The sequence below is a fragment of the Pleurodeles waltl genome, chromosome 8 (assembly GCF_031143425.1).
Source record: "Pleurodeles waltl isolate 20211129_DDA chromosome 8, aPleWal1.hap1.20221129, whole genome shotgun sequence".
In the NCBI taxonomy this organism is placed as follows: Eukaryota; Metazoa; Chordata; class Amphibia; order Caudata; family Salamandridae; genus Pleurodeles; species Pleurodeles waltl.
In genome coordinates, this window is record NC_090447.1 from 1,135,952,926 (window position 1) to 1,136,025,014 (window position 72,089).

A 72,089-nucleotide genomic window follows, 5' to 3' on the forward strand; every position below is an offset into this window, starting at 1 on the left:
GGATGCAGCAGTGGGAAACCCACCCACTGGAAAGACTTGAGAGATTGTGGCTTTGCACTCCCCAGGATAAAGTAGTGGGCAACCCACCCACTGTAAAGACTTGTGAGACTGTGGCTTTGCACTCCCCAGGATGCAGCAGTGCGCAACCCACCCACTGGAAAGACTTGTGAGACTGTGGCTTTGCACTCCCCAGGATAAAGCAGTGGGCAACCCACCCACTGGAAAGACTTGTGAGACTGTGGCTTTGCACTCCCCAGGCTGCAGCAGTGGGCAACCCACCCACTGGAAAGACTTGTGAGACTTTGGCTTTGCACTCCCCAGGAAAAAGCAGTGGGCAGCCCACCCACTGGAAAGACTTGTGAGACTGTGGCTTTGCACTCCCCAGGATGCAGCAGTGGGCAACCCACCCACTGGAAAGACTTGAGAGACTGTGGCTTTCCACTCCCCAGGATAAAGCAGTGGGCAACCCACCCACTGTAAAGACTTGTGAGACTGTGGCTTTGCACCCCCCAGGATACAGCAGTGGGCGTGGAGCCCCCTCGTGGATCTGGCGTCGTGCACTCATCCGGCTGAGGTGCCCCCCCTTCCCTTCCCCCTGAGGTGCCTGTTGTATTTCTATCTGATGCCCCAGCAGTGTTCTCTCCGTTTTGATCGGGTATTGAGTGTGGGCCTCGCCCATGCATTTTGGGCCCAGTGGTCCACGGACTATGATGGTGGAATACCTTGGACTTGTATTCTTGGTGTATATATTTGTTTATAGTGTAAATATATATATATATATATATATATATATATTTGGTTCCTGTGTTTGAATAGATTACAAACGTTCAACTCATTTCCTTTTGTCCTTGCATTCTTCCAGGGGGGGGTTGGGGGTTGTAAATGTAATGTATCTACATGTACTTGTGTGTGTGTTGTAGTGGGTGAGGGTGGGGGTGGGAGTGTTGCATGTGTGTGTCACTCTTTTTTCCCTCCCTTCTCCCCTGTGTCGTAGGTGGAGTACTCTCCATGGTCTTCGCCGCCGTCTTTGTTGTTCCTGGTAGAGGAGCAGGAAGATAAAGGCTGGGAGTATCTGGAGCTCGGGTTCCATGGCGTCCTGGTTCCTCGTGGGGTGTGTAGAGGTGAGCGTTTTCCCTTCCAAGTCCTGTTTCCGCCGTGTTTTTGTTCGCAGTGAATCCGCCCCGGAAAAGGTGGCGGATTGGCCTGTTGTAATACAGTGGGCAGTACATTGTCTTCCACCTATCTGTTGGCGGTTACCGCTGCGGTGTTTGTTTGTACCGCCATGGCGGTCTGAGTGTTAAAGTGGCTGTCTATGTTGGCGGTTTCCGCCACGGTCGTGATTCAATTTTTTTTACCGCCGGCCTGTTGGCGGTTTTGCCGCCGCTTTAACACCGACCGCCAGGGTTGTAATAAACCCCAAAGTCTTTAAGAATTAAAGTGAAGCATGTCTCTTGTCAAGACACTCAACAAAGTAATGGCCTTTCGGCTAGAAAGAAAATGGGCAAATGCGCTGTCTTTCATCAGTGCAGTCCCGTTAAGTTAGATTCCCTAAAACTACTTCCCAAGTCCCTATTGGTCAAGGATCGCATGGTCACACTTTGTTCAATAAAACTAATATATCAAATCTGTAATTTCTACTAGTACACGGGTTATATGTCGCTGATTGGCTTCTCTTGTAATGTCCTCATCATCTGGCTCGTCAGGTAACAATACTGTTGCAGCTTATACTCCAGTCAGTGCAGGTATTGTTCGCCTCCTGAGTCAGTCTTACACATTTTACACTTATATTGTTACATTTAGCAAGAACAGCATCTTCTAGCAAGCAGTTCTCATGAGAAAGACTACAAGCACATTAAGTCAGCACAGTGGAATATCACAATTTAATTCCCTAAACAGACATTTTATTAATCAGTTCAGAAATACAGCTTGACATGAGGCTGTGCAACTAGGCCAAGGCTTCTGCTAAGTTAAGGCCTACAATTAATAAAGCTAATACATAATGCATAACCCTTAATATGACATATTACTACATTAATCAAACAAAGGCTCATTATTTCATTTAAATAAGCCATTAGTAAGTACACTTCGTGAACATTGACGATCACTCACGTAGGCACATTTTCAAATGTGTGCATTATTTTTCTCTGCATTACTACATTTTCTACGCAAATCCATTACTCAGAATACACGAACATTCAATCATATTTTTATTAGAACACCTGCTTTAGCACACTCGCCTCTATTCTTTCAAGTATCCCAAACATCAACAGGAAAGCCCAAACTGTCCAGTTCCCACCATTCAAAGAAAATCAGACACCTGTTAACCTCCAAAAAATGGAATCTGCAGCACACACCTTTATCACCTTGCTCTTTATCTCCAGGGAAGGCATTTTGACAGGAGTTCCAAATAGAATACCACTGAAAGCCATGCTACACCCTGCAGCAAGTCTAGCTACTTTCACCTCTGAGTGTCACCATTTATCTATAATATTAAAACAACTACTCGGATTCCCCATTGAGGCGAGAATCATATTGAAAATCAACCTCAAACCTGTGAAAAAATCATACCTCGCCAACCTTATCATCTCGGAGGTCAACTTTACCTGCTACCAAAAACTACTAAATGTAAAACCTCCCAAGCTCGAATCGTAGAGAGTTTCTACACCTATGCTTTGGAACACTCTACCAATCAAAGTGTGAAATTCACCTGACCTACTTTCCTTCTGGAAGGCCCTTAAAACTCCTTTCTTTCACCTCCACTCTGTCTTTCCTAATCCATGCTTTATGCGTCCTACAGATCATATTCTATTGCCACTATTCCTGCCTTTGCAGAATTCCTTCTTTGGGAAACACGTTACTCGTGTTCATGCTGTTGATATCATTCTTTGCAGCCTCAGCTTGTTTCCTGTTGTGTTTAAAGCTCACCAACGCCCTTTGGCACGGTAGTGCAATAGTAAACTGTTGAATAAACAAACATACAAGCAAACAAATAAATAATTACACACCCAAACTCCCCCCCCTTCTTTGTTTCATTTAATAAAAACACAACCAGTTTCAAGTCATATCTACTTTGCCAAAGAAAAAGACATCATGATCTGCCAATGTTCATTATGGAAATTTGACTAATGAAATGTTATTAACAGTGCTCTGACATAGGCATGGATCACCCCATCTACGATGACTAGGGATATTCTAGAGTAATCCTGCATCATACATGAGCTATCCAACAACTGCCCTACCAAGTTATCCCATCCATCTCATGTCAAATGTACACACATATTCTTCAATATTTTTCTTTGAGAAATAGATAAACTTTGGAAGTTTATCATTAACACATGACTGATGCAGCAGCCGCTTTATAAATCATCCCACGATTCACTCAACATTGCTAAAACACCACTGAAGAACTCCACAACCTGGTCAGTAGCACTAAACGCACTGAATGCAGGCTCCACGCTTGCTTGTATCCCGGGTCGCCTTACATTTGCATTTGCCCCACATGTCTACATTCTGAAATTTGTCTGACTCTAAAGAAAGTGACAATTGACCTAAAAGTTGGCCAGAATATACCTTCATTTGGATGAGAAGGGTAATCTAAACTGCCAGTCAAAATGTTGACTGTGTTTATTATGTGTCAGCTGCATATACGTGCTTGTCAGGTACGTAACACAAACATAACTGCACACGGATGCTGACACAAACGTTAACAAATGCCTATGTTTGAGTTCAACCAAATGCAGTCCTATGAAAAAGCCGCAGTACTTAGCAAGCAGCTGAAGTTAAATTCTACTTCACATTTTCAGTCTACCTTTTAGTATGTTGAAAATGGGGATTTTAATATATTGCTTGCTATTCAAAAAGTTGTAAATGCCTAAGCATACTCACATGTTTAATAGGGGGAAGGGAGACATATTTTGTATGATTCAACCGAATACTACTACATGTTAAGTCACTTGTGCTACAGCAGCTTGCTTAATAGAAAATTCTTTTCTCTCTAGATGTGCTGCAGTTCCTGTTTTTTTAACGTGTGAAACTAAAAACTATGATGAAATTGTAACCTGTAAAAAAGCGGCATCTACTATCTTAGCTCAACCGTCTCCAAGGTAGCCAAAATGTTATCCACTATATCCGATATTGTTAACTAGAACGGAGTCACTGCTTATTCGCTACAATCCAATCTGTTATTTTCTGTACTGTACATTCAATCCACTTGTATCTCCCACTCACTTAAATGTCTACTTAGTCAAGGAGTACGCAGTAGGACCAATTTCTAATTATACAAACATTATTTTTCTAGTTATATTTGCAATTTGTTCAGCAAATAAACGGAACATTATGAATACAATATCTTTCTTGACAGATAAAAATTGCAGCAGGGCAACAAGCATGAAAGCAGTCCTTTAGCAAAGCAGTCCAGATGAGTCCTTTGGGCAACCATGCAGTCTCTCTGACACAGTTCGGGTGTAGGTCCAGAAGTGTCTGATTTGGTGGGGTCAGAGACCCAGCTTATATACCTAAAAATGCCTTTGAAGTGAGGGAAACTTCAAAGAGTGGTTTTAAAGTGACAAGTTCCACTTTCAGCCCACACCTGTCTGCTAGGATCCCAGTGGTGTGTTATCAGTCCTTTGTGTAAGGGTAGGCCTTTGAAGTGTAAGAGAGAGCCCCCCCACCACCCTTCCTGCCCAGGGAGACCCCTTCAGTATGCAGATGAATGCAGGTGTGACTGAGTGTCTTGCATTTATGGTTGTCTGGATGGAATGCACAAGGGGAGCTGTCAACCAGCACAGACTAGATGTGGAGTGGAGACAGACTGCAAGGCACAGATGGCAGTAAGTGCAGAGAAATGCCCACTTTCTAAAAGTGGCATATCTAAAATAGTAATATTAAATCTAACTTCAGCAGTAAGCAGGATTTTCTATTACAATTCTGGCAATACTGAACATGACAGGGCTACTCGTTCCAGATCAGAATCTACCACTTAAAAGTATATGAGGGCAGTTCTAATGTTAGTCTATGAGAGGAGCAGGCCTCAGAGTAGTGGAAAACGCATTGATGAGTTTTTCACTACCAGTACATGTAAAACACACATGTACATATCCTACCTTTTACTTACATAGCTCCCTGCCCTGTGGGTTACCTGGGGACTACCTTAAGGGTGACTCATATGTAGAAAAAGGGAAGTTTAAGGCTTGGCAAGTTTTTCCCTTGACTTCACTGGATCAAAAACATGAAAGGCATTTTTTAGTACGAGTACAGTATCGTTTGATAAGCACTGATATATGTATACTGATATGGATATCGGTATACCCAGTGATGCACCGTTGTCCTCTGGTATGAGGTGTTCTTAGTAGATCCTTCGAAGCACTGGTCAGAGGATGTTTGTCTTTTTATTCACTGGGGTGTCAGAAGTAAAAAAGTATTGCAATTGCCTACAAACTTTGGTGACTAGGAGGTGGTGCACTTGGCTGATGCTTTGGAATAATGGAAAATAGGGCACTGTTGGTGTCTGAGGTTAATGTGTTTTGTAACTTTTTCAGGGCTTACGCAGTTATCAGTTAACTAAAGCTGTGCTCATCAAAGTGTTTCTGCCTTCATGACTTGCACAGCATGTTTGGGTGTTCACTGGTTTCATGTAATGCACAAAACATGGTTTGGTGTTATTTACAGATGTGCACTGTTAAAAAACGAGTGGTTTCTTTCACAGTGTTATCAGATTCAACTTATAACATAGATGAATTTGCTATTGTTCTGTTTGTAATTAATTCCCCATACAAAGAGCTACCACAGCCAGAAATACATCAGGGACACATGGAAATGTGAAGTTTCAAATGGAGTGATCTGTAATGATTTCAGCACCGCAGATGTTTGTGATTTACCTTTGTTATTGATCGGTATGAAAGTAACGTTTTTTATCTCAGGAAAGTAGATTGATGTACTGCAGTAAAATCAATTCAGTTCAAACATATTTGAAATACAAAGAACTATGAATAATTTCCTTTTACAGCAGTGTTCATTTTGTGTGAAAGCTTGGATCAGGCAAAAAGGACTTCTTCCAATTATAGGAAGCAGCCACTATCTCTCCAGAGTGAGACCACAGGACAATCAGTTACACCCCCTAACATTTTAAACAGATTCAGCACTTAGGCTGTGATTGCTCAGCACCTGGTGCATGAGCATTCAAAAAGATTTCAAAGAGGTCGGTACCTGCGTGCCAGTGTAGAGTGTAGTTAATGTAGGCTGTGCTTAAATTCCTCCAAATAACAATCACTTGCAAGGTTTCAGTTGCTTTTCAATATCCACAACCTCAAACAATCAACACCAAAATTCAAACAATTTGCAATTGGTTCCAAACCTTAATTTTGCTTATTTTTCACAACTAGATATTAATGTTTCATCTTGAGATCAAAACTGCATTGATGTAAGTCTACAATCCTGCATAGACGTTTCTCTTCATACGTCCTCAGCAGGGCCTCTAAGTCTGTATTGTCTAATTGTGGCACACAGGTTTGTTTTCACTAGCACAATGTTCAAAAATGATCATTCAACATTTGCATTGCTGATAGGAACCATACATCTGGGCAAGGGAGAGAGGGAAAAAGCGTAAGTGCTTATTTCAAATATGGAGTGAAAAAAGAGAGGTATGAGAAAGAGAAGGCACAGTGTAAGGGAGGTTAAGTGTGTGAGAAACATTACGACCAGGAGAGCAGTAACAGAACTGGGGTCTGAGGACTGCCTCTCCTGGTACATCAAACTGAAGCAAGCTTTATACATTTCTCTGTATGTAATAAAACCATAAATATGCGTACAGTTGTCACAGAGTCAGAGATACAATTCCAGATAGGGAATGCAGGTGGGCCTCGACCTGATGTGGACACAATGGGGGATAGCAAGTATATGTCTAGATGTCCGGCCTTAGGGGTGCATGGTCACTGCGTGTGCTGTGGCCTGATTGGTTAAGTGTACCTAACTACATGTGGCATCTAACTTTATGGTGTTTTGGGAATGCATGTGTTCCTCTGGCCATATGTGCTTTACTGGGGCTAATCTTCAGGGACTTTTGTAGTGCTGCTGCCTATCTGTGGGATCGGATCTAAGTTCTCCTGTTTGAATGTTTGACTGTTGGCTAAGTGTTACCCCACCTGTGACATGTCAGCCATTTCCCCTCAGGACTGGCTCTCAGAGCCGGCCTGACCACTTACCTATGTGCTGGGATGACAGAGAGTTCACAACAGGGGAATCTAACAGTAGTGATGGGACTCTGTTCCTATATAAAAAGGTATAGTTTGTGTATAAAAATGTTTTGTTGTCATGCGCATCATTAGTGATCAATCCAATATCAACAAGGTGAAAGTATAAGATATATTAATGGATGATGTGATAAAGGAATTTATGAGACAGAAAGATAGATGAATGTCAGGAATAGTAGTGTGCTTGATGAAGTCAAGGTAAGTGAGATGGATAGAAAGAGCAGAAATGGGCATGTGAATAAAAGGTGTGAGAAGTGTAAGAGGATGGTATGAGATAGGGAAAGATAGGTGGCAGTAAAAAATGAAAGAGTGAGGACCATGCATTTAAGAAGAGTGAGTAAGGTGAGTGGTAAAAAAGAGTTCAAAAGAATAGCTATGGGAATAGAGACTAGTGTGAGACACATGAGAGAACAGGGGCAATTTTTGGTGAAGAGAATGCTGAAGGGATGCCTAAATTGCCACAGTAAGGGGTGTCGTATTACCAATCTAAGCAGCAACTGTGGCACCATTTCTAGAATGGTTGGCACAGAAAATTGTTGTTTGAACTAGGATAGCAACAATTATTGTGTTGGCCCAAGGTGGTGTAGAGGAAGATAAAGACATTAGAGATGAGGAAGTAGCAGGGGGTAGATGTGAGATAAGAGTAGGTGATGAGACAGTGAGAAAAATTAGAAGAGTGTGGTAAAAGGTATGTATATTAGATTAAGCTGGGACAGAATAAGATGAGAGGTAGAGGTGGTACGGCTGAAGAGTGTGATGTAGTTTAGGATAAGAGAAAGGGGTGAAAAAAAAAGAAGTTGAAACAAGCAGAAGAGGGGAAACGCCTGTGAATGATGGGGAATATAAGCCAGAGAGGTTAACAAGAGCAATAAAGGGTGAAAAAGAGAAATAAAGAAAGGAAAGAGAGACAATGGATAGATGTGGAAACTGGCTAGAAAGTAAATTAGAGAAAAGGGGGAATATCTAACAAAGAGAGAGGGAAATAAAGACAGAAGGAGCAATTGAGGGGGGAGGCAAAGAAGCAGTACAGAGCCTTTTTAGGTCAAGCCTACCAGACAAGGCAAGTTGTCTGGTTCGAAAAGGCATATTGTCAGCTTTACAGATCTTACAGTGATCTTAAAGACTGCACATTGTTATGGTAGGCATTATTGTCACTCTCGTTTATTTACTTCTTATGGCTTGACATCTCCATCTTTTGCCTGTTCTTCCTCTGGAGCATAGCCTCTTTATTGGTGTCCGTCCACTGCTCACTTTTAGGGACTACTTTTTTCTTTTTGATTATGCACTCCACAAAGGGACATGAATTTACCAGCTGACACCCTCATGTGCTTCTCTGTCCTACCCCTTGCTCGTCTGTGTGCTTTTCTTCCTCCACCCTGCGCCACGCTGCTCCGCTTTCTTCTTTTTGCAGAAGCATTCCACAAGTGCATGTGTTTTCCAGTTGTCTTTCCAGTGTTGTTCTCTCCTCCTCCTGTGTTGGTCTCTCTCATCAGTCTGTTTCTCTTCCAACCTAATCATCACTTCTCTCTCTCTGTATTCCATGGGTTTTTTCTCTTTCCAATACCACTGTGCTGCTCTTTATTGCTCATGGTGTTGTCTCCTAGTTTTGCTTAACCCCTCCACCTTTGGTGTGCTGCTTTTTCCCTTCCTCCGTGCACCCACTCTTCCATTAACCCTCACCCCAACTCTCATGGTGCTTATTTTTAATGAACTCTTTCATGCTATAAGCCTAAACTTGTATGTACCTAGCCAAGTGGTCTTCTCTATCTTATATTGGTAAATAAAGAAAAATAAAGCAAATAGTGCCAGTGTTAGACTGCTGCCACAAGTATGCAGTATGAAGCATCCACTTCAGTGAAATGGCTGGACTACCATCATGCATTTTTTTTATTTTTTATTTTTATGGTGCTGCGCACTGCTCCAATACTTTACAACACAGCACAAAATAAATTGCCTAAGCTAATAGGTCCCAAAGGTGAGTGATATTGGCCTTGCCAATGCAAGTTTTGTTTTTGCCATTTTGTCTCTAAATGGCTGCACTGGGCATACACCTCTCATTCCATACACTTGCACATCCTCAGTCAAGAAGGTCTGCGTATTGGCACAGGCAAGGACCCAGTCTTTGCAAACTAAGTCCCACTGACAAATGGGTAACAGTTTGCTCTACAGCAAGTAACAGCATGGAGATTGGAAGATATGACAGCAGAACTTACAATTGTGCAGCAGGTCTCCCAATGCAGCAGCAAAACGTTTAGAAATTTTGTTGTAGAATAGCACCTGAAAATGGTGTCGGAACTTGCATATTTACTCACTCATTCACATATACATTCCTATCAGTATGGTATACAGCATCTCCAGAGATCTGTTGATAACCTACGTGTTACTCATGCTTTAATTTTAATGAGCAATGAAATCATGTACTAGTCTGCCCAACTGAATATGTTCTATGGGAAATGGCAGAGTGCACTTGATCCTTCTGAGAGAGTGAGTGCCTAGCTTTACCATTGCTATGCCTTGCCTGTTCTATGAGGAAGCAAACGTAGCACTGATGCTGCCTAATTTGTAAATGTTCTGTTGTAACAAAGCCTTGCACTGTCTGCTACCATAGCTGTACTAATCCTCTAAATGAGGGAAGCTTGCACTGTTTCTACCTGCTTCTGCCCAAGGTACAACTGTTCTATGAAGGAGAGGTGATTCTACTGCCCCAGTTTAAGTAAAGCAAAGGATATATTAAATGCACTTGCATTTTCTGATAGATGAACTAGGGACTGTTTCACAACATTTGATGTGAAACAATTGTAAGCCCGAGGAGGGTATCAGACCCGATTAGTGCAATATGCAAATGCGGAAACATTTTGACGTGAAAGAGAAGTAGAGTAAATTGATTTCCCTCCTGTTTTGAAGGAGACACTAGTACAACCAATTTTTATTTTAATATAGGTCTGACAGTTTAACAAAGGGAATCACAAATGTTTTTAAAAGGGACATAACCTAACCAACTAGGAAACTCATAGCTAGGAGACTTGTACACCCAGTGAACAGTAGCACTCTCGAATGCTTCCCAGTGCTAAATATGGAGCCAATTGATGAATCGTACTGCAGTGGGTAGGTGAGTAATAAAATCTAAGGTAATTCCATAAGAGGTTTGATTGTTTGTTCTAGGAGTGTTGTAGTTCTCTCATGTTTACATCTGTTTATAGGAAGTGAGGCACAGTCCTTTCTCTCCTCTCACTTCTTTAGTGTGTTAGCTACCTGTATTGTACCTGTTCTTTATGTGAAAGAACTATGTGATGTTGTTCCTGCTACTGCCACCTCTCCTTTACTTATTCTGTGTGTTAAAGATGGATGTGCTGCTAGGGCCCGTGTTTACCTCTGTTATGTTGTGAAGCTTGGTATAACATTTTCGGCTTCACAAAAGAGAATACAGTTTGCATTTCCAAAGCTTGTTTTAATGCTGATGTGAATGAAAGAGTCAACCTTCACGAAATTTGCAAGCACAGTTTGCTTGTGACTTTATTTGTGAAACAGGCTATTTTTGGATAAAAAACTGAATATGTCTCAGGTAATTTCCATAGATTGTTTTTATTTTTATATGTCTTGCTCATGCTCTACTCATGAATGTTTAATGCCTGTAGATTTTGACTATAAGATGAAGACCTTCAGAATTTCTTGGTAGACAGCCAACACTCGTGAATGCAATGATTTCATATGAAGCAGTAAATTTAGGTAAATGTGCTTTAATTGCTGGCAATATTGTCAAAATGTTTTTTCTACAAATGCCAACACGTATTTAATGTGATGTAAATCACTAATATAGCAGCCTATATCAGTAAAGGAACTTGACACCTTACTTACTTATACAGTATTTTGTAACGGACTGCTCCCAAGCTGCGACTGAAATGATCCAAAATTATTTGCGTGATGTGAACAAAGAAAGGAACATGACATTAAAAGATTGCAGTCTCCAGAGTCAATCACAGCCATACATCACAAAACACATTATTATATTCTTCAGAACTCTGCTTGTATCCAAGAGGCAAAGCATTATTTTCAAAAGAACGCTCGCCTGTTAACAGCATTAAATCTAAAAGGGCTGTCTGTTTTTGGACCGAAAAGTTGTCCCTGGGAGCTTGCAGTTCTGTTCCACTCTCAGCATTTTTACTCGCCGAGTCTGTTTACATGCATTTTTTTCTTAACAATAAAAATAACTTATTTATTTCCATTTTTTAAAAATCATACGGTTGCAAAAAAAAGTCAAATGACCTGCTATGGATATAAAGTAAAAGCACAAAACATCTGACGGACTCTTTTTTAAGAACATTATCATGCCAAAACCCTTTAGCTATTAATCTATACAGTTTGCGGGCCGGTCAGCGCAAGTAGACCAGTTTGGGGCCCGCGACAAATGCCTCTCGATGGGGAGACCAGCAGGTCACTGAAGGCCCAAGCTTGTGAAAGGGAAAATGCGTGGATTGGCCAGAATGCTTCAAATCGGCTAATCAGGAGCGATGGCAATGGGCATCAGGGAGCTTAAAGTGCTGTAGGATGCCACCCCGAGAGCAGGTGACCGCCCCCAACATTGGTGACTTCTGGCAGTGCCGATGTGGGGCAACCTTCCCCAGCCATGGAAGCAGAACCGTGGATACAGCACCAAGGCTGACTCCGAGACCAGTGAGCAGAGCAGATGTGCCACCAAGAAGCTGAGGCTGCGAAACAAAAGTACCACCGGGCGCTGAGTCTGTAGCAGCATTGAGGACCCCAGCCAGACAACAGACCACAAGTAGACCGGACCAGCCATCAACCATGAGCAAGCGGCGACCAAGTGAAACAGAGAGAAGGAAGCCAGGGGAAGCGGTGTACAGAGCGCAGGCGCCATCAGCTGCAAAGCACCGCTGACTTGGGTGCAGCAGGGTCGGTGCGGCATTGGAGATAAAACCCCTAGCAGTGCGCTACAGAGGTGAGCGGAGGGCAGCAGGCAGGAGCTGAGCCCGGCGGTGTTTAAAGGGACAGCACGGGCTCTTAAAAGGACTGCACCAGTAATTGTGAAACGGATGGGACTGAACCCACTCAAGGAGGTCGCATTTGGGTTCATCTCACCAGAACAACCACAATCCCAGCTCAATTTGGTACTTTTCAATTAAGATAAAACTGCAGTGGAGGGGTCTTTAATTTAACAAAGGCATGTGCTTGCCTTCACCAAGCAGAGGCAGTAGGATGGATGACATAAGCAAGCCATCAGGCAAAGGCCAAGTTAGAAAGCCCCCGCATGTTACAGGCATGCGTATGATTAAATGGTGTGGGCAATTAGGGGACAAATGGAAAACGTCATGGAGGGAAATCACCAAGAGCCTGAGTTAGATGATGACCTGGAGGAATTGTTACAGACAGCAAGGGAGCTGCTGGCCAGGCAACATAGAGGCATGGGTAGTAAGAGGGATGCAAGACCATCCAAGCAGGAACTGACAAAACAAAAGAGGACCAGACGAGAAGGAGGCACGGAGAAGCAATCAACGCAAGTCAAGGAAAATAGTACCCTCCCAAGGGTTCTTGGAGCAGGGTGGCTGCATCCAGAACGGCACCCCCTTTCAAGTGTACAGCATCTGGAATTCCCAAAAGGGGTAGAAGCACATCGATGACCCAACTCTGTAAGGCGAGGCCACACCACGACAAGCCAAATCAGGGGGATGGCCAAACGAACGGAGCCTTGATGATGAACTAAAGGCAGAGCAAAGAAGTGTACCTGGAGCCAGTATGGCATCAGCCATGGGACCAGCTGAGGAACAGTGGATTGCGCAGGAGGGTGAGCAACCTGAGCAGCGCAAAGCTCGCATGCTGTGCAGTGCAGGGCTAACTAATGGGAGCATAGCAAATTTTCACACGCAGGTGGGGGTAGTGAACACCACACAGCGATATCCTCATGGGTTGCAAGGTACCTTCAATCACACCCACCATAGCCAATCAAGCACATGGGCAGGGGTGGGTGGGTTTATGGCCCCAGCAACTGCTTTTTTTATACCTCCCGCAGGCAGCCAGTGGTGGGTTTGGCCAGGAACGTTCCTGACAGTTTCCCCTGACTAAATTACATTTTGCTGGCCAGACATGGTTCCCTCGCAGGTCCAGGCCACAGGAGGGGCCACCACCAGGCAGGCACACGGGGGCAGAGTCAGGGGTGGTGAATGAGTCTGGCACACTTCTGGGGACACTCAGGGCAAGGCTTAGGAAGACAGCGAAAAAAGGGGGCAGACAGAGGTCCAGGGTTACCTCCTGCAAAGGGGACCTCCCGTAAAGGCCTGGGTAGGATAAGCAACCCAGGGGATGGGAACAGGAAAACCAGCTAGTGACTACATCAGACCACTATGTGGATCCACCCATAATGGCCAGGGAAACAGGTCTTGGAAGCCTAATTCCACTTGCAGTGAAAGAGAGGAAATGGAGATAGGAGTTTATAGATACACTTTTCTTCGAGGTGGCAGGCCGGGTAGGACTTGACCACTCATGACAAAAAAGACGAGGATAGAAGGGAGAAGTGCCGGCCAAGAGTGGAAAGATCTATAGAAAACTGGCCAAGGGCATTCCGCACCCCAGTCTGCGCGTTTGTAGACAAATCCTCTGAGAGTGTGGCAGGGCTATTTGTACATGAGCAGAGAGTAAATGCAGCTCAGTTAAAATACCAAGATGATGCATGGCTGCACTATGATGAAGGGTTCTGTGGAAAAATGCGGATGTGGCATGTCATTGAATGGGACCAGCCAAACGTGGAAGATTTCACTAATCACATGGCGGCAGATAGGGAAAGTGTGAGCACACAGGAGCATAATTTTCACCCCTCTGGGTGAAAAAAGCAAGCATGAAGGGTTCACACACAGTGGGAGGGCAAGGAACCAGACAAGGAGCAAGCAAGGCAAACCCTGCTCAACAGTTTACTGGAAATACGACAAAGACGAATGCAAATGGAGGCAAGCCTGCAAATTTAGACAAAGCTGCAGCAATTGCATTCTGGTGAAAACAGAACTCCAATACCGGAGAGGGTCCAAAGTCACTATTCTCCTGTATAAAATGCCTTATTCATGAGATGGGGGACTTGACCAGAGGGCAGGGACCCACGTCCTCTATAGAAAGTATACAGTACAAGCAGAAGACAAAGTCCCACTCAAGAGGTTCTTGAAGTTGTCAGATTAAAAATGTATTTCATTGTTGTACACGCGTTTTAATTCCAAGTACTCGAAGAGTCACTTATTTACAAAACAAAAGGCAAAATCCAAAATGATGACAAAAGAAGAGAGGATCAGCCGACACGTGTTTCGCCCTCTCTGGCTATATATAAGCCGGGGCTTTCTAAAGGCTGAAAAAGAAGAGAAAAATCAAATTCTCTGATAGAGTTGATCGTGTAAGAAAGAAAAGATAAGGAAGGCTAGAACCTGTGTAAATGCTTGAAAAGAGAGTCGCTTGCTGTAGTGAGCTTCCTAGCTTCCTCAACAGTTCACAGGTCAAGCAATTGTAGGAGGCTGGACTGGCTTGTAGTGAGTACCAAGGGGTACTTACACCTTGCACCAGGCCCAGGTATCCCTTATTAGTGTATAGGGTGTCTAGTAGCTTAGGCTGATAGATAATGGTAGCTTAGCAGAGCAGCTTAGGCTGAACTAGGAGACGAGTGAAGCTCCTACAGTACCACTAGTGTCATATGCACAATATCATAAGAAAACACAATAAACAGATATACTAAAAATAAAGGTACTTTATTTTTATGACAATATGCCAAAAGTATCTCAGTGAGTACCCTCAGTATGAGGATAGCAAATATACACAAGATATATGTACAAAATACAAAAAATATGCAGTATAGTATTAGAAAACAGTGCAAACAATGTATAGTTACAATAGGATGTAATGGGGGCACATAGGGATAGGGGCAACACAAACCATATACTCCAAAAGTGGAATGCGAACCACAAATGTACCCCAAACCTATGTGACCTTGTAGAGGGTCGCTGGGACTGTAAGAAAACAGTGAGGGTTAGAAAAATAGCCCACCCCAAGACCCTGAAAAGTGAGTGCAAAGTGCACTAAAGTTCCCCAAAGAGCACAGAAGTCGTGATAGGGGAATTCTGCAGAAAAGACACAAATCAGCAATGCAACAACGATGGATTTCCAAACGAGGGTACCTGTGGAACAAGGGGACCAAGTCCAAAAGTCACAAGCAAGTCGGAGATGGGCAGATGCCCAGGAAATGCCAGCTGTGGGTGCAAAGAAGCTGCTACTGGACAGTAGAAGCTGAAGATTCTGCAGGAATGACAAGGGCTAGAAACTTCCCCTTTGGAGGATGGATGCCCCACGCCGTGGAAAGTTGTACAGAAGTGTTTTCCTGAAGAAAGACTGCAAACAAGCCTTGCTAGCTGCAAGTTGTGCGATTAGGGTTTTTGGATGCTGCTGTGGCCCAGGAGGGACCAGGATGTCGCCAATTGCGTCAGGAGACAGAGGAGGCACCCAGCAGGACGAGGAGCCCTCTCAGAAGCAGACAGCACCCGCAGAAGTGCCAGAACAGGCACTACAAAGAGGAGTGAAATGGTGCTCACCCGAAGTTACACAAAGGAGTCCCACGTCGCCAGAGGACAACTCAGGAGGTCGTGCAATGCAGGTTGGAGTGCCGTGGACCCAGGCTTGGCTGTGCACAAAGGATTTCCGCCGGAAGTGCACAGAGGCCGGAGTAGCTGCAAAAGACGCGGTTCCCAGCAATGCAGTCTGGCGTGGGGAGGCAAGGACTTACCTCCACCAAACTTGGACTGAAGAGTCACTGGACTGTGGGAGTTACTTGGACAGAGTTGCTGGATTCAAGGGACCTCGCTTGTCATGCTGAGAGGAAACCCAGGGTACCGGTGATGCAGTTCTTTGGTGCCTGCGGTAGCAGGGGGAAGATTCCGTCGACCCACGGGAGATTTCTTCAGAGCTTCTAGTGCATAGAGGAAGCAGACTACCCCCACAGCATGCACCACCAGGAAAACAGTCGAGAAGGCGGCAGGATCAGCGTTACAGAGTTGCAGTAGTCGTCTTCGCTACTTTGTTGCAGTTTTGCAGGCTTCCAGCGCTGTCAGCAGTCGATTCCTTGGCAGAAGGTGAAGAGAGAGATGCAGAGGAACTCTGATGAGCTCTTGCATTCGTTATCTAAGGAAATCCCCAAAGCAGAGACCCTAAATAGCCAGAAAAGAGGGTTTGGCTACTTAGGAGAGAAGATAGGCTAGCAACACCTGAAGGAGCCTATCAGAAGGAGTGTCTGACGTCACCTGCTGGCCCTGGCCACTCAGAGCAGTCCAGTGTGCCAGCAGCACCTCTGTTTCCAAGATGGCAGAGGTCTGGAGCACACTGGAGGAGCTCTGGGCACCTCCCAGGGGAGGTGCAGGTCAGGGGAGTGGTCACTCCCCTTTCCTTTGTCCAGTTTCGCGCCAGAGCAGGGCTGAGGGGTCCCTGAACTGGTGTAGACTGGCTTATGCAGAAATGGGCACCATGTGTGCCCATGAAAGCATTTCCAGAGGCTGGGGGAGGCTACTCCTCCCCTGCCTTAACACCATTTTCCAAAGGGAGAGGGTTTAACACCCTCTCTCTGAGGAAGTCCTTTGTTCTGCCTTCCTGGGCCAAGCCTGGCTGGACCCCAGGAGGGCAGAAACCTGTCTGAGGAGTTGGCAGCAGCAGCAGCTGCAGTGAAACCCCTGAAAAGGCAGTTTGGCAGTTCCCGGGTCTGTGCTAGAGACCCGTGGGATCATGGGATTGTGCCAACAATGCCAGGATGGCATAGAGGGGGCAATTCCACGATCTTAGACATGTTACATGGCCATATTCGGAGTTACCATTGTGAAGCTACACATAGGTATTGACCTATGTGTAGTGCACGCGTGTAATGGTGTCCCCGCGCTCACAAAGTCCGGGGAATTTGCCCTGAACAATGTGGGGCCACCTTGGCTAGTGCCAGGGTGCCCACACACTAAGTAACTTAGCACCCAACCTTTACCAGGTAAAGGTTAGACATATAGGTGACTTATAAGTTACTTAAGTGCAGTGTAAAATGGCTGTGAAATAACGTGGACGTTATTTCACTCAGGCTGCAGTGGCAGGCCTGTGTAAGAAATGTCAGAGCTCCCTATGGGTGGCAAAAGAAATGCTGCAGCCCATAGGGATCTCCTGGAACCCCAATACCCTGGGTACCTCAGTACCATATACTAGGGAATTATAAGGGTGTTCCAGTATGCCAATGTAAATTGGTGAAATTGGTCACTAGCCTGTTAGTGACAATTTGTAAAGAGAGAGCATAACCACTGATGTTCTGGTTAGCAGAGCCTCAGTGAGACAGTTAGGCATCACACAGGGAACACATACCTATAGGTCACAAACTTATGAGCACTGGGGTCCTGACTAGCAGGGTCCCAGTGACACATAACAAACATACTGAAAACATAGGGTTTTCACTATGAGCACTGGGCCCTGGCTAGCAGGATCCCAGTGAGACAGTAAAAACACCCTGACATACACTCACAAACAGGCCAAAAGTGGGGGTAACAAGGCTAGAAAGAGGCTACTTTCTCACAGCAATGAGTCAAAATAATGCAGTGCAACAGTTCCCATTGCATGGTGAGAATGGAACAAACGATGAATGGTCGGATGACTGTTCAGATAGTGAGGAGTGCAGGCTTGCAGCGTCCCTAGAAGTAGATCAGAGGGGACCTTATGTGCAAGGGAAAGTGATGGGTCACAAAGTTTCATTCTTGGTTGATACAGGAGCTACACGCTCTACAGTCAGAAGTGCAGAGGGTCCCAAGTTGCCTCTTTCAGGGCGTACAATAAAGGTAGTAGGAGTAGCAAATCAGCTCCTGACTAATCCGATTACAGATCCGGTCCAGGTTGAGATTGGTACCTTTCAGGGATTGCACAGGTTTGTAGTCTGTGATTCAAGTCCCGTGTCCCTACTGAGAAGAGACTTATTGTGCAAGACGAGGTGTTTGATCACCTGTTCCAATGAAGGAATTGAGGTGCAGACAAACAGTGATGATGAAGGGGATGATGGGCAGATCTCGGAGCCAGAGACGGAGACCACAGATGAGGAGTACCCTTTGATAAGCTTCTTCCCGATGTTCACAGTGACCGATTTGCCAGCAGAATTGCAGGGAACAGTCACAGAGAAGGTGTGGGACTTGACAGGAACGGAAGTGGGACTGATAAAGGGAGTAGAACCAGTCAAAGTAGATGCCGTTTTTCCTCAGGTACCGCAGTACCACATGGCATAAGATGTCCTTATACAGGTGACACAGATAATTGCAGACTTTGTGAAACAAGGAGTCCTGAGGGAAGTGATGAGCAGTCCATGTAATTCACCAATAATGGGACTGAGAAAGCCTTGTGGGAAAGTTTGAATTGTCCAAGATCTGAGGAAGATTAATGATATAGTGGTAAAATGTTGCCCAATAGTGCCAAATCCAGCTGTGATTATGTTCCAGGTCCCATGTGATGCAGAGTGGTTCACAGTTGTGGACTTGTCTCAAGCGGTCTTTTCTCTGCCTCTTCATGAAGACAGCCAATTTCTCTTCAGTTTCAAATTCTTGGAGAAGGTTTACAGTTGGTGTCGAATTCCTTAAGGGTTTTCGGAATCGCCTTCCATCTTCAATCAGATATTGAAGAAGGATTTGGAATCACTGGAATTGCCTTTTAATTCGACTCTAGTGCAGTACATTGATGATTTGTTGATTGCGTCCAAAACGAGAGATGACTGCAGGTATGATACTATTGCCCTACTGAACCACTTGGGAAAGAATGGGCATAAGAATGGGCATAAAGTGTCCCCAAAAGAAGCTGCAGTACTGTCAGGGAGAGGTGAAATATTTAGGTCATCTGATTGAGAAGGGGTCGAGGAAAATATCTAAAGAAAGAGTGACAGCAATATTGCAGATGAACCCCCCCGACATCCAAGAGAGACGTTAGGATGTTTTTGGGAATGGCGGGCTACTGTCGCCAGTGGATCCCGAACTTCTCAGTTATATCTAAGCCATTGGTGAGACTGACGGTTAAGGAGGTTAAGGATGGCCCAGATACCTTAACTATGTCAGAGAAAGAGATGAGGGCGTTCATTGAGCTGAGAGAGTGTATGTGCAGGGCTCCAGCTTTAGGTATGCCTGATTAAATGAAACCTTTTGTCCTGTTCTGTCATGAGCGTGATGCATGTTCTTTGTCTGTCCTGACACAGGTCCGTGGAGGTGCAAACCGCCCAGTAGCATATTTTTCAGCTACTTTGGACCCAGTTGCAGCAGCCTTACCAGGTTGTCTGCATGCAGTCGCAGCAGTTGGTCAAAGCCTTACTCAGTGTGAAGACACAGTGATGGGACACCCTCTAACAGTAATGATCCCACACTCAGTTGAAATTTTACTGACCCGAACCAAAACGCAGCACAATGCAAATGCTAGATTAACGAAATATGAAACAATTATATTGGGGTCACCAAATGTGTCACTGAAACGATGTACTGTGTTGCTTCCCAATGAGAATACAGAAGTTGATGATGCTGAGGAGGTAGAACATGATTGTCTTGAGGTAACAGAATTGTGCACCAAACCGAGACCTGACATTAAAGATACCCATTGGAAGAAAATGATTACATTATCTTTGTTGATGGCTCATGCCTGAGAGACTCAGTAGGAGTACTGAGAGCAGGATATGCTGTGTGTACAATTACTGGTATCCTAGAAGCATCTTGGCTTGAAAGGGTATACTCTGCTCAAGTGGGTTGCTCTTACTAGGGCATGCCATGCCACTGACAAATTGAAAGTCACTATCTATACTGACAGCAGGTACGGATTTGGAATTGTCCATGATTTTGGCCGGCTATGGTCACAGAGGGGTTTCATGACCTCTTCTGGTTCTCCAGTGAAAAATGGTGAAAGAATTAAGGAGTTATTGCACGCGAATCAGTTACCTCTTGAAATTGCTGTGGTGAAATGCAGCGCTCATGTGAAATCACAAGACTTTGTGTCAATGGGAAACGGATATGCAGATCAAGTCACAAGGTTTTGTGCATTAAACTGTATATTGTTCAAGGATTAGTGGGAATTGTTACCTGAAACTGAAAATGAGACATGCACAGGTTATGCATTGAGGGTGGTTGACACGTTGAAGGAATTAAAATTGTTACAGAATCGTGCTAGCAGAGACGAGAAACGTTCATGGCTTAAGATGCAATGTGTACAAAGACCAGATGATTTGTGGGTTTCAGACGAGGGGAAAATGGTTTTACCAAACAGTCTTTTGTCACAGTTGGCAAGTTTTTATCATGGTCAAGCACATATTGGGAGAGATGCCATGATCAGGTTGTTTAGAATTGACTGGTTTAACCCCAAGTTCAGACAAGCAGCAGAAGTGATTTGTCACAGGTGCATCATCTGTCAGCAGATGAATGCGGGGAAAGGGACAGTGGTGAATTTGAGCCACATTGGGAGAGCAGGAGGTCCATTTAGCAGAATGCATGGGACTTTATTGAGATGCCTGTGTGTGGAGGTCTGAGATATGTGTTGGTGATTGTGTGTATCTTTAGTCACTGGATTGAAGCTTACCCCACACATAGGAATGACAGCCTCACAGTCGCGAAGTTGCTGCTTAGGGAATTGATACCACGTTTCGGGTTCCCGATCTCTTTAGAATCAGATAGAGGAAGTCACCTCAACAATGAGGTGGTTAAGCTCTTGTGTGCAGCAATGAACATTGAGAAGAGGTTGCATTGTAGCTACCATCCTGAAGCATCAGGATTAGTGGAACAGATGAATGGTATCCTGAAGTCGAGAATGGCAAAAATGTGTGCTGCTACAAATTTGAAATGGCCTGATGCATTGCCCTTAGTGCTAATGTCAATGAGAAATACACCCAACAAGAAAACAGCACTGTCTCCTCATGAAATTCTCATGGGCCGAGCTATGAGACTGCCCGCAGTGCCTGCAAATGCTCTTATGAATAGCACAGATGATTTGGTGTTGGACAAATGGAAAGGTCTGGCTGACGTGGTCCGCTCTTTCTCTCACCAGGTGGAAGCAACCACACTGCCACAGATAAATGATCCAGGTCATAACCTGAAAGCTGGTGACTGGGTTGTTGTCAAGAAACACGTGAGGAAGTTGTGTTTGGAGCCACGTTGGAAGGGGCCGTATCAAGTGATACTAACAACTACTACTGCTGTGAAGTGTGCGGGAATTCCAAACTGGATCCATGCCAGTCACACAAAGAAGGTGACGTGTCCAATTCATGAGGAAATTGAGTTGTCGAAAATAACAGCTACAGAAAAGGAAGTCTCAGGGCCGGAGAGTAATCAAAGGGGAACTGAGACTGGAGGAGAGCCCGTTGAGGATGGCTTGGTCACTCAAACAGTAAACGAGATCCAGAGGGGTGACGGTGAGCCTATCTCAACTGAGGCACCAGGAGGACCGACTCAAAGAGAGGTTCTCCCAGAAGCAGACGGATACAGGTTTGAAGTTGAACCCCTGACAGACCCAGAAGGCGAAGGAGTTGAGGCAGAAGGAAGTCATAGTGTCCAGACTCCTCCTGAGCCGCTTGCAGGTCCAGCAAGAGAAAACACCATAGAACAAGAGGAGGGCATTGAGGAGCGACGAGGGAAGACAAGCAGCAGAGAGACACTGAAGGGAGATAAATGGCCAGAATCACAAGTGACGAAAGGAAAGGTGGTTGTTGATGAAACAATAGAGGAAGAGGTCGATACCACAAGGAAAGAAGACCTGAGCGAAAGAAAGAAAATAGCCAATCGCAGGTACGCGGGTCCTAAATGGGCTTATGCAACGTCAGCTGAGTGGCAACAAGAGTGCTTGGTATTCTGTTATGATCAAGAAGTCCCAGGTCAATACTATGGTACCTGAGTTTGGCCACGAGAAAAAGAGACTGTGCTAAGCTGAAATTGAGTTAAAGAAACCTGAGAAAAGAGACTGATAAAACTACTGGATGTGACACTGTTAACCTGAATTGACTTTTGAAAATAGATTGTGACAAGCTGCTAACCTGAATTGACAAGGATCTTGGGAGTGAATGAAAAGGCTGTAAATACTTGCTGAAGAAAGACTTTGCTTAGCTTTGCTGAAAAGAAAGAAAAAAAAAAGGAAAGAAAAAAAAGTTTCTAACCACCCTCAATTAATTTTTTACACTTATAGCACTTTACTTTCTGATTCTTTACAGATCATGCCTAGCACGGGAGATGATAGTGAGGGGAATAGGCATTGTAAATATTTGGGTGTTGCTTTGGGTGTTGTATGTGTGATATTCATTACAGCTTTGTTTGTGGAGATGCGTTTGGTGGATGAGAATGAAGCTAACAATGCTACAGTTTCTGAGACTGCTACACTAACACCTTGGGAGAGGTTTGAGCAAGATACGAGGTATCTGCATGAGGAAACTAACACAAAAGAGGAACTGCCTACTAATGTTTTCTATCGCTTGCTGAGCGAGTATGTTGATACTATGGATGCGAAAGCCTGTTATGTGTGTACACAAATTTCTGTTTCAGTGCAAGAGGGAGTTACATATCACAGTTTGCCACTAACTTATGGGATAAGTTGTAGTTTGCTACTAACACGTTTCTATAACCAAGAAGAAGTGCAATATTTTTACTCCAACTATGATCTTGTGTTCTCTTATGTGCCTATCATAGAAAATTTTAATAGTGTAGCTAAATATTATGCCATAAAGCTGATTAAAGGGTTCTTTGAAGCTAGAGTAACAATTAGTACCTCTTATGCACACCGCAATAACTTGACATGCCTGCTTACACCGGTAGAGAAAAGATTTTTAGATGACACTGAAGACAGGAGGAGAGTTTAAAAGGGGAAATTAGAAAAAAGCTTTATTAATAGTGGTAGTTACAATGGAATTAGGGAACAAGGGAAATTCGCTCTAGATGCGCTACATGTAGGTAAGCTTTGCATTACGCGACCTAAGTCATATTATGACAATGTGTTTGTGGGAACGAGTGAATGTAAGCATGTGTTTTTGTTTCAGAGTAAGTGGACGTTCATGTTAAATGGACAGAATCCAGCGATCCCTGGGGTCTATTATATTTGTGGACTTAATGCTTATTACCGTCTTCCAAAGGGATGGTACGGGACATGTTATTTGGGAATAGTTTTCCCAAAGATCTATCAGCTAGAATATTTAAAGCAATTCCCGAAAGTGTCTGAATTACTTCGTACTAGACAAAAGAGAGAGACTGCTGCTGGTGTAGTAGGAGACATATTTGGGGCAATAATTCCTTCAGTATGGGTTATCTTAAACTCCATAAAGATTCGAAAGTTATCTAATATTGTGGATAACATGCTGACAAATTTTACAGGGGCTATACTCCTGATGGATATTGAACTTGCTGCGGAGAGGGCTATGATTCTTCAAAACAGGCTTGCTTTCGACATTCTTTTAGCGAAAAATGGCGGAGTCAGTAAGATGCTTAATGAGCGTCACTGCTGTGCCTACATACCTGACAATAGCAATGAGATTAGAAGTATGCTTACTAACTTAACAAGAGATAGTGCAGATTTGAAGGAACTGAAAGAACCAGGAGTTTGGGAAAAGGTTGGAAAGGGACTTGCTAAAGTGGGAAGCTAGCTTAGTAATATTTGGCATGGGATATTGGGAAAATTAATGCAGGGAATAGTGATTGTTCTGGCTTGTTTATTTGGGCTATGGTTATCATGCAAAATTAGTAAAAGGATGAAAGCAAAATTGGAAAAACGCAATGCCAGGAGGGAAGAAAAGAAAAGGGAAAAATTGTTCAGAGCAAAATATGAAAAGACAAAATCAGGGGAAGAAATAGAGATGAAAGAGATAAGAAAGTGAATTGATTGTAAAGAAAGGGATTTGTGTGATGACAAGAGTCATAAGAGGAGGGATTGTTGGAGTGTAGCTTTTATAATCAAAATTAACATGAACTGCTTACAAAATAATGTGTTATGAAGCTGCATAGAAAACGTGACAGACTAATATTAATGTACGCATTTGAAATGTGCCCACAGGGAGTGGCCACCAATGTATACGATGATTAATGAAATTGACTGATAATGGATTATTAATGTACTAATGTATGATTCTCTATCAGCATTAAGAGTTATATGTTAAGAGTTTTGCTAAATTAATCACTAGGCCTTAGTTAGCAAGGGTCTGGGCCTAGCTGCCTGGTCTCATATTAAATGTGTTTTTCTAATGTGCAATGTTCTGTCTTGCTGAAGGACATGAAAATGTAATTTCCCAGACGTTAGAGATGTGTGTGTTACCGTAGTAAATTCTTTCTCATTACACCCGATTTGCTCAAGGAGACATTCTTGCCGAATGCAACAGTGTAATTCGCAACAATGTAATTGTAATTGTCTGTTTGCCTTTTCTTCCTAGGTACCAACTGCCCTTTTGATAGAGGCCATAGTTAGATGTTTTCTAAATTTGTGTTACTAAATTGTTTTGCATGAAGCCCAATATGCTGATGCTAATTCGAGGTTAGTTAAGGAGTTCACTAATACAAATGCAAATAGACAAATGACTGAATCCTTGCTTTGTTGAATAGTTGTGCTAATGATACTTTGCTAAAGTTAATTCATGTTGACATCGTGCTTTGTTCTAATGTTCATGATCTTTGCTTTAATGAAGTCTTATTCAAGTTGTCATATTGTGACATTATTGATGTGTTTTCTGGTATTGAGACTAATAAACTTGCTAGTAGAGTGTAACAAATAGGGAATAAATATCATAATCTTACTAAATTCTGTGTGGTGGCTGAAAGGTCATGGTGTGTTTCGATTCTTATTAATGCCATTAACTAATTTGATTGATTTGTTATTGTGTATATTGATGTGGTTATTGATCTATCGATTGAAATGCTGAATAGATATCTCGTCTTAAGGTGTCTCCAGTCAGGGTCAAAAGGTTAATTGGCCTAAAACGAGTCCCCAGATGAGGAAAAGTAGTTAGGACGCTGACGCGTTATCACAAGATGCTACATACTTTACGAAAAAATGTTTTTCGATGTTTGTTAACCAGATTTTTTGAATAGCCTGTTTTGTAATTTTGAATAAACTTCTTACAGAAAAATATACCGCTGTGCCACCATTTTTTCATCATTTTCTTGGGAAACTCCAGGTCAGTGTGAACAGTACTTCTTGAAAGTTTTTAAATATTTAGTTAGTGACCCCCATCACAACCACTTGATTTTGAAGTATTTAATTTTAAAAATGTGCTCTTAAATGCACAATTTACTTTTGTTTTCTTTAAAAGTTTCTCTGTAGGATACCTCTGCCCTTACCTTCCGTAAATGAAGACAAGCTCTTTTTGTCCAGCTTGAGGAATACATTTACACCTCATTATTTTAAACTTCACCACATATCAATGGTCAGTTTTTGAGTTGACTAAATAGACATATCCCTGCACAGAGCTGTCAAATACACAGGGTAAATTCACAGGGTAAATTTTGATGGCAGAAGTATCACATTATAACAATAGCACCTCATGGCTGTTGGAAAGCAGACAAGTACAGTAGGAAGCTTAACATCTCCTGTAAGTAATCTCATACCACAATTTCGTCTACTGTGCAAATCAACAATCACTTTCAATGCTTTGCTAAAAAAATTAACAAAGTCAAGCATTCTGACTTTTGCCTAGCAAAAAGATGTTGCCAAGCTTCACTAACAAAGGAAAGGCACTAGTAGTAACACAAACATAATTAGCATACCCAATAGGTGCATTACACATGTGAGCAACAGTGGTTGAGTTGTTACCCTCACACACATAACAGGTACAGCTCAGTCAGCAGATAGGAGATAAATTATATGACGCAACTCTGTGAACGCCACTCACATACACAGAATGCTACAGTTCAATCTTCCCTTATAAAAAATGAGCAGGTGCATCATAGTGGAAACTGTGCATATGTCTCTGGTTACACAAAACCTTTGAATACCCATGTTTGAAAACTTTAAAGAGGGCAATCAAACAATAATACTATGGAAAAAGCAAATGAACACATATACAGAGTGCACATCACTAAAGAATTCTTCCTAGAGTAGTCTGTACTCTTCTGAAAACCTCACCTTGAACATTGGCTCACGATCTTAATGACATCCCTACATTGTTTCGTTAGCACTATCTTAGAGGTTATCTATGACATATTCTTTCCCAATTTAGAGCAGACCTCTTTTAAGGACGCTCTGAGGCTGTCACCCCACCCCTAAGAAAATGTAGTAAAAAATGTAATCAAATATTGCATTTTAAAGCACAGTTTCCACACAAATTTGCTAAAAAAGTGTGGGCTCCGAAAGGACATTTATAAAATATTCAAGTCCTTTTATGGTGTGTGCAGCTACTGAAACCAGATGCTTACCAAGGGTTGACCCCATTTTTTTCAAATGTGCTATATGCGCCCAATATGTCAAAACATACCTCCATTGTGCCAGGTCGAGTATTCTATCATGGCAGCCACCCCTATGCCATGGCTGGTCTTATATGCCTCAAATTACATACAATGTAACAGTGCCAGAATGTTGCCATTAATGCCCATGGAATACCATGGTTGACCCTTATGTCAAAATGTACCTAGAGCACCAGCATTTTGCCATGAGTGCCCAATTGCCAAGAATTTACTTCCAATTATGCCAATGACAACGTTTCCCCTGGTGGCCCATTGTTAGAGAGTTTCCTCTAGTAGACAGTACTAGTACTTTACCATGGGTACTGATTACACCAAAAACTACCTCCAGAAAGCCAATGCCAGTATTTTGACAGAGGTGTCTGTCATGCTAAGAATATCATCCAGAATGATAGTACCAGTATTTTGCATGGGTGTCTCTGTAAGTCAAGTAATAACTTCAGTATGTCAGGGCCAACAGTGGAATCACAATAATAATACCACATTCTCACATATTAATTTACTCAAGCTTCTTCTAACTCACTCTTTAATTAATCCATTCATTATAATTTATTTGCACTTACACATTCATTCACAACCACACTCAGCTGCACTCAGCTGCACTCACTTACTCTCACTCTCTCATTCTCGCTCACTCATTCACACTATGTCTCACTCATTCATTCACAGTCGCTAAATCCCATTCACATTGACTCTTACTGTCACATGCATTCTCCCTCTTACTCATTTTCACGTATTCTCACTCACTGACTCATTCTCATCCACAGTAACACTTACTGTCACTCATTCTCACTCACACTTGCTAACACTTCCTCATATTCATTCTCACTCATTCATTTTCTCCCACACTCACTCACAGTGACTCACTCTCACATTCTCACTCATTCTGACTCACTTTACTTACTGACACTCAGGTTCACTCATTCATGCTCAGTATGTGTCTCTGACTCACTACCACACAATTACATGCTCACACATAGAAGCATACACTCACACATACACATGTGCTCACACAAATACAGTCTTACCCACAGGTGCACACAATTTCTTTTTTAGTCATCTCAGTTGCCTGTAAAGGTTCAGTTGAAGCTTGAGTTGTTCTATTTGTATTACGGTATCGTGAATAATTGACCAGTATTCACTATTAGTATAATAAAAAAATGGGTTCAATAGTTAGGATGGAGGAGCACCAGTGCCCATAAGGGCGAGCTGCCCTCTAAAGCCAAACGCCACAAAAGTAGTGCCAGAGTTTGAAAAGGGCAAGCCAGTGGTCGCAGCTGCAACCCCTTGTGATTCCAGCTTGACATCCATGGCTACATCTGGAGTGTGGTGTCCATGTCCACAAGAATTAATTTGGATATTGTGTCAAGTGCCTGAAACAGCACCTGGGTTGTTTCTGTAATCTCCATTACTCTTAGTCCTACTTATTCTCACACCAGTCATTACTTATGAGGTTTTTCCCACCTTACAGAGAGGAAAGACACAGGAATGTATGCCGAAAAACTAGCCATGTCTTTACCCACTTGGAGCCATCAAATCCCATCATGCTCTTGGTATACCAAACCTCATGCTGAATGCCAGATAGTCCCAGAGTGGAAGGGCAGGGCATAATGATTGGTACAAGGACAAGAAGAACTAAAGATGAAAAAAAAATACTGGGGTATCATCTCCATGTCTCTTGCATCCGTCCTAGTCATTAAATATGGGGAATAGGCAACTTACAGCATTCAACAGCAGTAAAAGAAAGTTATACAACAAACTACTCAATACAAATCATCCATGACTTATTATATTAACATCCAAATATTTTATAATAGGACAGAGAACTGAGAATCCTCACATCAAAGTTTGTTCCATCAATGTCCAAACCATTTAGTCTGTAATTGTACACAAGTATTGACAGAAGACCAATTCGCAGCTTGGTGGCCTGACACTCATGACATTTTCAGGCAGGCTGCTTTTTTCCATGGTTGGCCACTGCCATCTAACAACATCTTGCACATCTACTGCTGAAGCAGCAGATATTGGAACAGCATATTGAAAGGAGACACTACTCATGTGGGGCCGCAAGTCGTAAGAAAGTGTACGGCCTAGGAGATGAGGCCTGCAAGAAAATGACTGCAGTTACATACAAATGCTCAAACTTTATTTGCACAGTTAATTAAAACCATTGCAAAAGTAAAACAGGAGGATGTGACCTACATGTTTGTGCATTTCATCCAAGTTTTTGTTGCACCCATGAAACATAAATAAGTGCGTAACTCAGTGGGAAAAGTATTACACAGCAAAAGTCAGAGATACATTTGGCTGAAGTTTTGCAGCACTGAACCGAGCACAGGTTGCTTTCACCTGTGTTATCCTCCCTGTTGAAAATAAGCTTAAAAAAGCGTGCAGTTACCTAGAGAGACCCAGTACCCCTAGACTTCCCATGAGACTCTGTGGGCTCTAGGATAATCTGCCTCGCCGGTGGACTCCCCATAGGCTGCAGGAGTAAGAACTTTTGAGGTCTCTGAGGGTGGACAATGAGGCCAGGTGGCAAATGCAAGATGGTGGCTGTCAGCACATCTAATAAGCCAGTTAAACATGCAGCACAGCAGTGGCCTCATGGGGACATTGCCTCTTCTCAGAGACTGGAGAGAGCAAAGGGGAGAAACTAGCAAGTCCCCAGGAGGCATATAATTAAAGCCCCAATTTTCTACTTGAACTGAATGGAAAGAACTGTATGGTGGGCCTCACAGGTGGACTCAGGTGGCATGCAACAATAGGAGGGCTATAAGAATTTGTCGGCACCAGCAAAGGCTGTGGCTGGTCTTGGTACCATATGGAGCCCCTAAGTGCTGCACCCTGAGCCAAATAAATGGTGGAGTATTTAGGATTATTGCTGAAGAGCCATAGTTCAGCACCCGGGAAGCTGCTGCCAGGAATCTGCATAAAAAGCTCTACCCAACAAAATAGAAAATGAGAGTGAGGAGGGGGCTAGGACGATCAGACTAAGTGCATCTTTATGTAAAACACACAGGCGACCCATGATGATTGTTTCAGAACAAAAGAGTGAGGAGAGAAAGCAGAGGTGAATAATTGCCTGATAGATGGTACCATCAAACAGTGAAGGCAGTGTCTGTAAGGGGATACAGAACTATGTCTCCCCACACTAATCCAAGCACTTTACTATGCCTATAAATAATGGGAAGGGAGAATTATCTTCACAATGGTGTGTTCTCCAAACAGAAGGCTTTGACAACTAATGGGCAGCATTGGGGCATAAAGACATAGGGCCTGATTCTAACTTTGGAGGACGGTGTTAAACCGTCCCAAAAGTGGCGGATATACCACCTACCGTATTACGAGTTCCATAGGATATAATGGACTCGTAATACGGTAGGTGGTATATCCGCCACTTTTGGGACGGTTTAACACCGTCCTCCAAAGTTAGAATCAGGCCCATAGTGAAGCCACCATCTTAGTCCTGTCAGAGTCATCCATAATCAAGGACCAGTTTGATACATTGGATCTTAGTGGCCATGAACACAACAAGAAACACACTTGAGTATGAGGTAAGCACTGTAGCAGTGGACATTAGCTTACTTTTGGCTGAGCAACACAAGATGGCAGAGCATATTAGCAAAACTGAAAGTGTAATCTCTTATCTCATGCCAGCCTCTGAAGACATTCAGGACCAGTTGAATGCTCTGACACACTCTATAAATGGAAGAAAGCGTACTGGGGCAAATTGTGTAAACCAATTTACTACAGTGAAACCTTAAATTAGTCACTGGACAGACCAAAAAATGTCACAAAAGCAAATGTTTTTATTTTACATTACTCCTGGCATGGGTAGTGGTCCCTGTTTGCTCACACACCTTGGGCCTATTAACAATTATCCACAAGAAACACCAAAACACAAGACAGGTTTAACAATCCTATTAACCAAATAATTTACAGCAGAATCAGTACTAATTTGCATCTCCTTTCCTTATTCAGTAATATGTAATCCTTATTCCCAGTACAGTCCACTTAGGAGGTAGTCATCGGAAGGCTTCACATAATGAGACAAGCATACCCTAGGTATGTAAATATAGAATGCTCTGACAGAGAAAGGGTCTGTTATTTCGAGTATACGTTTTAAAGATGAGGAATAGTATCAGAATAGTGGTCTTGCCTGGGAAGGTGGAAGGGAAGTGCATAATTGCATTCTTGGAAAGCTAGATAAAATAAGTGATGGCCCCTGAAAAACTATCACCTTTCTTCACATTTGAAAGGGCACATCAAGTTCCAGCAAGACATCCCACTCTTTCCCCTCATCCCCCCACAGAGCTATGATTGCTAGACTATTCTATTAGAGAGACTAGAAGTTTATCTTACAACAAGTGAGGGAGAAAGTAGTGGTTGGAGTGGAGAACCAAAAGGTAATGATGTTTCTGAATCTCAACACTCCTGTTCAGCAACAGAGAGTGCCCTTCAATAAAGTAAATCACAGATTGCATAAAACAGGAATCAAATACATCCCAACTATTTGCAATTAAACTAAAAGACATATCAGAGATTGTAATTAGATTATTTTTGGACCCACAGGAAGTATGGGACTAGATGGAGATGCAGGTGGCAGGAAGAAACCCCAGAACAGGGACAGAAGAATTGGATCCCAAATGAGCAGAGGAAATATAACAACACTTCATTGCCACTCTGGTGCCTTTGAGATATCAAGAGCAAAAAGATAGGGAATGTGAAGAAGCATGGAAGAGCAAACTAAATGATGGCGGCTCATGACTGAGAGTCCCCTCAGGAGTGGTAGATGATATTATATAAAAAGAACCATGGGAAATGCAGACATTGTGAGAAATGAATTGTCTGCTGGGGGTGGGGGGGGGGGGGGGCAGCATGAAAACCCTGGCTCTATGTAACAGAATAAGTAATGAGTTATTGGGTGGTGGTATGGCTGGTCAGACCGCAGATGGACTCAGAACCACCACATCTATGTGCTTTCTCACTGGAATCCAGGGAAGGGCTTTGTCAGCAGACACACATGTTAGTTTTGCTAAATTTGGATGGGGGTGCTGTTGCCACCCTCCTCCATCCTGGAAGAGAAAAGATATAGAAGATAATTGTTATGCAATAATGGAGACATCAGAGAAGATGGAATGGTGGCAGAGGTGTGGTGTAATAGGATGGAACTTTCAGAAGCAGAGGCAGTAGAAGATCCATAGTTAGATAGCCGGACCAAAAGGACAAGTCCACTAGACAATATACACATGGAAAAAGAATACCCCAAAGCTAAGACAATTATGTATGCAATGTATGCAAATGTAATAACATGTCTAAGAGATGTTACCTGCAGGCGTATGTTAAAAGAAGATGGGAACAAATTGCACTGCAGCAAGACACTCACCTGACTCTGCAGGAGGGAAAGGTGCTTCAGAACTGGTGGCAGAAGCAGATTTACTTTACTGATTATTCTGCTTTTGAAAGGGGATGAATGCTTACTAGAGTTAGGCTAGGAGTCCGTCCCATTCCCAGAGATGTTGAAGTTTAAAGACAAGCATGGTTGTTACATATTACTGGGTGGGAAATTAGATGGGAAAAATGCCATATTAGTTAATATATATATTCACCAATCGTGGGTCAGCATGGTTATTAGAACACACCTTCTAAACAGATTGCCTACTTTATGCAACACTACTTGATTGTGGAGAGGATTTCAATTGTGTGATCATTATAGGCTTCGATAGATCACATCCTCCACTTCCTGAATCCCCTACGGTCATATTAGCAAAGAAGTAGGAGGGATTGATTACACAATAGGGCTAGAATAATTCTTGGAGGGTACTCTACCCAAACAACAGGGATTAGTTTATTACTCAGGGTTGCATGACCATTGTGTATGCCTTAACACCTTTTTTGTGTCATATGCATACCGATGTGAAGCATAAAGAGTACCTATCTAGAACATTGTCTGATCATAATTCTCAGACTCTGACCCTGAAACAAGGTAAAGCTAGAGAGGCAATCCCTAACTGGAGGCTAAAGGTGGAATAGTTGGATGGCCAAGTTTTTAGGCAGGCTTTTGGGAAAACAATAAGTTCTTATTTTTCAGAAAAACATTGCCACAGCATCATCCTCCTTAACAGCATGGGAGGCATTGAGAGCTGTTAGGTGTGCTTTAAATTTATGTGTGAGCAGTGCATAAAAACTGCTGCAGGCATTAGACCCATTCTGCTACAGTAGGAACAGTCTCTAAAAGAGTTTGAGAAGAGATGAGCTGGATTTCCAGAATTGCTAGTACAACTTCTTGATGAGGACAAAAAGCCGGTTGACGTAGCAGGGTAATTGTATTGCTTGGACCATAAAGTACATATGGTAAAGGCTCACGATGAGTCTTGATTATCAGGAAGTCTGCTTACCTGGTTGCACACCCAATTAAAAGAAGTACTCCAATCCTGTGAATTACACTGTGAATTACACTGTCACCAGGAGAATTGGTGCACTCTCACAGTGAAATAAATGAAGCACTGGTATCCTATTTCAGGGCTTTGTATACAGAGGCAGGAGTATTGAAGGACACAGCTTTGGATACATTTCTGCAGGAAACACATTTGACTATGTTGTCCTCGGAAGATGCTGAGGTACTAGGCGGAAATATTGCGGTGTTGAAACTAGAGTGGCAATATAAGATTGATGAGAGGAAGAATTCTGGGCAAAAATAGCTTTCTCGTTGAGTTTTAAGCAAAATATATAGATAAACTTGTCTATCGACTTGTGATCGCACCACTATGTCAAAGAGACATAGGGGCAGATTTAAGGAAAGTGAAGTGCCACTTTTCCTGCGGCCCCTTGCACTCCCCTAATGCCACCATGTGTGCGCCATATTTAAAATACGGCACGCCATGGCACACGGTAGGGGGCAATAACATCAAACCTTTTGACGCTATTGATGTACTTTGCAGAGATAGCACCAACATTTTGGTGCTGACCTTGAACAGTACATAGGGGCCCATTGTAAACAATGGTGTGCCCACTTTTATTGCCTGCTCTGAGCAGGCGTTAAAAGTGCCAAAAAGAATGATGCAAGGAAATCTCTTATATTTGATTTTCTCACCTCCACAACAGGGGAACGCCCCCTTTGCATACATTGTGCCTGGCGCAGGCATAATGTAGAGGAAAGGGTTACAAAGTGGCGCAATGCATGCACTGCACAACTTTGTAAATTTGCCGCAGGGAAAAGGTCACCTTAGCATCGCCTTAGCGTAAAAAAAATGACGCTAAGGCGGCTCTAAAGCAGCGTTAGACCCTCTTAAATCAGGGTCCTAATGCCTCCCGCCAACAACAAGGGAAGCACTTCTGATGTCTTTGAATAAACAAGGAAGTGACAGGGAAGACGTGACAGCTTGCAGGCCTTTTGTTTTCCTCAAAAATAATATTGAGCAGGATATTGGTGGCCAGGCTGTTTTTTTATGAAGGAAATAATACATTGAGAACAGAATGAGTTTATCCCAGAAAGAAACACAGCTTTAAACATTAGAAGGCTGATCGAAATACTAGCCCACCTCTTCAAAACATACCCAGGTGCTATAGTTATCCAGTAAATATTGAAAAACTATTTGACTCTTTAAGATGTATCGTTATGGTATGATAAGAGTTGGAGGCAGGCTTTACGGAAAGAACTGAGCTACAGTGCTCACGCGGCAGGAGTCCATGCAGGCAATACAAATTGCCTTTGGAGTGGAAAAAGAAACGAGGCAGGGATACCTGTTGTTCCCTCTATTATTTGCCACTTCTATGGAGCCATTAGCAATTAGGATTTGATGATGCGATCTTTACAGAGGAATAGCAATGGAGAGTACCCACCACTGCACATTATATGCTATCACATGGTATTGTTCCTTCATTACACACACTCGGATATCGAGAATACCATGAATGTACTAAACAGATTTAGAGATCAATCCAGGCTCAGAATGAACTGAAAAAAATCTGGTGGTTTCAAGTTGTGCACACCACAAGAAGGGCAAACAGTGCCATACTTATTAGGTAGACTCAATTGGGAGCCCTTTTCCATTTGGTACTTAGCAATACAGATATACCTGAATAAGACAGATTTACTAGATGGGAACTTCAGAGACCTTTTGGAAAATGCTTCCAATATTGGTAGCAGGCAGAACTGCCATTGGTAAAATGGTGGCGATCCCTCAACTCTGATATGACTTAACAACTTGGCCAAGTATATCCCTAGAAGGAGGTTTCATGAAATAGAAACACTACTAATGTAATTAATCTCAGGCACAGGGAGACATAGAGTAATGTTGACCAAATTTCAGCTCTCAACTTGATGGGAGAGTTTAGCAACTCCAGATTCTGAAACGTATTACCTTGCCGCTCGACTGCAACAGCTGATTACATATGTCCCCTTCAGATCCGAGGACATATATAGCTCTAGGCCTACTCTACTTGAGTTGTTCTAAGTCCGGCTGTGGCTGAGATGGCGGACTTCAGAAGAAAAGGGAACCGTACAGGTTTTAAGGTATTACTGGGATAGGTGTATTAAAAAAAATCCACACGATTGTCTTCTATACACCCGATATCCCACTTTGGTGCATACAACACAGCCTCATAAGGGAGATGAGTCCAACCTAAATATATTTATTCACACGAGAAGTGGTAGTTTTGAGGACCCCTATTGGAAGGGTTCACTTTAAGAACATTAACAACTAACAGAGAAATATGCAAAGCAACTAAATGTTGGTGCGTTCAATACTAAGGGGGTCATTCTAACCCTGGCGGTCCAAGACCGCCAGGGCTAAAATGACGGGGGCACCGCCAACAGGCTGGCGGTGCCCCGCTGGGCATTCTGACCGCGGCGGTTTGACCGCGGTCAGAAGTGGAAAACCGGCGGTCTCCCGCCGGTTTTCCACTGCCCATTTGAATCCTCCATGGCGGCGCAGCTGGGATTCTGACAGCCCATACCGCCATCCTGTTCCTGGCGGTTCGCCTGCCAGGAACAGGATGGCGGTATGGGTTGTCGTGGGGCCCCTGGGGGCCCCTGCAGTGCCCATGCCAATGGCATGGGCACTGCAGGGGCCCCCGTAAGAGGGCCCCACAAAGAATTTCACTGTCTGCATTGCAGACAGTGAAATTCCCAACGGGTGCCACTGCACCCGTCGCACCTTCCCACTCCGCCGGCTCCATTCGGAGCCGGCGTCCTCGTGGGAAGGTAGTTTTGCACTGGGCTGGCGGGCGGCCTTTTGGCGGTCGCCCGCCAGCCCAGTGCAAAACCCAGAATACCCTCAGCGGTCTTCCGAGGGGGAAGTCTGGCGGGTGGCCTCCGCCGCCTGCCAGACTTAGAATCACCCCCTAAATCTGGCGGTCTTTAATCTAATACTAGACACTCCCTTCCCCTTTTTCTCACTCGGGCAGGTTCCTGCTTTCTCCCTTTGTGACAATTTTGCCACCTTTCTCTTCCTCCATCTTTCTGATATGTGTGTTTTTCATTCTCTTGCACCTTGTAAATATGTGATGCGGAAAAGTACGTGCTGGTATCCCAAAATAATTGTTGGTGGCCCCCAACAGCAACCACCGGCTCAAACAACTTCCAAAGAGATTTCAGTAAGGGTTTTCACCTGCTGCTCCATTCTGTTCAACAGTGACGCGTTTTCAATTTCCCTTTTCAATGGCATGAAACAGTTTATTCATGTCTAAAATAAGTGATTGAGCCATCTAGGCTTCGTCTTTCATGATCAATTGTGAAACACTTTACCCATTACCAGAGAAAAGAATGTCTTCTTTTTTCTGGAAATCTTCATAACCAACTCTTTGGTCGCTGAAGATCTCCCTACCAAACTTGCCACCACTTAATTCATATGAATGACATCTGGAAAGTTCTTTTTTCACATTTTTGATTGAATATAGATTTATCATAAAGCGAGGCACAGAGATCTTCTAAGGATCCTTCTATTCTCTGTGGATTACAACCAACGCATGCACAAGTATTAGCAAATCCAGCTGCATCGATTTCTAAAATTAGCAAAGCAGCATGTCAGATGAGTCTAAGCTTTCCTGGCACCTAATTATTACTGTTGCAGCTGATATGCTAATATGAGAAAATATTCTAATGATTTGCGTATACATACTTATGAGAAAAACGATATTGAAAACGAATAATTGAATTATAACGTGTAATGTGCAAAATGTGCCCACGGGTGTGGTCACCATCTGTGTTAACAGTACTAAATAATGTGAAATGTTTAAAGTTTTGTATTAATATATCATAATTGACAATATAATCTATGTTTGTAATGCCATATGTTCGTAGCTTAGCCAGAGGCCTAGTCAGCGCTGGGCCTTGCCTGCTTAAACATGGAGACGCGATGAGCTGCTACACGAGGAAAGAATTGCGCGTCTTGCCGATTCAAATGTCACCATACAAAAGCCAAGAAATGGTAGCGCACAATGAATAACATGAAAAAACACACAAGGAAAGAATCGCGCGTGTTGCCGATTCAAATGCCACCATGTAAATGCCAGAAAATGGTAGCGCACAATGAACAGCATGAATTACACACGAGAAGTGAATCGCGCGTTTCGCCGATTCGAATGCCACCATGTAAATGTCAAGAAAAGGTAGCGTGCAATGAACAACAAAGTTAAATGCTCATGAAACGAGTTGCACGTCTTGCCAACTCGTAAAACATGAAATTGTCAAGAAATATCAGTGCGCAATGAACAATAATGTAATAACGAAGTCAAATCTTTATGGAATAAACTTTCGCGTCCTCCCTATTTGCAAACCACCATACAAATGTAAAAAAATGGCAGCACACAAGTAATCTGTTATTCATTTAAGAACTAAAATCAAGAATATGAAGATTCTCAATTACGGTGTTGGGAAATGTCCAAACACCGTTTTACCGCCTGGAAACAGTGATCACCAATGAGAGATGAGTGCAGAAGACTGGAAAATCCAAATAGGCCGCCGGGACAGGAGCTCAGGAAGCAGCTGCTGCTCTGCACCGGGACCTCTGAATAGTGAGCACTGGAAGTTGGGCTGACTCTCTTTTGTAGAGTCTTGGCCCAGCCTAGAACCACGCCCAGGCATGTTGCAGGGAAAGTCTCCAGAAGGCCCTGGAAAGCGACCACACCCTAACACACTCTGAATGTCTGCAGCAATACATTGTAAATGTACAGTATTTATAAGCACCTTAAAAATGAATCTTTTGGATGGAATCCTGCAATGCAAAAGGTTAAACAATAACATATCATCACAATGCATAAATTACTTTATCTTGCGAGTGTTGGGTTTTTGCATTCTAGATGCCCCTAGAGCGCGCACTGTTCTGGTGTTGACAGTACTCCCCTCTCCCAGGCGCGCTCTAGGGCCTGGTTTATCTGGATTGAGACGATGAAAGCATCTCACAAGTACTGGAGCATGAACATCAGATGCGGAAACCCATGAATTACTTTCAGGGCCATCACCTTTACATGAGATTAAGTACCATAGGTTACGCCCTCTCAGTTTAGAGTCCAACACTTTCTTGACTTCATATTCTTCTTCCCCCTGTACTAGAACAGGAGCTGGATGAGGGCGGACCTTTTGGACTGCCTTTTTTAAGAGGGAAGTATGGAACACTGGATGAATCCGTAATGATTTTGGCAATTGTAGTTTATAGGTCACAGGATTGATTTGCTGAAGAACAGTATAAAGACCTATAAATTTGGGGTTAAACATGTGCTTCGTCTTGAAGTCTATATGTTTTGTGGAAAGCCACACTATGTCACCAGGTTGATACTGCGGTCCCTCACAATGTTTCTTGTCATAATGCTTTTTGTTTTTTGTTTGGCTTTTTCTAAATGTTGTTGAATCGATTTCTGAGTTTGATGCAAATGTTGAATGATTTCTGACACAGCTGGAGTGAGAGAGCTTTCTTGAGGAATTGTGATGGGCAAGGTGTCAGGATGATAGCCAAACAAACCAAAGAAGGGTGTAACGCCAGTAGAAGTGTGGAAGGAGTTGTTGTAGGCTAACTCAGCTAACCAGAGCATTGATGTCCATGAATTAAGTGCTTTTTCAGCGTAAGCATGTAGGTATTGCTTCAAAGTCTGATTTAGACTCTCCGTTTGACCATCTGTTTGAGGATGGTGGCTAGTAGATAGGGTAGATGTCACTTGGAGTGTTTTACACCATGTCTTCCAGAAGTTGGAGGCAAATTGCGATCCCCGATCGGAGAGGATCACTTTTGGCAGTCCATGATAACGAACCACACTATTCAGTAAGATAGTTGCCAGTTCACTAGAGGTGGGTAATTTCTTACAGGCAATGAAATGTCCATATTTCGTGAGACTATCTACTACCACCAGAATTACTGAATGCTGTTGAACCACTGGCAGACCTGTAATAAAGTCTAAAGAGATGTGTTCCCACGGACGACTTGGGGCTGGGAGTGGGTGTAACAACCCTTTCGGTTTTGAATGACTTGTTTTAGTGCGAGCACAGATTTCGCAGTTGTTTACCATTGTTTTTACATCCTTTGTTAAGGTAGGCCACCAAAAATAGCGTTTGATTAATTCAAGAGTTTTAGGAGTACCAGGGTGACCTGTGTAGGTATAACATGCAACCAATGAAACACTATCTTGCGAAGTTTGGTAGTGGGCATGAACAAACGACCATCGTAAAAGGGTAATCCTTGCTTGATTGATCTTTTCGGATCTGCTTGGGCCCACGCCTGCCATTTTTCAACAGTGAATGAATTGTGGATGTCTTCAAATAAATCTTCTGTTTTTATGATACATAGGGCCTTGTCAGGAGCAATGATAGCTCTGGAGGTTTGAACTGCAGGCAATGTGGTAGACTCTTGGCGGGACAAGGCGTCAGCTTTGCGATTATCTTTACCAGGCCGGAAGGTTACCACAAAATCAAACTCGGCAAAAAACAGCATCCAGCGTAATTGCCGAGGAGTCAAAAGTCTGGCAGAACTCATGAATTGAAGATTGCGATGATCAGTATATACTGTGACAGTATATTTAGCTCCCAACAAATGATGTCTCCATTCTTTAAAGGCGTCACGAATCGCCAGAAGCTCTTTTTCAGCAATGACATAGTTCTGTTCGGCTTCGTTTAACTTCCGAGACATGTAAGCTACAGGATGAAGCTGACCAGTGTCTTTGTTTCGTTGTGACAAGACTGCTCCTATCGCCACATCTGAAGCATCAGCTTCCACTATGAAAGGTCGATCCGCATCTGGATGAGTCAAGACTGGGGCAGTGGAGAAAGCTTCTTTCAAAGTTGAAAAGGCTTGGTCTGCTTCTGGGGACCATACAAATTTTTCTTTCTTTCTTAATAACTTAGTAATTGGAGCCACTGTCTGGGAGAAATGATTGATGAACCTCCGGTAAAAATTTGCAAAGCCCAGGAAACATTGTACATCACGAACAGTCTTTGGGATGGGCCATTCAGATACGGCTTTTACTTTCCTTTTTGCCATCACCATACCTTAAGGGGTAAGGATAACCCCTAAAAACTCAACTGTGGTAACATGAAACTCACACTTGGTTAGCTTGCAATGTAAATTGTGTTTACGAAGGGCTGCCAAAATTTTCTTAACATGTTGAACATGTTCATTCTCATTGTCTGAGTCGATCAAAATGTCATCAATGTAAACTATGGCAAAGATATCGAGGTACTCTCTAAGAACGTCATTTAAGAAAAATTTAAATGCTGCTGGAGCATTGCACAGACCAAAAGTCATGACGGTGTATTAAAAAAGGCCATATCTTGTTTTGAATGCCGTTTTCCATTCGTCACCCTCTCTCATTCTGACCAAATGGTAAGCACCTCGAAGATCAAGCTTCGTGTAGATATTTGCTTTCTTTACTTGTTCCAGTAAGACCGGAATTAGAGGCAAAGGATATTTGTTCTTGATGGTGATTTTATTCAAGCCCCTATAGTCGATACAAGTTCGAAGCTCTCCGTTCGCTTTTGGAACAAAAAACAAAGGAGAAGCTGTGGGAGACTTAGAGGGGCGGATGAAACCATTCTCTAAGAATTTATCCAAGTATTTTCGTAAATGTTGATTTTCATGTTCTGACAGGGCATACACACGACAGTTGGGAAGTATTCCCCCTGGGACTAGATCAATTTGACAGTCATAAGATCTATGAGGAGGTAAGTTCCCTGCTTCCTTCTCATCAAATACATCTTCATAAGACGAATACTGTTTGGGCAACTGAACTTCTTTCTCTGCGGCGGTAGCTATGTAAGAATGGCGAACTTCCGATTCTTGAGTCCTTTGGAGACAATGTTCTTTACATAGCACTGATGAGAACACGATCTTTCGTTCAGCCCAATTAATCTCTGGATTGTGATGAGTTAACCATGGCAAGCCAAGGATGATCCCATACTGGGGAGCATGGATCACGTCAAGGATGAGTTCCTCTTTATGTTCTTTCCTTGATTTTTACCTTCACAAATTATTGTCAAGGGGACAGTCTGAAGAGTTATCGGACCTCCAGTCAAGAGTTTTCCATCAACTGCCTGGATGGTTTCTGGAGTCTTCTTTTCAATACATGAGATCCACCATGCATGAACAATTGGGCGTCAACAAAGTTTCCGGTAGCCCCAGAGTCAACTAGAGCCTTCTTGAAATAGGTCTTTTTCTTGACCTGAACTCTTATTCCCAATTTTAGATGTTTGGATTGTAAAGGATCCACAGTGACACCCAAGAGCAACCCTTCTCTGCAACTTGGGTGCTTTGGATTTTCCGACTCGACTGATGCATTGGTTGCAACTTTCTGAACTGGGCCTCGCTTGCTCTTTGTTTTGATTGGACAATCTTTGGCGAAATGACCTTTCCGCCCACAATAGAGACATTGCCCATTTTTTCTGCGTAGGTTCTTTTCGTCTTTGGTCAAAGGTCTCCTGATGGTTCCAATTTCCATTGGTTCCGGCGTTCTTTCTCTCGGAGTTCTTGCGTCTTTGTTATCATGAGCATGCCAGGAATGTTTTTCAGTCTTTTTACGCGTTCCTTTTCGTTCATTTAAACTATGATCAAGCCTCAAGACAAGGTTTATTAAATCTTGACAGTTTGCAGGTTGTGGGTCGATTTGAACTAAGATGTCTTTTAGCTCCTCTTTGAGTCCCCTGTAAAACAAGGCCGCTTGTTTTTCTTCAGGCCAGGATGTCTCAGCGACCAGCCGATTAAAGTTGGCTAAATATGACACTAAGGCCCTCATTCTGACCCTGGCGGTTCTCTACCGCCAGGGCCAACGGGGGCGGGAGCACCGCCGACAGGCCGGCGGTGCTCCCTTGGTCATTCTGACCGCGGCGCTTTGGCCGCGGTCAGAACGGGAAAACCGGCGGTCTCCCGCCGGTTTTCCACTGACCTTAGAATCCTCCAAGGCGGCGCAGCTCGCTGCGCCGCCGAGGGGATTCTGACCCCCCCTACCGCCATCCTGTTCAAGGAGGGAAAGCCGCCATGAACAGGATGGCGGTAGGGGGGGTCGCGGGGCCCCTGGGGGCCCCTGCCGTGCCCATGCCAATGGCATGGGCACGGCAGGGGCCCCCGTAAGAGGGCCCCGCAAAGTATTTCAGTGTCTGCCTTGCAGACACTGAAATACGCGACGGGTGCCACTGCACCCGTCGCACCTTCCCACTCCGCCGGCTCGATTACGAGCCGGCATCCTCGTGGGAAGGGAGTTTTTCCCTGGGCTGGCGGGCGGTCTTTTGGAGACCGCCCGCCAGCCCAGGGAAAAACTCATAATACCCTCCGCGGTCTTCAGACCGCGGAGCGGTATAATGGAGGGCGGGATCCTGGCGGGCGGCCTCCGCCGCCCGCCAGGGTCATAATGAGGCCCTAAGTCCTGATTCCCTTGGCGTAAGTCTAATAATTCACGATCTGCTGACTGTGTTACAATTCTACGATCGAAAACTCTCTCAAATTCACGGACAAATTTTTTCCAGTTGTACAACAGGGGACTATTTTTACGCACAAGAGGAATAGCCCAGGTAGCTGCATCTCCAGACAGATATGACAACAAGAAAGCTACTTTAGACTGGGCATCGGGGAAAGTATGTGGTCTGCAGGTGAAGTGAAGTTCCACTTGAACCAGAAAAGATTGCGCTTTCAAGGGATCACCTGAGAAGCGTTCTGGGGGAGCTAAAGGAATGGCTGAAGGAACATTGAGGGAAATGTTAGTCGGACTACCTCCAGAAGTCTGAGAAGAAGTACCTGGCCAAGACACACCTGCAGGACTTTGTTCTTTCTTCTCAACCTTATTCTGTAACTGACTCACCCTCTCAGCTAGACTATTTGTCAAATCCTTTGATGATACCACTTCTGACTGGAGCTGGGTGATAGCCTTGACTAGCTCGTCCAGTGTGGCCATGCTGAGAACATACACAAACCAGGAGGATAATAATTTGTGGGCTCACTATTCTGTCAGAGTCACCAGATCCTCGGGGTCCGTGCACGTTCCCAACACTTCCACCACAAGACAGCTCAAATACTCTGATTAGATTTATCACAGAGTCTAAGAGAGTCCAAGTGGGGAAAAGGGGATTAGGACGGGAACAGCTGGGAAGGAGACCTGTAGGAAGCAAAAGGTTAAAACACAACATCAAAATTACATCTCATGAAATCAGTACCATGCTACAACTCTAAGCTTCGTCTTTTCCGAAAAACATGAACAACCCTAGAATAATCCTAAAACTGACTAGGCTTTAGATGACCGAATACCTGAGGAGGAAGCAGGAAAAGTTAAATAGGACTTTCAGATTCAAGTACTTTCTTTAGCATGAGAATCAGGAAACACTCTGAGCAATTTCTAAACAACCATATGAATCTCCTTTTAGGAATACATATCAGGAACACACAGCATTACATCTAGAACTCTGGTATTGTTGTGTTCATCTCAGAAAAAAACATTGGGAAGTAAATTGCGCACATTGCAGATTTTTATATGAGTAGTAAACACCATAAAGGTTTGTGCACCATGAAATCACACAACGTAGATTCAAGGAATAAATCACGCGATGTGTCAACTTGAAATGCTATCAAGAAAATGTCTTAGAATGGTAGCACACAGTAACTTACATTATTTATACACGAGGAAAGAATTGCGCGTCTTGCCGATTCAAATGTCACCATACAAAAGCCAAGAAATGGTAGCGCACAATGAATAACATGAAAAAACACTCAAGGAAAGAATCGCGCGTGTTGCCGATTCGAATGCCACCATGTAAATGCCAGAAAATGGTAGCGCACAATGAACAGCATGAATTACACATGAGAAGTGAATCGCGCGTTTCGCCGATTCGAATGCCACCATGTAAATGTCAAGAAAAGGTAGCGTGCAATGAACAACAAAGTTAAATGCTCCTGAAACGAGTTGCACGTCTTGCCAACTCGTAAAACATGAAATTGTCAAGAAATATCAGCGCGCAATGAACAATAATGTAATAACGAAGTCAAATCTTTATGGAATAAATTGCGCGTCCTCCCTATTTGCAAACCACCATACAAATGTCAAAAAATGGCAGCACACAAGTAATCTGTTATTCATTTAAGAACTAAAATCAAGAATATGAAGATTCTCAATTACGGTGTTGGGAAATGTCCAAACACCGTCTTACCGCCTGGAAACAGTGATCACCAATGAGAGATGAGTGCAGAAGACTGGAAAATCCAAATAGGCCGCCGGGACAGGAGCTCAGGAAGAAGCTGCTGCTCTGCACCGGGACCTCTGAATAGTGAGCACTGGAAGTTGGGCTGACTCTCTTTTATAGAGTCTTGGCCCAGCCTAGAACCACGCCCAGGCATGTTGCAGGGAAAGTCTCCAGAAGGCCCTGGAAAGCGACCACACCCTAACACACTCTGAATGTCTGCAGCAATACATTGTAAATGTACAGTATTTATAAGCACCTTAAAAATGAATCTTTTGGATGGAATTCTGCAATGCAAAAGGTTAAACAATAACATATCATCACAATGCATAAATTACTTTATCTTGCGAGTGTTGGGTTTTTGCATTCTAGATGCCCCTAGAGCGCGCACTGTCCTGGTGTTGACAGTACTCCCCTCTCCCAGGCGCGCTCTAGGGCCTGGTTTATCTGGATTGAGACGATGAAAGCATCTCACAAGTACTGGAGCATGAACATCAGATGCGGAAACCCATGAATTACTTTCAGGGCCATATCCTTTACATGAGATTAAGTACAATAGGTTACGCCCTCTCAGTTTAGAGTCCAACACTTTCTTGACTTCATATTCTTCTTCCCCCTGTACTAGAACAGGAGCTGGATGAGGGCGGACCTTTTGGACTGCCTTTTTTAAGAGGGAAGTATGGAACACTGGATGAATCCGTAATGATTTTGCCAATTGTAGTTTATAGGTCACAGGATTGATTTGCTGAAGAACAGTATAAGGACCTATAAATTTGGGGTTGAACATGTGCTTCGTCTTGAAGTCTATATGTTTTGTGGAAAGCCACACTATGGGCCTGATTCAGACCTTGCCAAGGTCCCCGCCGCCGAATGACCGCACCGCGGTCAAAAGACCGCGGCGGCCATTCAGACATTTCCGCTGGGCCGGCGGGCGCTCTCCAAAAGAGCGCCCGCCGGCCCAGCAGAAATGCCCCTGCAACGAGGATGCCAGCTCAGAATTGAGCCGGCGTAGTTGCAGGGGTGCGACGGGTGCAGTTGCACCCGTCACGTATTTCAGTGTCTGCAAAGCAGACACTGAAATACTTTGCGGGGCCCTCTTACGGGGGCCCCGCGGCACCCCCTGCCACCATCCTGTTCATGGCGGGTTTCCCGCCATGAACAGGATGGCGGTAGGGGTGTCTGAATCCCCATGGCGGCGGAGCGCGCTCCGCCGCCATGGAGGATTCATTGGGGCAGCGGTAAACCGGCGGGAGACCGCCGGTTTACCCTTTCTGACCGCGGCTGAACCGCCACGGTCAGAATGCCCTCGGGAGCACCGCCAGCCTGTTGGGGGTGCTCCCGTGGTCGGTGACCCTGGCGGTCACCGGCCGCCAGGGTCAGAATGACCCCCTATGTCACCAGGTTGATACTGCGGTCCCTCACAATGTTTCTTGTCATAATGCTTTTTGTATTTTTGTTTGGCTTTTTCTAAATGTTGTTGAATCGATTTCTGAGTTTGATGCAAATGTTGAATGATTTCTGACACAGCTGGAGTGAGAGAGCTTTCTTGAGGAATTGTGATGGGCAAGGTGTCAGGATGATAGCCAAACAAACCAAAGAAGGGTGTAACGCCAGTAGAAGTGTGGAAGGAGTTGTTGTAGGCTAACTCAGCTAACCAGAGCATTGATGTCCATGAATTAAGTGCTTTTTCAGCGTAAGCACGTAGGTATTGCTTCAAAGTCTGATTTAGACTCTCCGTTTGACCATCTGTTTGAGGATGGTGGCTAGTAGATAGGGTAGATGTCACTTGGAGTGTTTTACACCATTTCTTCCAGAAGTTGGAGGCAAATTGCGATCCCCGATCGTAGAGGATCACATTTGGCAGTCCATGATAACGAACCACTCTATTCAGTAAGATAGTTGCCAGTTCACTAGAGGTGGGTAATTTCTTACAGGCAATAAAATGTCCATATTTCGTGAGACTATCTACTACCACCAGAATTACTGAATGCTGTTGAACCACTGGCAGACCTGTAATAAAGTCTAAAGAGATGTGTTCCCACGGACGACTTGGGGCTGGGAGTGGGTGTAACAACCCTTTCGGTTTTGAATGACTTGTTTTAGTGCGAGCATAGACTTCGCAGTTGTTTACCATTGTTTTTACATCCTTTGTTAAGGTAGGCCACCAAAAATAGCGTTGGATTAATTCAAGAGTTTTAGGAGTACCAGGCTGACCTGTGTAGGTATGACATGCAACCAATGAAACACTATCTTGCGAAGTTTGGAAGTGGGCACGAACAAACGACCATTGTAAAAGGGTAATCCTTGCTTGATTGATCTTTTCGGATCTGCTTGGGCCCACGCCTGCCATTTTTCAACAGTGAATGAATTGTGGATGTCTTCAAATAAATCTTCTGTTTTTATGATACATACGGCCTTGTCAGGAGCAATGATAGCTCTGGAGGTTTGAACTGCAGGCAATGTGGTAGACTCTTGGCGGGACAAGGCGTCAGCTTTGCGATTATCTTTACCAGGCCGGAAGGTTACCACAAAATCAAACTCGGCAAAAAACAGTATCCAGCGTAATTGCCGAGGAGTCAAAAGTCTGGCAGAACTCATGAATTGAAGATTGCGATGATCAGTATATACTGTGACAGTATATTTAGCTCCCAACAAATGATGTCTCCATTCTTTAAAGGCGTCACGAATCGCCAGTAGCTCTTTTTCAGCAATTACATATTTCTGTTCGGCTTCGTTCAACTTCCGAGACATGTAAGCTACAGGATGAAGCTGACCAGTGTCTTTGTTTTGTTGTGACAAGACTGCTCCTATCGCCACATCTGAAGCATCAGCTTCCACTATGAAAGGTCGATCCGCATCTGGATGAGTCAAGACTGGGGCAGTGGAGAAAGCTTCTTTCAAAATTGAAAAGGCTTGGTCTGCTTCCGGGGACCATACTAATTTTTCTTTCTTTCTTAATAACTTAGTAATTGGAGCCACTGTCTGGGAGAAATGATTGATGAACCTCCGGTAAAAAATTGCAAAGTCCAGGAAACATTGTATATCACGAACAGTCTTTGGGATGGGCCATTCAGATACGGCTTTTACTTTCCTTTTTGCCATCACCATACCTTGAGGGGTAAGGATAACCCCTAAAAACTCAACTGTGGTAATATGAAACTCACACTTGGTTAGCTTGCAATATAAATTGTGTTTACGAAGGGCTGCCAAAATTTTCTTGACATGTTGAACATGTTCATTCTCATTGTCTGAGTAGATCAAAATGTCATCAATGTAAACTATGGCAAAGATATCGAGGTACTCTCTAAGAACGTCATTTAAGAAAAATTTAAATGCTGCTGGAGCATTGCACAGACCAAAAGGCATGACTGTGTATTCAAAAAGGCCATATCTTGTTTTGAATGCCGTTTTCCATTCGTCACCCTCTCTCATTCTGACCAAATGGTAAGCACCTCGAAGATCAAGCTTCGTGTAGATTTTTGCTTTTTTTACTTGTTCCAGTAAGACCGGAATTAGAGGCAAAGGATATTTGTTCTTGATGGTGATTTTATTCAAGCCCCTATAGTCGATACAAGTTCGAAGCTCTCCGTTCGCTTTTGGAACAAAAAACAAAGGAGAAGCTGTGGGAGACTTAGAGGGGCGGATGAAACCATTCTCTAAGAATTTATCCAAGTATTTTCGTAAATGTTGATTTTCATGTTCTGACAGGGCATACACACGACAGTTGGGAAGTATTCCCCCTGGGACTAGATCAATTTGACAGTCATAAGATCTATGAGGAGGTAAGTTCTCTGCTTCCTTCTCATCAAATACATCTTCATAAGACGAATACTGTTTGGGCAACTGAACTTCTTTCTCTGCGGCGGTAGCTATGTAAGAATGGCGAACTTCCGATTCTTGAGTCCTTTGGAGACAATGTTCTTTACATAGCACTGATGAGAACACGATCTTTCGTTCAGCCCAATTAATCTCTGGATTGTGATGAGTTAACCATGGCAAGCCAAGGATGATCCCATACTGGGGAGCATGGATCACGTCAAGGATGAGTTCCTCTTTATGTTTCTTTCTTTGATTTTTACCTTCACAAATTATTGTCAAGGGGACAGTCTGAAGAGTTATCGGACCTCCAGTCAAGAGTTTTCCATCAACTGCCTGGATGGTTTCTGGAGTCTTCTTTTCAATACATGAGATCCACCATGCACAAACAATTGGGCGTCAACAAAGTTTCCGGTAGCCCCAGAGTCAACTAGAGCCTTCTTGAAATAGGTCTTTTTCTTGACCTGAACTCTTATTCCCAATTTTAGATGTTTGGATTGTAAAGGATCCACAGTGACACCCAAGAGCAACCCTTCTCTGCTACTTGGGTGCTTTGGATTTTCCAACTCGACTGATGCTTTGGTTGCAACTTTCTGAACTGGGCCTCGCTTGCTCTTTGTTTTGATTGGACAATCTTTGGCGAAATTACCTTTCCGCCCACAATAGAGACATTGCCCATTTTTTCTGCGTAGGTCCTTTTCGTCTTTGGTCAAAGGGCTCCTGATGGTTCCAATTTCCATCGGTTCCGGCGTTCTTTCTCTCGGAGTTCTTGAGTCTTTGTTATCATGAGCATGCCAGGAATGTTTTTCAGTCTTTTTACGCGTTCCTTTTCGTTCATTTAAACGATGATCAATCCTCAAGACAAGGTTTATTAAATCTTGACAGTTTGCAGGTTGTGGGTCGATTTGCGCTAAGATGTCTTTTAGCTCCTCTTTGAGTCCCCTGTAAAACAAGGCTGCTTGTTTTTCTTCAGGCCAGGATGTCTCAGCGACCAGCCCATTAAAGTTGGCTAAATATGACACTAAGGGGGTCATTCCGACCCTGGCGGTAGACTACCGCCAGGGCAAAGGACCGCGGATGCACCGCCAACAGGCTGGCGGTGTATCCATGGGCATTTTGACCGCGGCGGTACAGCCGCGGTCAGAAACGGGAAACCGGCGGTGTCCCGCCGGTTTCCCGCTGACCTTGGGAATCCTCCATGGCGGCGCTGCAGGCAGCGCCGCCATGGGGATTCCGACACCCTTACCGCCAGCCTGGCTCTGGCGGTTTTGACCGCCAGAACCTGGCTGGCGGTAACGGGTGTCGTGGGGCCCCTGCAGTGCCCATTCCACTGGCATGGGCACTGCAGGGGCCCCCTAACAGGGCCCCACCAAGATTTTCAGTGTCTGCTAAGCAGACACTGAAAATCACGACGGGTGCAACTGCACCCGTCGCACCCCTTCCACTCCGCCGGCTCCATTCGGAGCCGGCATCCTCATGGAAGGAGGTTTCCCGCTGGGCTGGCGGGCGGCCTTCTGGCGGTCGCCCGCCAGCCCAGCGGGAAACTCAGAATAACCGCGGCGGTCTTTTAACCGCGCAGCGGTATTCTGGCGGTTCCCGCCCGCCAAGCTCAGAATGACCCCCTAAGTCCTGATTCCCTTGGCGTAAGTCTAATATTTCACGATCTGCTGACTGTGTTACAATTCTACGATCGAAAACTCTCTCAAATTCACGGACAAAATTTTTCCAGTTGACCAACAGGGGACTATTTTTACGAACAAGAGGAATAGCCCAGGTAGCTGCATCTTCAGACAGATATGACAACAAGAAAGCTACTTTAGACTGGGCATCGGGGAAAGTATGTGGTCTGCAGGTGAAGTGAAGTTCCACTTGAACCAGAAAAGATTGCGCTTTCAAGGGATCACCTGAGAAGCGTTCTGGGGGAGCTAAAGGAATGGCTGAAGGAACATTGAGGGAAATGTTAGTCGGACTACCTCCAGAAGTCTGAGAAGAAGTACCTGGCCAAGACACACCTGCGGGACTTTGTTCTTTCTTCTCAACCTTATTCTGTAACTGACTCACCCTCTCAGCTAGACTATTTGTCAAATCCTTTGATGATACCACTTCTGACTGGAGCTGGGTGATAGCCTTGACTAGCTCGTCCAGTGTGGCCATGCTGAGAACATACACAAACCAGGAGGATAATAATTTGTGAGCTCACTATTCTGTCAGAGTCACCAGATCCTCGGGGTCCGTGCACGTTCCCAACACTTCCACCACAAGACAGCTCCAATACTCTGATTAGATTTATCACAGAGTCTAAGAGAGTCCAAGTGGGGAAAAGGGGATTAGGACGGGAACAGCTGGGAAGGAGACCTGTAGGAAGCAAAAGGTTAAAACACAACATCAAAATTACATCTCATGAAATCAGTACCATGCTACAACTCTAAGCTTCGTCTTTTCCGAAAAACATGAACAACCCTAGAATAATCCTAAAACTGACTAGGCTTTAGATGACCGAATACCTGAGGAGGAAACAGGAAAAGTTAAATAGGACTTTCAGATTCAAGTACTTTCTTTAGCATGAGAATCAGGAAACACTTTGAGCAATTTCTAAACAACCATATGAATCTCCTTTTAGGAATACATATCAGGAACACACAGCATTACATCTAGAACTCTGGTATTGTTGTGTTCATCTCAGAAAAAACATTGGGAAGTAAATTGCGCACATTGCAGATTTTTATATGAGTATTAAACACCATAAAGGTTTGTGCACCATGAAATCACACAACGTAGATTCAAGGAATAAATCACGCGATGTGTCAACTTGAAATGCTATCAAGAAAATGTCTTAGAATGGTAGCACACAGTAACTTACATTATTTATACACGAGGAAAGAATTGCGCGTCTTGCCGATTCAAATGTCACCATACAAAAGCCAAGAAATGGTAGCGCACAATGAATAACATGAAAAAACACTCAAGGAAAGAATCGTGCGTGTTGCCGATTCGAATGCCACCATGTAAATGCCAGAAAATGGTAGCGCACAATGAACAGCATGAATTACGCACGAGAAGTGAATCGCGCGTTTCGCCGATTCGAATGCCACCCTGTAAATGGCAAGAAAAGGTAGCGTGCAATGAACAACAAAGTTAAATGCTCATGAAACGAGTTGCACGTCTTGCCAACTCGTAAAACATGAAATTGTCAAGAAATATCAGCGCGCAATGAACAATAATGTAATAACGAAGTCAAATCTTTATGGAATAAATTGCGTGTGCTCCCTATTTGCAAACCACCATACAAATGTCAAAAAATGGCAGCACACAAGTAATGTGTTATTCATTTAAGAACTAAAATCAAGAATATGAAGATTCTCAATTACGGTGTTGGGAAATGTCCAAACACCGTCTTACCGCCTGGAAACAGTGATCACCAATGAGAGATGAGTGCAGAAGACTGGAAAATCCAAATAGGCCGCCGGGACAGGAGCTCAGGAAGAAGCTGCTGCTCTGCACCGGGACCTCTGAATAGTGAGCACTGGAAGTTGGGCTGACTCTCTTTTATAGAGTCTTGGCCCAGCCTAGAACCACGCCCAGGAATGTTGCAGGGAAAGTCTCCAGAAGGCCCTGGAAAGCGACCACACCCTAACACACTCTGAATGTCTGCAGCAATACATTGTAAATGTACAATATTTATAAGCACCTTAAAAATGAATCTTTTGGATGGAATTCTACAATGCAAAAGGTTAAACAATAACATATCATCACAATGCATAAATTACTTTATCTTGCGAGAGTTGGGTTTTTGCATTCTAGAGGCCCCTAGAGCACGCACTGTCCTGGTGTTGAAAGTACTCCCCTCTCCCAGGCACGCTCTAGGGCCTGGTTTATCTGGATTGAGATGATGAAAGCGTCTCACAAGTACTGGAGCATGAACATCAGATGCGGAAACCCATGAATTACTTTCAGGGCCATAACCTTTACATGAGATTAAGTACCATAGGTTACGCCCTCTCAGTTTAGAGTCCAACACTTTCTTGACTTCATATTCTTCTTCCCCCTGTACTAGAACAGGAGCTGGATGAGGGCGGACCTTTTGGACTGCCTTTTTTAAGAGGGAAGTATAGAACACTGGATGAATCCGTAATGATTTTGGCAATTGTAGTTTATAGGTCACAGGATTGATTTGCTGAAGAACAGTGTAAGGACCTATAAATTTGGGGTTGAACATGTGCTTCTTCTTGAAGTCTATATGTTTTGTGGAAAGCCACACTATGTCACCAGGTTGATACTGCGGTCCCTCACAATGTTTCTTGTCATAATGCTTTTTGCATTTTTGTTTGGCTTTTTCTAAATGTTGTTGAATCGATTTCTGAGTTTGATGCAAATGGTGAATGATTTCTGACACAGCTGGAGTGAGAGATCTTTCTTGAGGAATTGTGATGGGCAAGGTGTCAGGATGATAGCCAAACAAACCAAAGAAGGGTGTAACACCAGTAGAAGTGTGGAAGGAGTTGTTGTAGGCTAACTCAGCTAACCAGAGCATTGATGTCCATGAATTAAGTGCTTTTTCAGCATAAGCACGTAGGTATTGCTTCAAAGTCTGATTTAGACTCTCCGTTTGACCATCTGTTTGAGGATGGTGGCTAGTAGATAGGGTAGATGTCACTTGGAGTGTTTTACACCATGTCTTCCAGAAGTTGGAGGCAAATTGCGATCCCCGATCGGAGAGGATCACTTTTGGCAGTCCATGATAACGAACCACTCTATTCAGTAAGATAGTTGCCAGTTCACTAGAGGTGGGTAATTTCTTACAGGCAATGAAATGTCCATATTTCGTGAGACTATCTACTACCACCAGAATTACTGAATGCTGTTGAACCACTGGCAGACCTGTAATAAAGTCTAAAGAGATGTGTTCCCACGGACGACTTGGGGCTGGGAGTGGGTGTAACAACCCTTTCGGTTTTGAATGACTTGTTTTAGTGCGAGCACAGACTTCGCAGTTGTTTACCATTGTTTTTACATCCTTTGTTAAGGTAGGCCACCAAAAATAGCGTTGGATTAATTCAAGAGTTTTAGGAGTACCAGGGTGACCTGTGTAGGAATAACATGCAACCAATGAAACACTATCTTGCGAAGTTTGGTAGTGGGCACGGACAAACGACCATCATAAAAGGGTAATCCTTGCTTGATTGATCTTTTCGGATCTGCTTGGGCCCACGCCTGCCATTTTTCAACAGTGAATGAATTGCGGATGTCTTCAAATAAATCTTCTGTTTTTATGATACATAGGACCTTGTCAGGAGCAATGATAGCTCTGGAGGTTTGAACTGCAGGCAATGTGGTAGACTCTTGGCGGGACAAGGCGTCAGCTTTGCGATTATCTTTACCAGGCCGGAAGGTTACCACAAAATCAAACTCGGCAAAAAACAGCATCCAGCGTAATTGCCGAGGAGTCAAAAGTCTGGCAGAACTCATGAATTGAAGATTGCGATGATCAGTATATACTGTGACAGTATATTTAGCTCCCAACAAATGATGTCTCCATTCTTTAAAGGCGTCACGAATCGCCAGAAGCTCTTTTTCAGCAATGACATAGTTCTGTTCGGCTTCGTTCAACTTCCGAGACATGTAAGCTACAGGATGAAGCTGACCAGTGTCTTTGTTTCGTTGTGACAAGACTGCTCCTATCGCCACATCTGAAGCATCAGCTTCCACTATGAAAGGTCGATCCGCATCTGGATGAGTCAAGACTGGGGCAGTGGAGAAAGCTTCTTTCAAAGTTGAAAAGGCTTGGTCTGCTTCCGGGGACCATACAAATTTTTCTTTCTTTCTTAATAACTTAGTAATTGGAGCCACTGTCTGGGAGAAATGATTGATGAACCTCCGGTAAAAATTTGCAAAGCCCAGGAAACATTGTACATCACGAACAGTCTTTGGGATGGGCCATTCAGATACGGCTTTTACTTTCCTTTTTGCCATCACCATACCTTGAGGGGTAAGGATAACCCCTAAAAACTCAACTGTGGTAACATGAAACTCACACTTGGTTAGCTTGCAATATAAATTGTGTTTACGAAGGGCTGCCAAAATTTTCTTGACATGTTGAACATGTACATTCTCATTGTCTGAGTAGATCAAAATGTCATCAATGTAAACTATGGCAAAGATATCGAGGTACTCTCTAAGAACGTCATTTAAGAAAAATTTAAATGCTGCTGGAGCATTGCACAGACCAAAAGGCATGACGGTGTATTCAAAAAGGCCATAAATTGTTTTGAATGCCGTTTTCCATTCGTCACCCTCTCGCATTCTGACCAAATGGTAAGCACCTCGAAGATCAAGCTTCGTGTAGATTTTTGCTTTCTTTACTTGTTCCAGTAAGACCGGAATTAGAGGCAAAGGATATTTGTTCTTGATGGTGATTTTATTCAAGCCCCTATAGTCGATACAAGTTTGAAGCTCTCCGTTCGCTTTTGGAACAAAAAACAAAGGAGAAGCTGTGGGAGACTTAGAGGGGCGGATGAAACCATTCTCTAAGAATTTATCCAAGTATTTTCGTAAATGTTGATTTTCATGTTCTGACAGGGCATACACACGACAGTTGGGAAGTATTCCCCCTGGGACTAGATCAATTTGACAGTCATAAGATCTATGAGGAGGTAAGTTCTCTGCTTCCTTCTCATCAAATACATCTACATAAGACGAATACTGTTTGGGCAACTGAACTTCTTTCTCTGCGGCGGTAGCTATGTAAGAATGGCGAACTTCCGATTCTTGAGTCCTTTGGAGACAATGTTCTTTACATAGCACTGATGAGAACACGATCTTTCGTTCAGCCCAATTAATCTCTGGATTGTGATGAGTTAACCATGGCAAGCCAAGGATGATCCCATACTGGGGAGCATGGATCACGTCAAGGATGAGTTCCTCTTTATGTTTCTTTCTTTGATTTTTACCTTCACAAATTATTGTCAAGGGGACAGTCTGAAGAGTTATCGGACCTCCAGTCAAGAGTTTTCCATCAACTGCCTGGATGGTTTCTGGAGTCTTCTTTTCAATACATGAGATCCACCATGCACGAACAATTGGGCGTCAACAAAGTTTCCGGTAGCCCCAGAGTCAACTAGAGCCTTCTTGAAATAGGTCTTTTTCTTGACCTGAACTCTTATTCCCAATTTTAGATGTTTGGATTGTAAAGGATCCACAGTGACACCCAAGAGCAACCCTTCTCTGCAACTTGGGTGCTTTGGATTTTCCGACTCGACTGATGCATTGGTTGCAACTTTCTGAACTGGGCCTCGCTTGCTCTTTGTTTTGATTGGACAATCTTTGGCAAAATGACCTCTCCGCCCACAATAGAGACATTGCCCATTTTTTCTGCGTAGGTCCTTTTCGTCTTTGGTCAAAGGTCTCCTGATGGTTCCAATTTCCATCGGTTCCGGCGTTCTTTCTCTCGGAGTTCTTGAGTCTTTGTTATCATGAGCAATCCAGGAATGTTTTTCAGTCTTTTTACGCGTTCCTTTTCATTCATTTAAACGATGATCAAGCCTCAAGACAAGGTTTATTAAATCTTGACAGTTTGCAGGTTGTGAGTCGATTTGCGCTAAGATGTCTTTTAGCTCCTCTTTGAGTCCCCTGTAAAACAAGGCCGCTTGTTTTTCTTCAGGCCAGGATGTCTCAGCGACCAGCCGATTAAAGCTGGCTAAATATGACACTAAGGGGGTCATTCTAACCCTGGCGGTCGGCGACCGCCAGGGCTAAAATGACGGAAGCACCGCCAACAGGCTGGCGGTGCTTCCTTGGCAATTCTGACCGCGGCGGTAAAGCCACGGTCAGAAAAGGGCAACCGGCGGTTTCCCGACGGTTTACCCCTGGCCCAGGGAATCCTCCATGGCGGCGCTGCTTGCAGCGCCGCCATGGGGATTCTGACCCCCTTACCGCCATCCTGTTCCTGGCGGTTTTCACCGCCAGGAACAGGATGGCGGTAACGGGTGTCCTGGGGCCCATGCCACTGGCATGGGCACTGCAGGGGCCCCCTAACAAGGCCCCACTAAGATTTTCAGTGTCTGCCACTGCACCCGTCGCACCCCTTCGACTCCGGAGCCGGCATCCTCGTAGAAGAGGGTTTCCCGCTGTAGGAATGACCCCCTAAGTCCTGATTCCCTTGGCGTAAGTCTAATAATTCACGATCTGCTGACTGTGTTACAATTCTACGATCGAAAACTCTCTCAAATTCACAGACAAAATTTTTCCAGTTGTACAACAGGGGACTATTTTTACGCACAAGAGGAATAGCCCAGGTAGCTGCATCTCCAGACAGATATGACAACGAGAAAGCTACTTTAGACTGGGCATCGGGGAAAGTATGTGGTCTGCAGGTGAAGTGAAGTTCCACTTGAACCAGAAAAGATTGCGCTTTCAAGGGATCACCTGAGAAGCGTTCTGGGGGAGCTAAAGGAATGGCTGAAGGAACATTGAGGGAAATGTTAGTCGGACTACCTCCAGAAGTCTGAGAAGAAGTACCTGGCCAAGACACACCTGCGGGACTTTGTTCTTTCTTCTCAACCTTATTCTGTAACTGACTCACCCTCTCAGCTAGACTATTTGTCAAATCCTTTGATGATACCACTTCTGACTGGAGCTGGGTGATAGCCTTGACTAGCTCATCCAGTGTGGCCATGCTGAGAACATACACAAACCAGGAGGATAATAATTTGTGGGCTCACTATTCTGTCAGAGTCACCAGATCCTCGGGGTCCGTGCACGTTCCCAACACTTCCACCACAAGACAGCTCCAATACTCTGATTAGATTTATCACAGAGTCTAAGAGAGTCCAAGTGGGGAAAAGGGGATTAGGACGGGAACAGCTGGGAAGGAGACCTGTAGGAAGCAAAAGGTTAAAACACAACATCAAAATTACATCTCATGAAATCAGTACCATGCTACAACTCTAAGCTTCGTCTTTTCTGAAAAACATGAACAACCCTAGAATAATCCTTAAACTGACTAGGCTTTAGAAGACCGAATACCTGAGGAGGAAACAGGAAAAGTTAAATAGGACTTTCAGATTCAAGTACTTTCTTTAGCATGAGAATCAGGAAACACTCTGAGCAATTTCTAAACAACCATATGAATCTCCTTTTAGGAATACATATCAGGAACACACAGCATTACATCTAGAACTCTGGTATTGTTGTGTTCATCTCAGAAAAAACATTGGGAAGTAAATTGCACACATTGCAGATTTTTATATGAGTATTAAACACCATAAAGGTTTGTTCACCATGAAATCACACAACGTAGATTCAAGGAATAAATCATGCGATGTGTCAACTTGAAATGCTATCAAGAAAATGTCTTAGAATGGTAGCGCACAGTAACTTACATTATTTATACACGAGGAAAGAATTGCGCGTCTTGCAGATTCAAATGCCACCATACAAAAGCCAAGAAATGGTAGCGCACAATGAATAACATGAAAAAACACTCAAGGAAATAATCGCGCGTGTTGCTGATTCGAATGCCACCATGTAAATGCCAGAAAATGGTAGCGCACAATAAACAGCATGAATTACACACGAGAAGTGAATTGCGCGTTTCGCTGATTCGAATGCCACCATGTAAATGTCAAGAAAAGGTAGCGTGCAATGAACAACAAAGTTAAATGCTCATGAAACAAGTTGCACGTCTTGCCAACTCGTAAAACATCATGTAAATGTCAAGAAATATCAGCGCGCAATGAACAATAATGTAATAACGAAGTCAAATCTTTATGGAATATATTGCGCATCCTCCCTATTTGCAAACCACCATACAAATGTCAAAAAATGGCAGCACACAAGTAATCTGTTATTCATTTAAGAATTAAAATCAAGAATATGAAGATTCTCAATTACGGTGTTCTGAAATGTCCAAACACCGTCTTACCGCCTGGAAACAGGGATCACCAATGAGAGATGAGTGCAGAAGACTGGAAAATCCAAATAGGCCGCCGGGACAGGAGCTCAGGAAGAAGCTGCTGCTCTGCACCGGGACCTCTGAATTTGGTGGTCATTACGACCCTGGCGGCCGGCGGTAAGTTGGCGGTAACACCGCCAACAGGCTGGCGGTGTTCCGCCAGCAATTATGACCGTGGCGGAATTGCCACGGCCATACCGCCGGCCTCTCCAATATCCCGCCAGGATTCCGCCTGCGCTTGCACCGCTGCTCTGGGGATTATGAGTCCCCGACCGCCAGCCTGTCTGTGGCGGTAAACACCGCTATTGAAAGGCTGGCGGTAAGGGGACTTGGGGTGCCCCTGGGGGCCCCTGCACTGCCCATGCACTTGGCATGGGCAGTGCAGGGGCCCCCAGGCATAGCCCCGTCGCGCATTTCACTGCCCGAATTTTGGGCAGTGAAATGCGCGACGGGTGCTACTGCACCGGCTGCACATCAGCATTGCCGCCGGCTCTATTATGAGCTGGCAGCAATGTTGATGTGACATTTCCGCTGGCCCAGCGGAAATGTCATAATAGGGAGCCAGGAATACCGCCAGCAATGGCGGTATTCTGTCTCCCGCGGCCTCGGCGGTCTTTTTGCAAGACCGCCGAGGTCGTAATGACCCCCTTTATCCTTTGTGTCCCTATGTCCTCATCTCAGGCAGTGATAGGGAAAAAAAACAGAACAATGCTGAGATTCCTGATAATCTTATGGAATGCAGTGAGGATTTTCAGGGCTGGTTTTTAAGGATACTTTCCTGACTCAGTGAGGTGGGATTTAAAACATAAGTAAAGACTGGGTTGACACAAGAAAACAGTGGTAATGGGTGATGAATACATTATGAATGATTGAGGATGGTGAAACAGTAGTGAAAGGAATGTGGATGACAAATGTTGGAATAGAGTATGCTGGGGTGATGAGTTGTGTTTTGTTTTAACCTTTGTAGCCTCTGTAAGACACTTTGGGTAGATTGTTAACTCTTACCATGGAAGTGTGATCTGATAGCTGTGTGTCAGGATGCCGGTTGTTTCTAGAAATAAGATTTGTTAAAGCATTCCAACCAGGAGGAATTTGGAACAGAAACAGGAGTGGAGCTATCATTGGGGCAACTGGTGCAATGGAAAGGCAGTCCATAGGTGGTGGGGCTCAGTTGCAAGGGATGATTTTTTAAATTGTAAATTACTCAAGTTGATGGATGATTTGCAGCATGCTGGGTAAGTGATTGAATGGCCTCTGTCTACCTGTGCTGCAGGCATCCACGGAATCCTCTCTATGTGAGCCAAGCATGATATTCACCAGTCACTCATTACTGTCCCGTACACAGTCTTGTGCTGTTATTTTCATTTAATGCCCAGTACATGGATAAATTGAAGGGCAGCACTGTCTTTATGTAGTAGCAGATGATGTTTTGGTTGAGGAACATACTGAAGAGTTGCTAGCGCAGGTGCTTTAATAAAAATGATTAATGAGTGTTTATGTATTTTGAATAATAGGTTTTTGTAGAAAATATATTAACGTAGAAAAATAATGCACGCATTTGAAAATGTGATCATGAAGAATGGCCATCAATGTTAACGAAGTGTACTAATCAATAATTACTACTTATGAAATGTTGAATATATGTTAGACTAATGCAGTAATATGTCATATTGAGAGTCATGGAGTATGCTTTAGCTTTATTAATTGTAGGCCTTAACTTAGCGAGTTCCTTGGCCTATTTGCCAGGCTTCAAGTAAAAGCTGTATTTCTTAGCGTTTAATAAAAATGATGACCAAATGAATTAAAATGTGAAATGTCTATTGTATTGTTTTAATGTGCTCATAACTGAAGCTTTTTGTGTGAACCGACTGCTAGGAGATGATGTTCTTGCTAATGCAACATTTTATGTGTAATGTGTGTGAGTGACTTTCCCAGGACAAGAACAATGAAGATACTGACTAGAGTGGAAGCTGCATCAATATTGTTACCTGACAAGCCGGATGATGAGGACATCGCAAGACGAACCAATCAACAATATGAGAATGGAGAAATATTGGAATTCATAGATTTGGGATAGTAGTTTTATTGGACAAAGTGCAAACATTCGATTAACTGACCAATAGGGATTTGGGGGATAGGTTAGCCAACTTTGACTTAACGACAATGCACAGTGAGAAGATGGACATTCTGCTTTTACCTTCATGCAGCCATTGCCCTTATTCTTTCTGACCAAAAGGTTATTGATCTCTTATGCGACACATGCTTAACTTTAATGCTTAAATGACTTTGCCCTATTAATTTCCAATACTGAAGCCTGATGCCTTGCTGATCGACTGATGTCCTGAAGAGGAATACTGAATCTGCTTTGCTGATCCATACCGAGGATAGGTATATTTCTGAAATGTGATTATTATGAATTATGATAAAAGGGACTAATGCTTGATGAAATTCTCTGCTAAATTTAATGTACATCATAACGTTGACACAGTTGACTTTGCTACTGATTTCCACCATGACCTTAGAATGTGTTGTTGTTCAAGCTTTGATTAGATTACGTTTCTTCCACCGCTTTGGACAGCCAGTGTTGTTTCTGTATGTGTTTCATTTGATTTTGAGATTAATCTACATGACCTTAGCATTGTTAATATAGGGAAATAAACATTCTAAACTTTTACTAAAGGTGTGGTTATTCATGACTGAAAGGTCATGGTGCGTGACAATTACTGACTCTATTGGTTGTTGATTACTAATGATTATTGATTATTGTGTATTGTTTATTAATTTTGTACTAGATCTATAGTAAGAACATCTTAATTGTGAGTCAAATGGTTCATCGACCTACTCGCGTCCCCTTGTAACTTTACTTATTAAGGTCAGACGCGCTAACAGGATCCAGTATCAGGAGCAGATGCCAGTAGTTTATTTTGATTACATTTGATAGAAACAATAAATAAATATAGGACTGACACTACAAAACAGCTGCATCTTCATTCTTATTACCCAGGCTTTCAACAAAGAAAAGTAATTGTTAATTGTGCAATCGTTTTGCATTTTTCAGTGTTAGACCTGTCAGCCTTAGGGTGTTCTTCCCCCAAAAGTTTTGCCTCACTTCCTCCATTTTCTGCACTTATTTTTGTTGGCCTTAGGACTCTGTGTATTTACCACTCCTAACCAGTGCTAAATTGCTTTTGCCTCCTCCCCTAAAACATAGTTAAAGTGGCTTATACCTAATTGGCATATTTAATTTATCTGTAAGTCCCTTGTAGAGTGATATACCATATATCCAGGGACTGTACATTAAATTTTACCTTTGGACGTGAACCATTTATTGTGCCATCCACTAAAGTAACACCTTATAACATGTCCAATATCTGTAACTGCAGCCTATATGCAGTTCTAAATGGCCATGTCAACTTGACATTAAAACCCCTTTGCCAAGTCTTAAACCCCCCTTTTATTATATATGTCATCCCTAACGAAGGCCCTAGGTAGCCCATAGGGCAGGGTGATGTGTAATTAAAAGGTTGGACATGTACGTTTAAGTTTTACATGTCCTGAAAGTGAAAAATTCTCAAATTAGTTTTTCACTGCTATGAAGCCTGTCCCTCCCATAGAATAACATTGGAGGTTCCTTATTACATTTAATAAGCTGTAATTTCCAATTAGATGCTGGCAGTATGTCATGTTTGGTGTCTATGAAATTGCACTGATAAACCATCTTTAATGGTAAAGTCAGATTTTTCACTATAATTTCGAAAATAGTAGGGAGAGGCATTTCCTGTCCTAAGCCCTTTTGTGCATATAGTCTGCCTTGTGTCCCATGAGTAGGTGTAACTGACAGATGTAATGAATTCCTCCCAGTCACAAAACAGAGGAATTAGGTCTGCTAGCAGGATTGGGGGTGGATCTGGGTATAGGCCCACTTGCAACTGAATAGCCCATAGTTAGCCATAACACAAAAGGCCTAACAATCTCACATTGGCACTGCAGCCAGCTCGGAGCCAGGCAGAAGAGGCAGGAAAATCCATGTACTTCAATGCCACTGTCTATAAGCTTCGCCCACCTTCCAGAACCAGTCCACCAGGATATGAAAAGGAGACCTCAGACACCAAATATTCAATGCATTTCTGGACCTGTGGATACTTTGCAGGAACAATTGCTGTGCTGCTGGAAGGACATCCACTCTGCTGGACAGCTGCTCTGAAGGACTGCTGCCCTGACAGTCCTGCTGCTCTGCTACCTTGTGTGTGGGGACAAGGAATGGATCTTCAACCGTGCCAGGACCTGTAGAATGACCACAAGGGCCAGTTTGCTGGCCTTCTGTTCAAGGCCACAGGGACACCTAAAGCTCCTCCATCCTGAACATGTACCTGGTCCCAGCTAGAGTGAGCTCTGCCCCTCCAAGTCATGCCCTTTCTGCCCTTGGTCCTTGAAAGTTGAGCTAAAGGTGCTGAGATAGTGAAAATCCAAAACTGAGGAACAGAAGGGGACTATGACCAACCTGCTCACCTATTCGTTCGAGGTACATCGGAGGTCAGATTGACTTTGTGGCTTCTCCTGTCTCGTTCTTCTCCATAGCAGGAAATCCGTTTTAGCAGTCCTTCATCAAAGGTGTATCCAACTTTGTGGAATTGTCTTTGGCTACAGCACTAAGACTTGTCCTTCTGGAGATTTTCAACCTCCATTTCAGAGACTAAGGGGGTTATTAAAACTTTGGAGGAGGTGTTAATCCGTCCCAAATGTGACGGAAATACCACCAGCCGTATTACGAGTTCCATAGGATATAATGGACTTGTAATACGGCTGGTGGTATATCCGTCACTTTACCGTCACTTTTGGGACGGATTAACACCTCCTCCAAAGTTGTAATAACCCCCTAAGTCCGAATGTAGAAATCTTCCCTGCAGCTTTGACCCAAGGCAATCTGACAATGGCGCTCCCTTCTCAGTCACCGCCTGGAGCCTAGCCCTGCTAAACTTTACCTTCTCAGAACATTTTTCTCAAGATTTTTTAGAAGTCCAAAGGTAAGCACTGGCCATGCCCAATCCACTTCTAGCATCTAAACCACACTCCATTGTGATTAGCCATCTTTTTTTACTTTGACCAAGTCTGGCATGACTGTGCCGTTGGCACTTTGATCTCTTAGACGATAATGCTTCCTAAAAACATGAAAAAAATCATAACTCCAATTCTTTTGATTGGATTCTTGTTGTTTTGGTGTCAAATCATTTACCAAAACTTACTTTATTTTCTTTAATTGGTTTGGGACTTTTCTTGTGTTGTGCTTTCACTTTATTATTGTTTGTGTGCTGCATAAATGCTTTACACATTGCCTCTAAGTTAAGCCTAACTGTTTTTTTGTGTCTAGCTACCCAGGGTTAAGAACAGGTTAGTAGGTTAATTTAGTCAGCACAGGTTGAAAGGTCAATTTAGTGACTTTTTGTTGTTCACCCTGCAAAAGATTGTGGCTGTCTTTGACTGGGGCTCCCACCTCAAACAAAAGCCACATTTCTCACAATTCCATTTCACATAGTACAGTGTGACTGTCTACCTTTTCTAAAGTCCACTATAGCCACTTATGTAATGGTTAAAATTAAAACATTGTAGAAAATGTTTATTCCAATGAATGCTTGAATTAAAATATGCACCAGTAGTTTAAATAATGATCAGCTTGATAAAAATGTGGTCACACATGAATTCCAGTACAGAGTGATTTAAATGAGCATCACAATTGATTTCTAAAGCTGATGTTTCAATAATATAGAAAACAGTCTAAGCTCAAATGTGATTGTTTTCAGATGGAATATGGTTCAAGGGTTAAAATAGAAGCCAGTGTTCACTGAAGGTTTGGAAACTGTATGTGTACAGGGCTTTCTAGGCTCTCAAAAGTCTGCCTGGTCTGAGGAGTTAACACTGCCCCCTCTCTCTCAGAGGACTGCTTTTATTTCCCCACACACATCCCTACACAGGGGCCACCAGTCAGATGATCCTGGTAAAGAAAAGGAGAAAGGTGCATGTACTCTCACTCCAGGTACCAATTTCCACTCCGGTCTCTGTGTCATTCCTGTCCCCTAATGTGGTTGATTGGCAGTGACATCACAATGTCAATGGAGAGTGGAAAAGAACTGACCTGAAGCTGAGGCCCTGACAATGAAAAAGCTGGCCTCACATGCTATTGTTGCACCGGCCATCTGATGAGCCTGTGAGAAGTCTCCCATTGTTCAGGGGCAGCTGACTCTTTCCTAGTTTTTGGGAGGGTGGGAGCTGGTACTTACCAATCTGACATGAGAGAGACCCATAACAGTTTATCATCCTGAGGCCTGGAACAGGCAGCTGAGCCCTTGTCCTAACCAGCTGCTTGACCCTCCTACCACAACCCCTTAGGTGAAGGGCCCAACTCACCATATTTAGGAGAAAAAGTAAGGGTTCCCCAGATTGTAGTGGATGTGACCCCCGATTTTGACCATGCCTGACAAAACTGTTGTGGTATAGGACAGAAAATCTACAACCAAAAAATAGATACCTGCATTGCTGGTTTACCACGCATACCAACATCACAAGTCTGACTGGAAAACCCGGCTGCAGCACTTCCCCACTTCTGGCTGCTGTTTCAAAGTGGGCAGGCTGCCAAAGGCTACAGATTACCTCCAACACACATACAGTATTTCCTGCCAAGGTGCCACCTGCTGCTGTAATCACTAAACTGACTTGCTTCTCTCACCTCCCTACTGAGCTAAAATGGCGACAGCAGGACCCTGAAGTGAGTAATGGTCTGCCTTGGCATTTACATTTACACTTACTCTTCTACCCCAGCAACTGACACTTAGGAGATTCTCTGTTGAGGGTAATAAATAGCCCTGGCAACCACAATACCGCACAAGACAGAGACCCTGAAACTGCACAGAGCTGGCATCATTTTGGAGTAAATTCCTAGATTCCACCACCTCCTTCTCCACCATGGCAAGGCCCTGCTACATCGTAAACTCATCACATGTAACCTAATACAGTTTTTTTCTGAGTAAAAGAGGCATAAGTCAACACAATAACACTGTCAGAGCACATTTCCTTGTTGAAGTCAGCATTCACAGAATGTTTCCACCTTCTGGGGGCAAAAGAGAGGGGGGAATGGTAGTGCCTTGGATGTTTGGAAAGGCTATATTTTGGCTTGTCAGTCTCTAAGGGACAGAGGCTGAACCAGATTCAGTCATTTAGACCAACATTTGAACCTGAGTAGCTCAACAGATATGGGCAAGGCAGTGTCTCCTTTTCCCCAAAAGGTGTTTTTGAATTTATCAAGTAGTATGCATTATTATTCCTAGCTTGCATTAAGGCCAGTTGAAGCCTTGCTACGCCACAGAGTGAGCAAAGCCCTTCTATCTAACTACTCCTGTGGCATTTTATAACTCCTTCCAGTTAAAGTGGATGCCTTTCAAGCAGGTATCAGCTTTTTCCAACTTCCAGCACGTAGGGCCTGATTACAACTTTGGAGGAGGTGTTAATCCGTCCCAAAAGTGACGGATATACCACCAGCCGTATTACGAGTTCCATAGGATATAATGGACTCGTAATACGACTGGTGGTATATCCGTCACTTTTGGGACGGATTAACACCTTCCTCCAAAGTTGTAATCAGGCCCTTAAGGTTGCACCCAATCATGGGATCAAGGGTGTTGCGGCCTTCTAATCTAATATCCTGGATGAGTAGAAACAAAAGGCCGTATCTTTTTTTAATTTTGATAATACATTAAGGGCCTGATTACGATCTTTGTGGATGGAATACTCTTCACAAATGTGATATTCTGTCCGCCGTATTACGATTGTCATAGGATATAATGTAATCGTAATACAGCGGACAGGACGGTGTAAACCAATTTGCCAAGATCATAATCAGGCCCTTAATCTTTATTGAATGACAAACAAAATACGGTTATACTTAAGTTGAGGGGGGGAGAAGGTCTCTCTAGGCCCCCTGGTTCACAGAAAGACCGAGGGTATTCAGGCAGGCGTGCTGTCGCCAGGAGCGTTCCTGGAGGAAGAGCTATGATGACCAGGAAAGGTCTGCCTAAAAGGCTTTGGTTAGAGAATATAAACAAGCCCTCATAGAAGAAAAATCTAAATACTGCACTAAAATAAGTGAGGCTATGAGTTCACCTAAAGATCTTTTCAAGATGGTGCAGCAATTATCCTCACCTTCAGCCCCCTCTATAGTTGCAGGGTCTCAAGAATTATGTGATCAGCTTGCCGACTTCTTTCAATCAAAAATCACAAACATTTATGAGGATCTCAATTCGCTAATAACAGCCAAAGAGAGATCAATGGTTTCCAGCTGTGATCAGCAGATTGAGGTTCTTTCCTCCTTTGAACTTAGGGAGCCAACAGCAAAGACTCTATCGGTATTTCTGCTTCTTACTTCAGAATGCGTGGAGCAGCACCTTCTTAATACTTAGGCCCTCATTACGAGTTTAACGATCCGAGGACCGTCGCAGTGGAGGTGGCGGTCGCACCTCCACAGGCCTGGCAGAATAGACCGCCTTATTATGACCATGGCGGTGTTATGACCGGAACATAGCTAAGTCACCGCCAGTCCCGCCAGTGCGGATGGGCCGCCACGGCCGGCGGTAGGCATCTCCAGGCCTGCGAGGGGCGTGTTTCTGGGGACCATATTACAAGGTTGCACACCGCCAGGATTTCCACCGTGGTTGCCCCACTATGAAAAGTCTGGCGGAAACGAACAACATAAAAGGGACCACTCACCTTCAGGAATACAGGTACGTCCGCAGCCACCATGTAAGCCAAACTAGAAGTCTTCTCAATGCTCCTGTGGCCATACAACTCCAGAACCAGTGACGGCGACTAAGACACCAACCGTAAGTACACTCGCCTAGCACACACTGTAGGGAAGGCCATTATTACACACCCACACACAACACACACACCCAACACGGCTAGCGACAGCCACACACATATGCAAACACCTGTAGCAACACACACACACACACAAACAAACCACACACAACAAATCACACATATGCAAAACATACATGTGGAAGGAAAGGCAGGACAAGTTTGTTACCCTCGACACCAAGTGGTCCCTGGTGCAGATATAATATATATCGAAATCAGAAAACCATAAATAACTGTATACAATCTAGGCCTACTGGCCAGCCCAACTGTATTGTGTGCTCCAGGCACACAGGGCAATGTCCATGGCCCCAACTTGACTCCTGACTGCAAAGTGGGCTCCTCATGGCATGGGCATCAAGGGGCATGCGGGGGGTTGAGGCGGGGGTTTGGATTTTGAGGGGGGTCCTTAGGTGGGAGATTGGAGGAGGGGTCCTTTGGTTTGGGTTGGGGGTGATTAGGTTTTGACTTTGATTTTGGGGCTGCAGCTTCCCCTCTCACTGGTACCCCTTCTCCTTCACCTGATGATGCTGATGCACACAAAGACAAAGAAGGAGAGGGAAGGAGGGTGGCAGAGAAAGACAGGGTGCAATGGGTCAATACCAACACAATATTCACACAGAGTAACAACATCATTATCTGCTGCTATGCCATGGCAGGCCATGCCCTCACCTATATATGCTACAACAGTAGGACACCAGGGGGGAAACTACACTAATGCTGATGTAAACTGCTGATGGTGGAACACTAGAACTCATGTACTTGATGAGGGTCATACTAGTCCCACTTGCCCAGTGCTTGGCACATTCTCATGGTAGTTTATGTAGACATATCCTGTGCCCCTTACTCAACAGTATCCTGCATGGGTAGGTAGCATGCCCACTTAGCCATTGACAGCTAGCACAGTGACATCTGAGTCCACTGTGCCAATCTACACTTACAGTACATGGCAGCTGATTGAGGACTCACCAATTACCTCTGTCACAGTGGTAGGCTGATATTGATGGCAATTCCCTGACACCTCAGGTGCACAGATGCTGATGGTAGGAGCTGGACTCTTAAACGTTGTTGAAGGTGACCACCCAAATCCCAAATTGGAAGTAAATGCATTCATAAGTCAGTGTCTGCATGGTATGGGCACACATCTTTGAAACCAATCCTGCCAGGGTGGCTGATACCCATAGTTGACGTGCATCTACCAATGGCCTACGCTACATCTTCCCACTAGTAGTCAACCCAAAGCCATACAAGCATTACATTATTGAGGTGTGAGTACGTACTTACCCCTTTGCGGCTGCTGTGCTGCCCTCGAGCACCAATCCACCTCAGGGAAGGCCACTGCCAAAATGCGGGCCATTAAGGGGGTCAGGGTCCAACGGGCACCCCTCCCTCATTGGGAGGACGTCCCCAGCTGTGGCTCTGCAATCTTACATGCCCAGCATCTCAGGTCCTGCCACCGCTTTTTACAGTGGGTGCCTCAACTGGCAATGGACCCCAAGGGTCTGCACTTGGTTGCCACTGGCATGCTAAATCCCCGCTTTCTGATGGGGACTGACCTGAATGGTGACCCAGACATAAGGACAAAGTCATGTAGAGTGCCATCACAGGGACAGCTGTGGACATCACACATCAGACACATCTCATGACCATACTCATGTGTCATCACGCCACTAACGCTTAGACTCCTCACCCATCTCCATGTATCCACTCCATCTGCCGCGTCCCAACGCCTTTCATCCTCACACACATCACTATCAGACAGAACAGTGACATAAGACTCACCTGCTGCTCTGGTGCCCCATACAACTGTCCATACAGGGGTAGGACCCCATCCACAAGCTTCTCCAGCCCCTCCTGGGTGAAGGCTGGGGCCCTATCCCCTGCATGACGTGGCATATTGGCTTCCAGGGTCAGAACACAGCAGCACACGCAGTGAAGGCCTTGCTTGCACGAGTGTCAGGAGTCAAGTGAGCTATGCCACTGTAAATGGTGGTCACACCCGCTGTGTACATGACCGTCATCGACAGCTGTGATCACCATTGGCCCCAGTCTCCCATAGGCAACAATGTTATCCAATGAGGAGTTGCATGGAGATTGAGACCACCTACTGCCTTGACGACTAACGCTGGCGGAATGAGGTCAGTTCCATTTGTCCTGTGCATGCAGGACAGGCGGCTGCCATTTTTCATGTAAATAATGATTAGTAGATGAATTTTAGGTGCTTCATGGATGAAATTTAGTGACTACTGCATATATTGACTATGTCCACACATTGAATACATCAACTTTGATTTCTCCTATTCCCAGATTCAGTGCAATGTTGCTGATGAAACATGCCCCTGTGTACATGCCCCTAGTCCACCTTCCTACCCTAGAAGAGAGAAACGTCATACAGACGTATCGTCTGAACCGTCAGACCATCATGGAGCTGTGTACCCAGTTGGAGCCGGATCTGTTGCATTCCACATGTCATCCCTATGCCATCCCTCCCACAGTACAGGTGTTGTCGGTTCTCCACTTCCTTGTCTCAGGGTCGTTTCAGAGTATAGTGGGCTTGGCAGCAGGGATGTTACAGCCAATGTTCAGTAATGTGTAGAAGGATGTACTGTGTGCTTTGCTCAGACATCTGCCCTGCTACACCAGGTTCCCCCAATGTGCAGATATGGCCACTGTTAAAGCTGCCTTCTATGATTTGACACATGTCCCTCATGTGATAGAGGCCATTGATGGCACTCACATTGCCTTGCTTCCACCCAGGATTAATGAACAAGTGTACAAGAACCGGAAAAACTTTTATTGCATTGAAGTCCAGGTAGTGTGTCTCGCTGACCAATATAACTCCCAGGTTCCGACCAAGTTCCCTGGTTCTGTGCATGACTCATTCATTCTGCAGGAACAGAAACGTCCCACACATGATGGCACAACTACAGAGGGACATGGCCTGGCTCATCGGTATCTATCCAATAGTATGTGTGCCCCTGTAATTTCACCTCTCTTCACAATCTGCCCTGTTTCTCCACCAGTATTGAGATGGGTCCAACCTTTGTGCACACAGGTGACTCTGGCTATCCTAACCTTCCCTGGCTGCTGACACCTGTGAGATATCTGACTACAGATGCTGAAAACCATTTCAATGAGGCCCACGGCAGGATGAGGTGTATCATAGAGAGGACCCTTGGGCTACTGAAAGCCAGATTCCGGTGTCTACATGTCTCCAGAGGTGCCCTACTCTACAAACCACTTAAAGTCTGCCAGATTGTTGTTGCCTGCTGCATGCTACGCAATCTGGCCCTGAGACGTCACATCTCATTACTGGATGTCCATGTTCTATGTTCCCTGTACTGCTATGTCAACTGCAATTGCAGTGAGAAACATAGTTGTATCATCAGTTTAGCTATTTAACCTCACAATCCACATTAGGAGCATGTGTAGCCTAACATTTACTGACTGTGGAACATGCCTTTAGTTGAGTTTTGTCAGCTGTGAGGCAAGGACCATTGGGTATGGATGTCTAGGAAATGTGGACCTGACATGGGCATATGGTTGCAGATTCCACCTGCCAACACACACTAGGGATTTCAACATTGTACTGCATATGTGCTAAGTGGCCAACATTGACTCCTATTGTGATAGTTGTCCCTGTCTTGGTCTATTTGCAGGGCATTCGTGTGGTGTAACTCTGGTTCCCACCTTGCCTGTTGCCTCCCTTGACCCATGTATCCAGAACATGTCTGCTCTCCTATCATCCTTGCTACATATTGCTCTCCCTCTTGTCTATCTCACAAACCTTTGCAGGACAATAAGTTGATAATTTTTATAACAAAAAATCTTACTTATTACAATAAAGACACATAGGCAGTAGATGTGCTCAAAGGTGTTTAATGTGATTTACAAGTGCAATGGGTGATGAGTGAGTCATGGTACGTGAAATCATCAGAGTAGTTGTCCCAGCTGTAGGTAGTCCAGGTCCAGTATGCAAGGGGCCATGGTAAAATGGAGAAATGACAGAGGACAGTCAACAGGGTGTGTCAGTGGCAGACAAGAGAGAATGTTCAGGAGAGGATCACTTCCTGACAGTGGTCTTGGTCTTGGCATCAAGTCCTGAAAGATTTCTGGATGGACGTCTTTGCTTGGTTGGGAGTTCCTCAGCTACAGGGGGAGGGGTGCTGGTGGTCTGTGGGTCCTCTTGCAGGGGCTCCTTCCCACTAGATGTTGCTCTGTTGGAATGTTGCTAGTGGAAGGGGCCTGCTGCTCGGTGGAGGACGCACACAGGATGGTGGTCAGTTCCTTGTGCATCCCTGCAATGGAGGCCATGATGGCATTGAGGGTCTGCCACTGCTGCATGGCCTCCTGGTGGTATTCCCCCTGCAGCCTCTGGTCCTCCTGCAAAGGTTGAGAGGATCTGGCCCATGGTGTTCTGTGAATGGTGGTACGCTCCTAGGACTTGGGAGATGGCCTCCAGTCTTTTGGTGAGGGTGCCCCATCTGTTGTGCCACAGGTGCTATCCCAATGCTCCTGGCCCACTGTGCCTGTGCCCCTGGCACAGTCTGCCCACTCCCAGTTGCACCAGGACCTTCATCATCTTGGGTGTGTGGTCTTGACTCTTGTCCCTGTACTGTGGAGCACACTGCTGATTGAACTGTCCTTGGGACACAGGTTTGGGGATGAAGGGTTGGCTGTGCTATAGTAGCCACATGGGTGGGGGACTCCTAAGTGTCCAGGGTGTGGCTAGTGGGGGAGGACTGACCAGTTGTCCCAGATGGGCCAGGCAAGTCATCAATCTCCCGACATCCCAAGGGGCCTTCATCCTGGGGAGGGCTTGCTCTCTCTAGCATCTGCTGCAGGGTGGCAGCGGGACCTGTGGCTGGAAAGGGAGGGAGTTAAATTGTGGAGATGTACTTGTTCGTATCATTGTCTGATGCATGGAGTTGCTTGCCTCGCTTCCCAGTGATGGCAATGACAGATGCAGCACTGCAGACATTGCTTGCGGGTGATGGATTGTGCCATTGTTTCCATTTTTCATTGAGGGTTGAGGATAGTGGATAGCATTGCTGTCATTGCCATGTGTTGGAAAGCAGTGGAAGCATCCAGTTGGTGTGGCATGT